This window comes from Neomonachus schauinslandi, chromosome 12 (assembly GCF_002201575.2).
Source record: "Neomonachus schauinslandi chromosome 12, ASM220157v2, whole genome shotgun sequence".
Taxonomy (NCBI): Eukaryota; Metazoa; Chordata; class Mammalia; order Carnivora; family Phocidae; genus Neomonachus; species Neomonachus schauinslandi.
The window spans coordinates 38978788-39050876 of NC_058414.1; the positions used below are offsets into that span (position 1 = coordinate 38978788).

The 72089-nt window shown below is 36.2% G+C and overlaps 1 protein-coding gene across 1 annotated transcript; it reads right to left on the minus strand.

The window, feature by feature from the left end:
- Positions 1-6066: 6066 nt before the first annotated feature.
- On the minus strand, positions 6067-31876 carry SEM1 (SEM1 26S proteasome subunit). Its single transcript, XM_044920088.1, has 3 exons — positions 31672-31876; positions 12725-12818; positions 6067-6391 (listed from the first exon to the last, which is right to left on the minus strand). Exons 1-3 carry the CDS (start codon positions 31745-31747, stop codon positions 6349-6351), a joined length of 213 nt encoding a protein of 70 aa, XP_044776023.1. The 5' UTR covers positions 31748-31876; the 3' UTR covers positions 6067-6348.
- Positions 31877-72089: the final 40213 nt, after the last annotated feature.

Consider the following 72089-nt stretch of genomic DNA (forward strand, 5'->3'; position numbering starts at 1 on the left):
AGTATTGTTATCAATGTAAGGGCAATGTACTGTGGGTGGCCAAGTTGAAACCAATGTCCAGCTTTTTTTTTTTTTTCTTGTTTTGTTTGTGTGTACCCCCCACTAACAGTTAAGCTCTATCAAGGTAGGAGCCCTGTGTATCTTTTTCTCTGCCCTGGACAGACAGCCGATGCTCAACAGAGATCTGACTTAGGAATCCTTTCCAGCAGAGGTAATACCTGCCATGGGAGAGGTACAGAGAAGGGAGAGCACTGGGTTAAGACAGGTGGGAGAATGGAGGGTAATTGAGTGAAGAGAGTTGGGCAAGAGATAACAAGAGAGAGGATGGAAGGAGAGTGTCTGCCAGGTTGCAGAGGGTCTCCAGTGACAGAGTTGGTCCTCTGGGTCCTCTGAGCCTTCTAGCTTGGCTCCTTGTCACATCACATCACATTGCTGGCAGCAAGAGACGCATGCATGAGGGGCAACTCCGTGCATCCTGGCATTTTGGGCCCTGGTTCAGAATGAGACCTGAGCCTCCTGCCAATCCTTGGGGGCAGCTTCTAATTGCCCCACTTCTCACTGGCAAGAACTGCTTTATTAACTACATGTTGCCACGTTTTTCTTCTTCACAAGACTGTGTGCCTCTTGAGGGTAAAACAGAAATTGTTTTAACCCAAAGGCCAGGAACTAACTATCTATCTATCTATCTATCTATCTATCTATCTATCTATCTATCTATCTATCTATCTATAACAACTTATATTAACACTGTATAGAGCACAGGTAGATTTTGTATGTAAGTTAACAGCTTAGTTTCAGTAAATACACAGTGCCTGATGCATGGTAGCTACTCAATAAATATTTTTTTTTAAACGAATTTCTTCTTCAGTGCTATTTGTTCTCATCCCTTTCTTTATACCATTTATATTCCCGAATATTTAATAACTATTCCTTATTCTAGATTGATGGAAGTTAGAATCCCCAAAAGAGAAAGTTCAATGCAGTGGAAAGAGTACTGGAGTAGAAGCTTTTCTTGCTTCTGCCCTATGTGACCTTGGGGACAGGTCATAATTGATTTGGGTTTATTTCTTCAACTGCAAAATGAAGTGGTAGAGGTAGATGCTCCTTAAGAATCTGTCCAATTCTGTAAGTCTAACATCATGGTGACAAATATAAAGATGCCTAAGACTTAGCAAATTTAGAAAAAAAAATGTTTATAATTTTCACAGTATGTAGTGGTTTTACCCTGAATCTAGACAGAAAGCAAAACCTAACTTACTTGGCAGTACTTAGGAGAAATTGCCAATGTCATAGAAAATCTAGATCACTGTTATCAAACTTTAAAGAAAAGCAGTGAAATCGATTTTTCAAATGAAATCCTACATTGAATCCCAATGTCTAACACAAGTAAAGGTCGAAAAGGTCCAAATGAAACAAAGGGGGATGTGTGGACCCCTATCCTCACACCTTCATCCACAAGCTCCTAGGAATACTATTAGACATCACTCATCAAATTCCTGACCGAATATCCTAGACTTTTCTGTACCTTGTGACAGTTCTAAAATGAGATTACCAATTTCATTCATTCAAGAAAAATTAAGGAAAAAGCTTTCCAAGGGAAAGGAAAAGTATATATGCTCTTTCAATGGCATTAAAAAGAGAGACAATTGTTAGTCTATCAGCAATTTTAATTTGAAAAACAAAATAAAATCTAACAGCAATTAATCCCCTATGCCATGTCAACTAGTAATATACAGACTGAGAGTATTTTATCAGTGAAAACTTAGCTTCCAAAACGTTTTACTAATTTAATGAGCTAAATTGTAAAATATGAAGAAACTTCTCCAATATATAAATCAATAGTATCTAAAACTTTGCTTATAATTTTTATACATTTTAGCAAGACTTCTTTATCCCATGAAATGTTTTTCCTATAGTCCTGCTTCAGAGGAAAGATACATGTCTCCAAAGCCAAAGTAATTTAGCCTATCTATATCTATCTATTTATCTGTATCTACCTATCTGTGTATATATTTAGATATATACACTCTGTTCTTAATCACCAGAGGGGAAATTACTGAAAAATATTAAATGACCTAAACACAAATTGTCATCTTTGTGATTAATGATAGTGACCTTCTTAGCCCTAGCAAAGAAAAGCAATTGCTCTTTTCATAAAATCTGTCCATTCCTCTACTTGGAAATATCATCATCAAAATCACTAGGATATAGCCTATCAACTTGAACCACAGGTTTCTACACACACAATGCAATGAGTCTTTGATTATGAGCTCTGCAAAGTTCAAACATCCTTATTAAATAAGTTATCTTCATTTATCAACACTAATGTAGATAAGAGAACATCATTTTACCTTAAGGATTACTCTTGAAAACACAGGATTCATGTAATTAATGTATTGAATAATTAATGAACAATGATGTCATATTTTGGGCAAAGTAAAAAGTTACGGAAATTTTTTCTCCAAGACATTCACTGCAGCCAATAACAACAACAACAACAACAAATATATATATATATATCTCACAGTCATTGGTGATCTTCTGGAAAGATACAAGGTTTGAATTATCTAGGTACAACCAATGAGATGACACGGCCTATTATAAGGATTTGTGCCTTGTAACCAAGAAGCAAGGTAAAAGTCATCTGTTAGGGAAAAAAAAAAAAAAAAAGTATCTCCTCTATTTCCTGGTCTATACTGACTCTGCCGGACCTTCTAAGGGCCTGACTTGTGAGGATGAGGTGGGCAAGCCTTCCAAGTACCAACTCTTGGAAAGGCCTCTGGTGCGTTCAAGCAATTGAGTATAATGACTTTCTGCTTAGTGATTTATCTTTCATTTACTTTTCAGAAGTGACCACAATAAGACATTACTGAAAATCAAGTGATGTAAACTGAGATAAGCAGAGGCCGATTATAATGGGCTTTACGAGTTTAGTTTTATGCTGCTTTAAGAAGTCCTTGATGGCATTTAAAGATGACATGGTCTAAATTTCAACAAGATCCATTTTTTACAGAAAAGACTGTAGGGCAGAAAAAGTGGAAGTAGGGAGACTAGTTAGGCGATCATTACAGAAAATCCTAGTGAATGATGGTGGTGGTTTAGATTAAGATACTAGAAAGTGGGAGTAGACAGATTCTGAATTTATCAGTTGTTTCTGGATACCAGTAACCAAATACCCAACCTAAGATGTCTTAAATAAAGATATTTGTATGCTTATTTTACAGGAAGTTTAGTGCCACAACAGCCTCAATGATATTATCAAAGAATCACATTCTTCCAGACTAATTATCTTAGGCCTCAAACTGGAATAGTTGTTAGATAACTGCCACTAGCAATTAAGACTACATGCTCCTTATTCACACCTATAGAGAGGCTTGCTTTATGTGGCTATTTCATAAGCCAGGATTCCTCTTTACCAGATGCCCCCCGCCAATTGTTTATTGGCCCATACTTATTTAAGCCTGCCCATCCATCATCCAGTCATTTGTATGAGAGATGGAGTTATGACTGACTAAAGATTAAGCAGAGCCCACCCTGAACTGGGTATGGGGTTGACTGGCCTTGAGTCACATGGCTTATGTGAACAGATAGATACCTGAGGGGAAAAAAAAGATTTGTTAGAAAAGAGTAAGGGGGAAATAGATGCTCGGTAGGCAAGCAGGGGTATCAACTACATAGGATAATGCTTTGCAGGTGTTGACATGGCTTGCCACTAGATTAGATACTAAGAAGATTTCAACAACAGTCCTTAAAGTGTTGGCTTCAGCAATTGGGAAGAAGGTAGGGTATTTACTGAGATGCGAAAGACTGGATGAAAGATACAGGTTTGAGAATAATCAAATCTTCTGTTTTCACCCAGTTAACTTTAAGATACCCATTATAGATACTGAAAAGGTGATCAAGTTGTTAGTGGACATGAAAGTTTAGAACTTCAAGGAGAGGCAAAGACTGAAAATAGAAAATAAAATCATACATATGGAGATTTTTTTTTTTTAAGCAGCTGAGACTGGACGAAATTACTAAAGAGAATGTAGTATGGATAGTGCAAGAAGTGGGTACAGGATAGAATCTAGATCTATGCCAAGATTTAGAGTTGGAATACAACCAGAGCCATTAAGGCAGCTAGAAAACTCAAGTCTAATTCCCCAGCATCATCTGTGTGGTAGATGGAGAGTAGCGTAAATTGTTAGCTCTCTGCCAAAAGAATGGAAGATGTTCCCTCTCTCAACTTGGTAACTGTGGGATGGAAAGGATATGGCTATCTTTAAAAAGTACAGGATAGATCATAATATGCCATAAAAAGGCATTATTAATACACCATACAATCTTTCAAAACAGTGTTGGCTCATTATCATAGTTCTCTAAATTAAACATTTCTAGTGAAAATAGGAAGAAGAGACATGGCATCCAGTGGCAACAATTCTAATCCAAGGCCTGACGAAAAATACTGACCATTATTACACCTACAATTTAAATTCAAAACGATTTCAAATGGACTTAAGTGATTATGGAAAATGACAAAGGAAAAAAAAAAACCCCAGGATTCTTGTCTTTATCTGACACCTATTAGCTATGCAACCATAGCCCCTTTCACTTCCTTATTTTCTATGAGGTGGTTTTCTATTTGATGAAATGTTTACAACAGATAGGCCCTTCCTGCCTGCTTTGGCAGGGCTGTTGTGAAGATCAAAAGTTAAAGAATCTATTAACTTTTGTAAAGTCCCACAATAATTTTCTTCAGCTGCTTGACTTGTCTCACTTTCTACCATTGATGGCTTCATCATCCCGATACCAAATACCAATTTTCAGGTACTCAATCCTTAACAGAAAAGAACAAACTAAATTTCGAAATTTCATTAAGAACAAAACACTAGGGCGCCTGGGTGGCTCAGTTGATTAAGCAACTGCCTTCGGCTCAGGTCATGATCCTGGAGTCCCGGGATGGAGTCCCACGTCGGGCTCCCTGCTCAGCAGGGAGTCTGCCTCTCTCTCTGACCCTCCCCCCTCTCATGCTCTCTCTCTCTCTCTCATTCTCTCTCTCAAATAAATAAATAAAATCTTAAAAAAAAAAAGAACAAAACACTAGATAACTAATAAAGACCCATTAAAGCCTCTGCCCAATTCCTATAAGGTTTCAAAATTGTACCTTGCACCAATTTAAAGTCATATGAGGTGGCCATCCTTCTGGGTAATGATCTGACACTGTCATACGGTGTCTAATCAATGACCAGAGTACCAAGAACATATACATCAAAATATTTCTTCACATGCCACAACAGTAGCATGGTTACCGTGCTGCACTACAGGATTATAAATATAGAAGATGCTTTTATACTTTCCAAAGTTCTTTCTTACTCCTTAGTCTATCTGATCATCTAGCAGTTCTCCAGGTAGGCAAGGCAGATTTATGCTCGTTTTAGGAGGAGAAAAACTTCTGTTCAAAATCATTTTGAGGCTTAACTTTCAGGCACCCAATTTTATTTTGGTGTTAATACATCATGTCACATAAATTCTACACTTTAAATTATTCAACAGTTCTGCTAGTTCTCCTTTAAGTAACACATTCAAGTTTGAAAATATTCCTAATAAAAACTATACATTAGCTTCATTCTAAGTCTTAATGAGGAAGAATCCTTTACCAACTAAAGTATATCTCCCACTCACAAAAGTAGATGTGGCAGTGATAATCACTTTGCAGAATCTTAATTATACCAAATGAGTGTTATGTAGTACCTGAGAATATGCCTATGTTAACAAAGTATCTTGAGACGACTTCACCAATTTTGACAGAGGACACTGTTCTTAGACTGTGATCAAACCACTTGATTTTAAGTACTAATAATACTCTATCAACTATTAATACTATTATTAATGGCTCAGAAGCTAATCATAGCAATTAAAAATGATTAATATTTTAAAACACAGGTTTTAAAGGGTCACCTTAGAGATGTCAGCAAATGTTTCCTAAGCTTTCAAAATACAGATGAGATTAAGGTTAAATGCAACTTAAAAGAAGTAACCTTATAAATAAGATCAACATTAAATTGATGTGGTTAAAAAAAAGTACTGAATTGGGGATCAGATGAATTTACTGTCTCTATATAATAAAGTCCTAGAAAATCATAAGCAGTCTGAGAAAATTAATGACGGGAGAAGCAAAAGATCGAGACTTCTGAACCAAACCAAGATTAGATCAAAACATTTATTTTTTGTGTTACAAAAACAAAAATAAATCCAAGCAGGTAATGAAATAAACATTTTTTTTTTTAAGTGTCCCATCCTGGGTTCTCTGTCCTAGAATTTAGTAAACAGTTCAAGTTTAGGTTGCTTCAACACTTCTTCTGGATGCTATGAGGTCTCCATCTTATAACCATGTTTCTCTAGTTCAGCTCTATAATAAAACACAAAAGAACAACATCACTGGACATTCTTCATGATAAAGAAACAATGTTTTTAGATATAATACAATTAATAAAACAATGAGCCAAGCCTAGGCACCAATATAAAATACTACCAAGTACCTTTTACTTTATACCCTTAAAAGAAATCTGTGTAAGAAGGAAACCAAATGTGAATCAACATAATGCTAATAAAATTCTGCTTTCCCATTAGTAAACTTATATTTTATATTCCTTACTTTTCTGATAAATCTATTTAAGGAAGAAATGTGAGAGATTAACCACTATCTTCCAAGTATCTTTGAAATACCATACAAATAAATGTCCTGTTCATAATAAATATTTAAACAAATTTTAAGAATTATCAACCATATGGCTAAGAAAACAAGACATTTGTTATCAAATTTTTAGGAATTTTATAATCATAATAGGTATTATTGCTATTTACACATAAAGAATAAACAGACTGCTTTCCATATTGACATAGATCTACTGCTCTGACCAAGACAAAAATTATTAATCAAATTTAAAAGTACATGGGAACTACTCCCCATCAACTATATGTAGACAAAATAAATATAAGTTATAAAATACTAAACAAGATTTTACTTTAAAAATTTTAAATGTGGGGGCGCCTGGGTGGCTCAGATGGTTGGGCGTCTGCCCTCGGCTCAGGTCATGATCCCAGGGTCCTGGGATCGAGCCCCGCATCGGGCTCCTGGCTCGGCTGGGAGCCTGCTTCTCCCTCTCCCTCTGCCTCTCTCCCTGCTTATGCTCTCTATCTCTGTGTCTCAAATGAATAAATAAAATCTTAAAAAAAAAAAAATTTTAAATGTGTATAAAAACCTCCAAAAACTTATAAATATATACCCTTTAAAAAGACATTTTATAATTTTAAGTAATTTATTCAAGCTGAAGTTTCAGTCATACTTTAAGAATATCAATTGCAATTTTTCATATGCTTTGTATAAAACCGATGCACAAAAAAGTTTAGCCCTATCATCAATTTCAGCTGAACTACCACTCCAAGTATCATCAATAACTTCTCTGCTACAATTCAATTTTATAGAAGTTCACAACAAAATTATTTCAGGGCCAAAATATGATAAAACATTGTATAAATGTAAAGTATAATTAATGTGCCCTACACCATTACATCCAATAAAGTAAAATGACATTTGTTCTCAAGTATAATTTAGCTTGGACACTATCACACTATCCAATGTAAACACAACACAAAAAAACACATGTAGGAATGACGTATAATATTTATTATTCATTTACCCAAATGTCACTAAAGTTTTAGTTATTTATAATACAAATACTGACCTAAAGTCCATGAATAATATTAAAGCCAGAGATTATTCATATAAAACATTTTTATCTTCTGCTCAGGTGTAGAGGATAGTATGGGCTGGTGGTAAATCACTCATTTAGGAGTCAAAAGATCAGCACAAGTTTCTGACACTACTCCTTCCTTTGCTAAATTTAACCAAAATGCTTCCTTTACACACCCCCCCCAACCCCTTTCCAGGAGATTAAAGATTTTATCTGTTCATGTTTTCTACTTAAAAAGGAAATAATTTTAAAAGTTTCTTAAATAATAGCTTTCTGCTGCCTTTAACAGAATCAATGTAGATTATTCATTTTCTCTTATTTTACAACAACAACAAAAATCCCCAAAAATCAGCCTACAATTTAGTTAACAAGTACACCAAATCTGTCCAGGTTTGCATCTGCCTTCCTGACAGGAGGTGGTGACCAATTACATTTATAAACTGTTAACAAACACAAAGGAGATTATGATATGCTTCTCTATTTTTGGAGAAGATGAAGTTTTTTTGCTAGAATTTAGGACATAGAAAAAAATTAAAAGGAAATAAATCGAGGCCACTAAGTACAAAACACAAAACAATACAAACACACTAGTATCATCATCAGCCTGTGGGACGAAAAAAACCTAAGAAAGAGATGAGAAAGAAATTCAGCACAATTGGAACAGTATCACAGGACCCACATAGTGAATGTACACGATTTGAAACAAAAACAGCAGCTTTCCTTTTTCAACAAAACAAGGATAAGACAAATAGCCACTGGTAGGTTTGAGAACTCTTATTATCCAAGAAACTATTCTGCTATAGGACAGTGGCTGTATTTGACATGGTAAATCAAGAACAATATTGGCTTCTTGGATTTTTTTATGTAACATGTGATGCAAGGTCAGAAAAATTAACCCTACCCATTTCTACTGAATGTGTCTCCAAGTAACTCCAAGAAGTAAAAGTCATTGTTTTTGCTGCTTCTGATACATTTGTTTCTCTTTGACTTTTAGTTACTTGGAGATACAGGTGGCCTTTTTCTTTCTACTTTTACTTGTTAAAGGTAATTACAGTTTAAGAGAAAAACATGGAAAGTGGAAGGCTAAGTCCTTGCTAAGACATGTAGCTAATAAAAGGGAGATCCAGAGTTGGAACCCGGGGAATCAGAGTGACTCTAGAAAATGTACTGCCTCTCCAAAGTTAGATGGAATTTGGACCCATATACAATATCAGAACACAGTAAAACATATGCTTTACCATGGTTTATAGTATCACACTGAGGACCTCTATATGTTTTACAAAGACTAGGAAGAACATCTTTGCAGGAGACTTGTTAATCATGACAACTTTTTTAAAGCAAAGATAAAAGTATTATCTGAGGCTGCAATGTCCAATACAGGAGTCACTTGTGGCTATTTATTAAAATTAAATAAAATGAAAAATTCAGTTCATCAGCCTCACTAGCTACAGTTCATGTGCTCAAGAGCCGTATGTGGCTAGTGGCTTCTGTACTGGATAGGGCAGTTTATAGAACATTTCCACCAATACAGTAAGTTCTAGTTTATAGCACCGGTGATATATCAACCCACATGTAGAAAGAAACTCATGACTCAAACAGGGAAATAAAAAGAAAAATCCTATTCACTAATAAAAGTATCAAAATTTATACTCTTATGGAAATCCACAAACCTAAAGGCAGAACACAAGAAAGAACACAGAACACTGTGTAGGTGTATTGTATAAACAACAAGCCACAAATAATATATGAATAATGCTCTACTTCCAAACCAGCAAAAAGGCAAGATGCAGTAGTGGCAAGAAATCCAATTATCAATATATTTACTACTAAAAGTCTCCTGATAAGATCACTGTATTTAATAATGTCTTTAAAGAAAAAAGATTTTATTTATTATGAGAGCGAGCGAGCGCACGCACGCATGAACAGGGAGAGAGGGAGAAGCAGGCTACCCGCTGAGTGGAGAGCCTGAATGTGGAGCTCAATCCCAGGACCCTGTGATCATGACCCCAGCCAAAGTCTAATGCTTAACAGACTGAGCCACCCAGATGACCCAGTATTTAATAATGTCTTAGTTTAATTTTTTAAGAGAAAAGTGCTATTTTCTGACTTTGAAAGACAAAAAAGAAAACCATTTTGAATTTGACTTTTTTGTGAATAGCAAAGGAAGATAACTCATTTAGCTTCAACTTGAAAAATTTCAAGATAACAGGAAAGAGGGCGCCTGGGTGGCTCAGTTGGTTAAGCGACTGCCTTCGGCTCAGGTCATGATCCTGGAGTCCCTGGATCGAGTCCCGCATCGGGCTCCCTGCTCGCCAGGGAGTCTGCTTCGTCCTCTGACCCTATCCCCTCTCATGTGCTCTCTGTCTCTCTCATTCTCTCTGTCTCAAATAAATAAATAAAATCTTTAAAAAAAAAAAAAAAAAAAAAAAAAAAGATAACAGGAAAGAAAAAACTGATAGATGATTAAGAACTCAGAATGGGGATCAACAGAGTTCGAAGGCCTGAAAATATTCTAACAGCATAATATGATTCTAGTGAGGGAAGAAAGGGGGGCATGCCTACTAAAAAAAAAAGAGAGAGAGAGAGAAAAGGCAGGGTGTTCTCTGACATTGCTCAGTTTTAAAAGAATATAAACCAAAAATTAATACAAAAAGAAAAGTGCCAAGAATTTGTACACACAGAATTTAATCCCAGAATGGACTAAGAGCTATAGAAAGAACAAAAAAGGCTCTGAGAGCCATACATGAATAAAGAAGAATGAGAACAGATCCAGTGCTTGGAATAGATGTAGTATTAACAGATTTAGAGAAAAAGTGGAATTATTGTTCAACAGCTATTGTTCCTATCTTGTTCATAAAACGGCAATAGGAAAAACATCAGTAACACAAAACTGAAAAGTAAGACAGGTGAGAGAACTCTAAACTGCATTAAAGTAGTTTAAAACCTCTAGGCTCTGAATAATTACATCTCAGGGCACTGAAAAAATGAAAAGATATAGTCAAAAAACAGAGTCAGCCATTTTGAGAAATCATGGAGAATTGTAAAAGTACCAGAATAACAGTGAAAGGTAAATTGTGCTATTTCCAAAAAGGGGAGAAAGGTGATAGATAAAATTGTTATTAGTCCCCAGAAAAATACTAAAATGTCTTTAGAATGTAGGGCCTTTGAGCCCCTGAAAAACGCAGTGTAGAACAAAAGGTACTGCATTATCATTAAATTTATTATAAATCATCTTTCTTTTTGAACAAATGTACTAGACTAGAAAACTAGAAGACTGAAGTAGAACTGCTAGATCTTGATTTGAGCAAAGTACGACAGTTTACTTAGATAACTCTGTGGCCAAGACAGATACATATGGGTTGAAACAAAATAAAATTAGGGAGGAAAGAATTATCTCTACAACAAATGGCACTGGTATAACTGGATACCCATTCGCAAAAGAATGAAGTTGGACTCATTTCAAACAATGTACAAATATTAATTTGAAATGGATCTTAGACCTAAATGTAAGAACTAAAGTTCTAAAACTGTTAGAAGAAAACATAGGGATAAATTTTCCTTGAATTTGGCAATAAATTCTTAAAAAGTAGATAAACTGGACTTCATCTGAATTAAAAAGTTATGTGCAAAGAACACTATGAGGAAAGTGAAAAGGGAAGTGAACAATATGGGAAAAACTATCTGTAAATAATAGGTCTGATAAGAGCTTAGTACTCAGAATATATAAAGAACTCTGACAACTCAATAACAAAAAAATAATCAACCCAACTTAAAAATGGGTAAAAGACTTGACTAGATTATTTCTTGAAAGAAGATATACAAATTGTCAACAAATATGTGAAAAAAGGCTCTCCACTAGTCATTAGGGAAATGCAAATAAAAACCACAATGAGATACCAGTCCAAGTTTTGATGAGAATGTGGACAATTTAGAACCTTCATACACTATTGGTAGTAATGTAAAACTGTGCAGCTGCTGTGGAAAACAGTTTGGCAGTTCTGCAGAAAGTTAACAGAATTATGATATGACCCAGAAATTCCACTCCTAGGATTATATCCCCAAAGCCGGAAATAGGTATTCAAACAAAAACTTGTACATGAATGCTCATAGTAACATAGTTCACAGTAGTCAAAAGCTGGAAACAACCCAAATGACCATCAACTGATGAATGGATAAACAAACTGTGGCATATCACACAATGGAATATTATTCAGCCGTTAAAAGGAATGAAGTATGGTACATGCTGTGGCATGGATGAAAAGTGAGAATATTATGCTAACTGTAAGAAACTAGACACACAAGATCACTTATTGTATGATTCCATTTTTATGACTTCTCTAAAACAGGCAAATCTATAGACAGAAAGAAAATTAGTGGGTGCCAGGGGCCAGGAAAAGAAGACTGCAGAGTGACTGCTTAATAGGTATGGTGCTTCCTTCTGGAGGGATGGAAATGCTTTGGAATTACATAGAGATGATGGCTGCACAAAATTGTGACTATACAAAATGCCACTGAATTGTACACTTTAAAATGATTAATTTTATGATATATGAATTTTACTTTAATCAATCATATTAGGTAAATTTGTACATGAATATGAAAAAGTACACTCCCATCACCCCAATCTCCATTCCAGTTTGAGAATCACCAATCTTTTGGGTCCTAGCACTCTGGTTCTAATTTCTGTTGGGCTATTCAACATTGGTGGAAAATTAATGTTGACAGAATTAAACCCACTAAAATAAAAAACAGCAAATATGCTTCTATTTAACTACCTTTGTAAAGAAACTAGAAAGAATAAAAGTTCTATGCAATTACACAAAGTACTCATGTTTAGAAACACAGATGAAGGTAAAAGGTTTTCCTTTTCATAATTCAAAAATGTATTTCAAAGATTATCTTTTAAAGAGGTCAATTATCATATGTAAGTTACATATTCCATTCTTACAATTAATACTAAGCTATATAAAATCGGACTTAAAACTTACCGTAACTGATTGGAGAAGTCATCCTCTACATTGTCATCATCCCAATTATCCTCCCAGACATGTGCATCTTCATCTTCATCTAAACCAGCCCAGTCTAAAAACAAAAACAGATGCTGTCTAAATACTTCTCACATGCTATTTCCATAAATACAGAAACTTCAGAAAGTTTGCCACTTAAGACACAATTCAAAACATCTAATACCATATCTATAAGAAATGGTAAACTTCCTCTTTAAATCTCAATTTATGCTGTCTTGTTCTCTCAATTCTTGAATTTGCAGATAATCTTAAACAGAAGTTAATACAAAAAAAATTCTATTTGCTATGAAAATGTATTATAGTTTCAGGAGGATATTTACTTTCCTGATTTTTCCTTGGGCTAATTTTTATAAGGTCTATTTCACAATCTTCCAAAATACAGCACCAACAATGCGAAAGCAAGTTGGGGAACAGGAAGATACCAGCCTGGAATTTAAAACTTCTAAACATAAAAAATGGTAAGTCATACATAAATAAAAAATGGACCAAATTATAAGCATCACTAACATTTGCCTATCATCAATACAAAATTTTTATTTTTATTTTTTTTATTTTTTAAGATTTTATTTATTTGCAAGAGAGAGAATGAGAGACAGAGAGCATGAGAGGGAGGAGGGTCAGAGGGAGAAGCAGACTCCCCGCCGAGCAGGGAGCCCGATGCGGGACTCGATCCCGGGACTCCAGGATCATGACCTGAGCCGAAGGCAGTCGCTTAACCAACTGAGCCACCCAGGCGCCCTAAAATTTTTATTTTTAAAGAGAGGACAAATGTAAATATGTACAAAGAGGAATGTTGTAGTTTTTAGTTTTCCCGATTTTCTTTTTTTCTTCCTTCCCTTTTGGTGGTGGGGAGAGGGGTTCAATTTTAGCTTTTGTTTAGAAGACTCAGAAAACATATATAAGCTAACATCTCCTTCCCTATTACCTCAGATATTCGCATTATCATTTCTTACCTATACAATGGCAATATTCTTCTATCAGGTTCTTCTTGCTTCTACTCTCTTGATCCTGATAAAAATCTAGCCTCGTGGGTGATAATGTCATTATGTATTCTTTTTTTTAAATGACATCAAACCATCCCAGAAGAGAGTTTATGCATACTCTGCTGTCCTACTTAAGAGGCACCACCTGCTATAATCTTGACATAGCTTTATTATAAAAAATTGTTATGATTTTGTGTGATATATTTGTTTTAAAACAAATATTTTTAATTATTTAAATTTAAATTCACTGGGATGATTCACTCATGTTAGTCATGCAGCTTGAAGTACTCTCATACACATTTCCTCGTAAAAAATAATGAAGAGCAATCCACAATATCTTCATTTTTATTCAGTCCTAACTTTACTTGTTTTGAAATTGCTTAAAATTTTCTATTCATCAAACATGCTATTCCTCATCTGTCTTTCTGCCATCTTTTGAACCTACTAGTTGGCCTGATATATACTTAATTAAAAAACCTTAATTAGTTAAAATACCATTCTCCATTAAAAGGAACTATGGCTCCCTGAAGAAATGGCCGATCTCAGATCTGGAATAAGGAAGTTAATAGGTAAGTTTGGGATTCCTTTTTATAATGCCCGAAAACATGTCAAAAGGTACAAAAACTGGCTTTAAGGTGTTTCCACTGGCCAAATCTGGAATAACTTAAGAATCACAAAGAATGACACACTGAATTAAATTAAAAAAATCCATGAGTCCATAGCAATATGCTGGGGGGATGGGATGATGGGGAGGGGATGCTCTTTACCATTCCCAGGTACATAAATGCAGAAAGAATGACAGAATTAGAAAATTACCAATTTGCAACCCTCAGTACAATTCAGGCAAGGATCAACAATGGATACTAAAACTATTGAGTGAAAAATAGCTGGGACTCCAGGATAGAGTACCTATCCTGTAGATCTGGTAATCACAATCTCAACCAATGATTAAACTTAACATCAATAAATTTCGACAACTTGACATATATCTGAGAAATAAACATCACCTATGTAGTATTCACTAAAAATGCTGACCCTTAATCTAATCATGAGGGAATTATCAGGTAAATCCAGAATGTGAAACTCTTTATAACTGGTATCTTCAAGTAAGTTAATGTCATGAAAAACAAAACAAAAAAAGGAAGGGACCGTTCTGGATTGGGGAAAAAAGTGACGACACATTTTCTGGAACAGTTGGTAAAGTCTGGATATGGACTGTGTATCTGGATATTATTGAATTAATGTTGATTTTCTTAAACATGATTGTAAAATTGTTTTAGAGGGGCATGTCCCCCTTTATGACATGCATGTTAAAATAGTTAAGAGCTGTGTCATTTTGTCAACAGTTTACTTGCAAGTAGTTCTCAAAAATATTCGATATATATCATATATATTTCTATCATACATGATAGAAATAAAGTAAACATGACAAAATGTTAGCAACTGATAAACCTTAGGTATTTGTTGTCTTTTTTTAACTAAAGTACAACTGACATATAACATTACATTAGTTTCAGGTATACAGTATAATGATTCAATAATTGTATATTTTGCAAAATGATAATAAGTCTAGTTAACATCCATCACCATAGTTACAAATTTTTTTCTTGTGATGAGGACTTTTGAGATTTACTCTCTTAGCAACTTTTAAATATGCAATACAGTATTATTATAGTTGCCATGCTATATACAGTACATTCCCATGACTTATTTATTTTGTAACTGGAAGTTTGTACCTTTTGACCCCTCATCCATTTTGCTCACCCCCTACCTTGTCCTCTTTTTTACTACTTTTCAAACTTTCAAACCTATAGAAAAGTATTAAAAAAGAGGACAAGGTAGGGGGTGAGCAAAATGGATGAGGGGTCAAAAGATACAAACTTCCAAAATCACTTTGGAAATCAACTCTAGAAGCCTTCCCTATGCCCATCTCCTCCTCCTTACCCTCGGAGATTAGGTCCCCTCTTTTGTGTCTATCTCTCTTACAGCACTTACATACTGTACAACCATAATCATCAGTTTACATGTCTATGTCCATTACTGGTGTCTGAGCTCCTTAAGAGTAACAACTCTGTGTTATTTACCTTTGTATTCTTAAACTACAAACAGTACCTAGCATCATGCACAACAAATGGCTATGAAAGATGAAACAAAACTCTTAAATCACACCTTGTATATTGTTGTAGTTATAACCCCTTCCCCTCCCAAAACAGTAAAGTTACACTCTCTCTTAATACGTCCTAGCCATAAGTTTCACCTTAGTAATTACTTATTAGAGACATGGCTAAGAACATTTCAACTTGAAAAGAAAAATAACAAAAGGTACAATTTAGGTTTTTCTTATAAAGTACATATAAATTTAAATCTATTCAACAATCATTCATAATATGGGTATATTATTCATTACGTTATATACCTAACAAAAATTTTTGAATGCAATACATGCCATCATCATGATTTAAGAATAGAAGAAAGTACATCTATCTGATCCCCCAAGACAGAAACTTAGGCTTTTTAACTACTCTTTCTCCTTTAACTACCACAATCACTCATTATGTCCCTTCCATTTCAACTCCCAATTATCTCCAGAATAAGTCTCTCCTTCCCTATTCTTACTGAAACTTATTTAGAATTATTCCCTTCATAAATATTACTGTAGTCTTCTTTCTGTCCTCTCCTCCCCAGTGTTACACAGTTTATACCATTCCTCCACTGATGCCTAAAATGCCACCACCATTCCTGTCCATTACTATTCAAAACCTTCAGGTAGGAACCACATTTTATTAAATCTGCAACTCTGATGCACACAGCTGAGTGCTGGGCACACCACAGACCCTCAATAAAACACTGGGTAAATGGAGCTATACTTCTCAAGTGCCCTCTGAGTGGTCAATCTCAAGAAAACAGAGGCCAGTGTGATTTCAGTGAAGCCAAGAGTATATATTTCAACACAGAAGAGATCAACAAGATCATGTATTATGAACTGGTCATGTAAAATTCTCAAATATATTTAAGAATGTCCTTGAGAACAGTGATCATTTCATCCAATGCTCCCCAAGGAGAGATCATGGGGGAAATTTAAGACCCCAGTACCTGAAAAGATGAAAAAGTTTCTCTTAGGCAATTTATTTCAGGTTGTTAGGAAGCTCAGTCAAATGTATACCCAACTTTAGGGGCACCTGGCTGGCTCAGTTGGTAGAACGTGTGATTTTTTTTTTTTAAGATTTTATTTATTTAAAAGAGAGCACAAGCAGGGGGAGTGGCAGAGGGAGAGGGAGAAGCAAACTCCCCGCTGAGTAGGGAGCCAACTAGATCTCAGGACCCTGAGATAATGACCTGAGCTGAAGGCAGACACTTAACCCACTGAGCCACCCAGGTACCCCAGAGCATGCAATTTGATCTCAGAGTCATGAGTTCAAGCTCCACATTGGGTGTAGAGCTTATTTAAAACACACACACACACAGAATGTATACCCAACTTTAATTATTGGGTATATAGGCAGTGAATGTATATTCATTAATAAAAGCTCTCAATAATCAAAAGTATTTTTACCCACATAAATTTTCTTGTATCTCTCAGCAATATTATTTTCAAACAGAGAATACTGTAATTACCTAAATTCAATTCCTACGCTATTCTCTGAGGTCCTTAACAACAGTAATACTTAACAGTAGTATTAATTACATGTCAATATTGACTGGGCTAGAAACAGCCTTACATTTTCTACAGTACCTTGAAACTCAAACAAAATTTTTATTCTGTTTGTGAAACTAGCTATATTTTATAATGAGAGTAAAAAAGTTTAAAAAAAAATTAGGGAACCACATTAAGGATTCCCCTTAGTCTGTGGAAGTGTGATCAGAAAGCTACTGCAACCCATTTTTATTTTTTTAAAAGATTTTATTCATCTATTTGAGAGAGAGAGAGAGAGAGAGAGCACACGAGCAGGGGGAGGGGCAAAGGGAGAAGCAGACTCCCTGCTGAGCAGGGAGCCCAATGCAGGACTCGATTCCAGGACCCTGGAAATATGACCTGAGCTGAAGGCAAAGGCTTAACGACTGAGCCACCAAGGTGCCCAACCCATTTTTACACACACACACACACACTCCCAGAGCTAAAATAAACTGAAAGAATAACATTTTTGCACCTTTATAGACTAGAAAAGTGACTTAGTTAAGAGTTAATCATTTGGTATTGGGATAAAATAGTACCGTTAATTCTCATATTGCTGTTGCAATCAATAATAAACTGTTCACTATATATGTTATAATATTATGTATAAATTTTCTTTTTATTCTTCTAAGAGGGAAGTCTAAGAAAGAAGTAAGATATTCTAAGGGAAAAAATAAGGGGGCAGAAATTGCAATGTTAAGTACATGAGAGGAACATTAAGTAAAGGTGGTGCAGCTTTGGGTGCAGCTAAGATAAAATTTTAAATTAAAAAGGAGACTCATTTCAAACGGTAGATATATTTCTGTGATACTGATTTTAATTTTAAAATTAAAATTGAATAAAGCACTTCAAATAATCTCAAATTTAATTTTCATAGAAATTTGTATTGTTGTATGTTGAACTTGTGTTGGGACAACTAAATTCATAATTCCTCTTATGGCAAGTGAACAATGACTATATGCATTCTTCCACATTCCCTCCAGTCTTACAATAACCTATACTTCTTTGAGTGTCTAATAGTATTAATGGACAGCTTAGGATTTTCTCGTGTTGTGCTAATTACACTAAGGTCTTCCAGTATAAAAAATTCACATAAAACTAACTATATCATTACACTGCAGTGTAGCAAGGTTTGGTTTTACATTTCAAGTTTTTATAAAATGGCTAAGATGAAGTACTGTTTAAAATTACAGAACTTTAGGGGCACCTGGGTGGCTCAGATGGTTAGGTGTCTGCCTTCGGCTCGGGTCATGATCTCAGGGTCCTGGGATCGAGTCCCGCATTGGGCTCCCTGCTCCTTGGGAGCCTGCTTCTCCCTCTGCCTTTCTCTCTCGCTCTGTCTCTCATGAATAAAAAAAAAAAAAAAAAATCTTAAAATTACAGAACTTTAGAGAAAGCCTTGGAGATCACTGTACATCATACCCGCTTTGTTTGAAAACCACCACCATTACCACTACTATAAAACAAAGAAGGTGAAGACTGTCTTACAAGAAAATATTTAACTTTTTCTACCAATATTTCATGACCTCAAATCCTAGACTTTAAATATGATATCTGTGTTGAGCCTAAAAATAGGAATTCCCATTAAGTATTTGTTTTACTGATACTTTAAGCAGTCTTCATAAAGATATCTAATGGAGTGTAATGTTCCACAAAATAATCTAAATATATTAAGACTGGAAAATATGTTCTTGAGTAAAGGGGGTGACATAAGTCACAATTGAACTGTTTTAAAGTTCTAAGAACAAAGCCTCATATCAGCCTGAAACACTTCTTTTTTTTTTTTTTTTTAGCCTGCAACACTTCTAATTAAACAGCTTCCTAAATTGTTAACTAGGTTATTTCTATCAACACTACTCCTTAATTAACAAAAATGTGTCAAAAGATTTAAGTTAGAAATATAAAATAAAAGAATATTTATTTAACATTTCTCTAATCTTGTAGGCCTACCCTTTCAAGAAGAGTAAAAACATAGTTCCCCCCACCCCTGGAACTTTTAATCTTACTATGACCTGATTCAAAATGTTGATTTCAATACTGTTATTATTTGATGTCATTCAAGCTGGCTTTTAACTGAAGAATTTTTAACTAAAGAGACTTAAAAAAACAAAACACAAAATCGAACATGTTAATATATATCCAGCTTCCTCAGAGAATCACCAACAAGAAACAACAGATTCAATAACTTGTTTTGTAGGAGCTCCCAATTCTTAACTCTACATAGGATAGAAAAAGTCAAAATTCTTAACATGAAAGAAACTAGTTTGAACCGTGTCTTAAAATTTTAAGAGTGGTACAAGTTTTGGTTTAAAAAGTTGAATTCTGATGATCATCTAGCATACAGATAAAGTATCTCTCCCTCCTTTAAAAACCATCTTGTGCTATTTTAATGGCAAGGAAAGGAAAAAGAAGGTAAAAATAAAGTAAAAAAAGGAAACTAGCTCCTGAGGGTGGGGCAGGACAGTACTGTGATTAAAATTTCAGGTAGAGCATACAAAAAAAATTCATAATGATAGTTCTGTATTTCTTTAGTAGTATTATACAGCACTTCATAATTATGATATTATTGAGTATACAAAAATACAAAAATAGAAAAGCTGGTTAAATTCTTCACAAATCATCATATGAATTTCAATATATTACTCTTTAAACTTACTGCCTTATCTTAGGAGTAAGACACACTGAATCTGTATAACATACTATCCTTCCAATTACCACAGGTGAAGAATCTAAGACAATATATAACCTTTTGAATTACAACTTATTAAGCATTTTAAATTATTTAACAAAAGCACCAATGAAGAAGCATGTGTTCATTCATACTGACAAACGGGAATCCATAATCTGTTTTAGGTGGAAACATTAAAGATTTTATTAACAAAAATTGTACTAAACATATTATGTAAGAAGTTTAAGTGATAAGGTATAATATATCCAAATATTATTTCCAAACACTTATAAATCTTCCATGCTGTACATGTTGCAATATATGTAAATTACAATATATGTATAATCATACTAAGTGAATGTGTAAATTAAAAAGCCATGATTGGGGCGCCTGGGTGGCTCAGTTTGTTAGGCGACTGCCTTCGGCTCAGGTCATGATCCTGGAGTCCCGGGATCGAGTCCCGCATCGGGCTCCCTGCTCGGCAGGGAGTCCGCTTCTCCCTCTGACCCTCCTCCCTCTCATGCTCTCTGTCTCTCCTTCTCTCTCTCTCCAATAAATAAATAAAATCTTAAAAAAAAAAAAAAAAAGCCATGATTGTTGTAATCTCTGGTATCTGGCATTTCTTGCAATATTTCCCTGATTTGTGTTTTAATTTTCAATTATAACTACCGATAACTATGCAATTTTATTTAATCACTCCTTTTTAAGGCCTTAAACCCAAAAATAGTTTTTGAAAAGGGCAAAATTATAAAATGAAACAAAGGATACCTGATTCATGTCTATGCTTTCCTTCAATACTTAGCTGACTTCATAAAGTATACACTTTATCTTCAACACTAAATGCATTGCCAGGATTGTGATTAATCATTTAAATAACCACAGCTGTGTTTACTTCAGTGTGCAGGCCTCCAGATGTGTACTGGTAAAAAAATTACCATATTTTAAGAAGTCAGAATTGGAAGTAACCAATAACAGATGCCTAATACATAAGTTTCTAGGAATTCTAAATCATTTAGGACTTTGCCCCCAAATTTGGCTTTGTTCACATTTGCTAGTGAGAACTGTATCTGTGACTAGCCTTAAATTTCACAAATCTGAACTATCAAAGATCCCACATACTTCATCTAAGTATCACCTTGACATTTAAGTATGGAAAGGGTTTTCTCTCAACTTAGTATTTTTGAAATTACTTACTCTCCCCACTCTCCAATACACATTCCAAAATTTCTTAAAAGTATGAAGTATACTATTTTGAAGAAAAGTAAAGAAGAAATTCCACTTATATCAAATAGGGTTGCAAATGCCCTATTCTATACCAATGTGTAGGAGCATCAAATTCTCATTCAATCCTTAACAGTAAAGCTACCCTAAATATAAACAAACTAATCCTCAACAAAGTTTCTTCAAATAAAAAATGTGCATCTATAATGCAGAAAAATATTTTAAAAAACAAGTGAAAGTTTGAAAAATTCTTAATTGTAACTTACCACCATAGGTAAATGTAGAGAACTACCTATCATCATAGGTAAGTAAAATGGAACAGCAATAGTTGCAAACATCATCTTTATGCTCATGAATATGATAATGAAGCCACACTAAATCTAGTCATTTTGAGATAAATATACGTGTTCTTGCTTAAACTGTATAGATTAAAACAAAAAATGTAAGTTCTATAGGTTATCACGATATAAAAACAACTACATCCTAGAGATCTAACATCTATTCAGTAGCTAAAAAATCAGTACCTAGCACAGCACCATAATATTCCTGTATTTTCTCCAATAAGGACTAAAAATGTCAGTGAGGAACTTCAGACCAAACAACCAAAAGCAAGTCATAAATGATGTTGCTACCAGACCATTGGGAGCTTTCAGTTATTTGTGGTCAGCAGTCTGAAATAGAGGCTCAAAATAACATAACCATTTATAATTTTTCTTATATTTTAAAATAAGGAAATTCAAACACAATTCCTTTCATCGATAATTTAAAAATACACGCCTCGGGGGACACCTGGGTGGCTCAGTCAGATAAGCGACTGCCTTCGGCTCAGGTCATGATCCCAGGGTCTTGGGATCAAGTCCCGCATCGGGCTCCCTGCTCAGCGGGGAGCCTGCTTCTCCCTCTGCCCGCAGCTACCCCTGCTTCTGCGCTCTCTGACAAATAAATCAATCTTAAAAAAAAAAAAATACATGCCTCTGGGAGAATGGTTCCACAATAACGTCTTGCTGACTTTGCTTCTCTTTTTCTGTACTTTTATAAAATTCCCCAAAGTCATTACTCTCATCTTTTGCAAGCCTTAATGCCCTACATTTGTCTCAATTCCCTCATTCTGATCCTCCATCTGACTGAGTTAAGAAGCGAACCCCACCACCTGTCTTCCACTAGATATGCAAGTGCAAAATCACAACCTCCAATTTCTTACTCCCAACGGTCCTTATCAAACCAGTTGCCAAAGCTCACTTGTTACTCTTGTGTCACTCTCTTCACTTCTTTCCTAATAAATACCTTTCTCAGGCCCTTAGTCCTCAGCTAAGCTACTTCAACAATTTGCTAATCAGTTTCCCTGACTCCGTCTCTTTTCTATCTTTCCAAATTAATTTTGCTGGGTTGATTTTTCCTAAACTGCCTACTGCTTAAAGGAAGCTTACACATACCAAACCAAAAAAACTCTACTTCTCATGTATCTAAGGATAAAGTCCAAACTGGACATTTGGCTTAAAGCTTTCCAGTATTAGGCCCCAAACTACTTGCATTTACAACCACTATTTTTACGGTCAAATAAAACACAAACACATTATTTTTTCACCTCCAAGTATCTACTCTTTTCCCCTTCTTTTGGAAACCCTTGTTCTACATTTGTATCTTTTGAAAGCTCTGTTCCAATGTTGCTATCTCACCTTGTACAGAACTAATTTCCACTTATTTTCAACTGCTGTTAGTTACACTTTACTACCAGTTGTCTAATTCCTTGCCCTCCCTATCCCAGCCCCACCACTGGAATGAAACTCAAGGGAAATCTTACCCAGACGCCCAACAGATAAAGATAAGCAAAAGCAAAGTTGCTCTGATTTAATTGGGGGTAGAGAGGGAAGGGCTTGGGGCTCCACCTCCCAAGATAAGCACTTCCAAAATACTAAAAAGCTCAAGCTTACTATGAAAATCACTGTGCCCTGCCTCTGGTATTTCTAAGTTCAAAGACAAGTATCTCCCTAAGGAGTCAAGTTTGCCTCAGTGCCACCTCTAGTTAACTGTGACCTGGTAAATTACCAAATTTTGCTGAGCCCCAAGCATAAGACCTTCATAAAGCTGCTATGTGGATTAAATGAGACTATGTATCTAAAGCACTTACTACTTACTACCATTCAGTGCCAGATTTATAGGAAGCACTCAACAAATACATATTGAATGAATAAATCATTTATTATGCACCAATCACCTCACAGGAACTTGAGGGGTAAGGAAAGTAAGAAGAAAAATGTTCCAGAATAAAGACAATACTATTTCTACCAAACATTACATGTACAACACACCACAGGAAAAAAAATACATTTGGTGAATTTTTAATACTTCAGAAGAGTGTAAGTATAGTCTTTGAAACTTTTATTTTCCCCTTAATATTCTCAACAATTCATCACATCTTTCAATGAGTAATGTTTAACAACAATCCAGTAATAATGTTAAATACTTAAGTCTCAATTGCTTACTGCTTGTTTATTCTATAGAATCAGTGAAACAGCTAATCCAAACAGTTTTTCAAAGTAATTTTTACTGCTTAATATCCTGGACCACACCTCTCACTAACCCCTCCCAAGCACTGGTATCTTTTTTTTAGTAATTGTTTTTAAAGATTTTATTTATTTATCTGTCAGAAAGAGTGATAGCACAAAGCAGGGGGAGCGTCAGGCAGAGGGAGAAGCAGGCTCCGCACTGAGCAGGGAGGCCAATGTGGGACTTGATCCCAGGACCTGGGATTGTGACCTGAGCCGAAGGCAGACGTTTAACCAACTGAGCCACCCAGGCGTCCCCAAGCACCAGTATCTTGATTTGGGTTTTTTTATTTAACTCCACTGTATTTCTTTATACCTCTTGCACATCTGTATGCATCCTTAAGCAATATATGCTGTTGTTTTATGTATCTTTATCTTTTATATGAATACACTATTTTTAAAGTACTTTTGAAAATTAAAAGTTTTTAATCCTAGAAAATAAATTAATTTTTAAATAACTAACAAACTCAACAAGCTTTAATTTTGGATATACCTAAAATTACAAATATTTGTCAGAAACAATTCAAATTCTAATACCAAATATCCAAAATCCAATTCTCTAAGGAGATTAGAGGGAAGAAAAGAAAAGGGACTAATGTTTACTGAATACCACTTTGTGCCAAACTCTGTGTTATGCAATCTACATGTTATCACTGGTATGTTTGTATCCTTCCCTGAATCCCAAAATACTTATGTTGAAGCCCTAACCCCCAATGTAATGATATCTGGAGATGGGGTCTTTGGAAGGTAATTAGGGTTGCGTAAGGTCATGATGGTGAAGTCCTCATGATGTCATTAGTGCCATTATAGGAAGAGACACCGAACAGCTTGCTCATTCTCTCTCCACCTTGTGAGGACACAGTGAGAAGGCAGCAGTCTGGAAGCCAGAGTCCTCACCAGTAACTGAATCAGCCAACACCTCAATCTTGGACTTCCCAGCCTCCAGAACTGTTAGAAAATAAATTTCCATTGCTTAAGCCACTCAGTCTACAGTATTTTGCTATGGCAGCTACAACAGATTAACATACTCATGTAATACATAACTCTATTATCCACAAATTACATATGAAGAAACTGAGGATTAAGACGGTAACAGTTCAAGGAAAAACATAATGGTCAATCTCACTCAAATCAATCCCCAAAATCAAAATGATGACATTGCATTTTTCATCCATCAGGTTCACAACAACTAAAATGCTTAATATGGAGAATAGGCAACTTTATGAGGGAAGAGGTAAACTGTGATAGAAATTTTAACTGGTATAACCATTCTCGAAGGCAATTTAAGGCTGTATGTCAAAATTCAAAATGCACCTGGTACCAGATGAGGTGGCAGAGCCAAGAGGGCATTCCCACAGAGGCAGAACATAGAGTGACTGGTGTGTCAGATCTGAACTGGGTGAAGAAGTCATCCCATGCTTAAGTGAGGAGGGGAGAGGGTGGCCTGGCAAAGAATGTTGAAGGCCAAGTGACATAAGAAAGGCAATTGTGGGTGGAGGGGGCAACAAAGATTGGCTAGGGAGCAGGATGACCAAACAGAAAATGTATTTAAGACAATGAAAGCCAGGTTTCTCACTGCTGGGGAAGGGAGTTACAAATATGGAAAGAAAAGAGCTAGAATGAACCCTGCGGTGTTGAACTGTAATTGGATATACTGTGTGAACTTATGGTTTTATACACACACACACACACACATAAATATAAAAGTGTATAAATGTATACACACATTTGCATATTTCCTAGTTCCTTCCACTGAGAGGGTCCCCTAAGCAACTAGCAAAACTGGAGTTAAGATCCTGCCTTCTGAATATCATTCTCCACTAAAAGAAATGCTTCTTGGAGAAATAGCTGATTCCAGGATTAGAGCAGGGAAAGAACAAGATTAACTTGGAATGCCTTTTTGTGTCACAATGCTTGGAAATGCACAGAGAATGATGGTGCCATGTCAAATGGTCACAGAAGACAGTATGAAGGGGCTCCCCATGTTCAAATATAAGACAATTTGAGGATCAAAATAAATAGCACCATATTTAACCCATTAAATGAGAATCCATGAGTCTGTATGGATATAAATAACCAAATTAATAAATTGAAAGTTTGATAATGGAATTTTATATTTCCAGTTTCACAAAATGCCTATTAATTACAAAGGGAAAATGAGTAATCTAATGTTGGAAAAGTCTCAAGTGATCAAAGTGAACATCATCAGTAATGGAACAAATGTGAATCATGTTCCACCTGACAGGATTCAATGAGAACACAGAATCACAACTACAATATTCCTGCCAAGGTGTAGAACCTGAATCTAATCAGGTGACAATATCAGACAAATCCAAGTTGAGGAACATCCTACAAAATAACTGGCCTGTAAACTTCAATAGTGTCAAAATCATGAAAGTCAAAGACAAACTGAGAACTGCTCTAGAATGAAAAATAGTATATGGTCCTCTGTATTTTTAAAATAGATATAAACACACAATATATACAAATATTCTGGAAGGATACTAAAAAAAACAATTAACAGTGGCTATCCCTGGAGTATGGCAAATGTTTTGGGGGACAGGCAGGGAGAAACAGTGCTTTTACTTTTTACTTTATACCCTTTTATAGGCTTAAGTTTTTCTCTAAGCAGTTTTTTGTACAATTACCACATATGTAATACTAAAAAAGCATTTTAAAGAAAGAAATTAAGTAACTAACATTAATTGACAATCTACAAGTTGATGAGAGATGGATTCTGAACCTAGGTCTGATCTTAAGATTCATTGTACTTTTTCCATCCCAGGGTTCAAAAACTTTCTTCTTGCATATGATTACCATGAATGGACACTCAACAGGCACTCTGCCATACATATTTATTTATTTTTTTTATTTTTAGTAACACAATTTCTCCATTTCTTGCCACCACCATGTAACTAATTTAAATGTGTGATAGTGTTATTTATGTGTCCACTATATTACATTTAATAATTGAAAACAGCAGAGCCCCTCTGGGCATTAGTTAACTGACTAGTACATTATCTGACACAGTGAATATCAGTTGTATCTACTTTTATATTTAAGATTCTCAGGAATCCTATTGATGGTTTAGTCCAGTTGGAATCCAATCAATGTAAATATTTCTCCATGGCATTTTTCATAGGACAATTCTTCTTGTACCGTACTGGTCTATGCACAACAAGCATTTAAAATCCTTGGCCTCTACCCCTAAATGTCATTACTTCACATTTGCACCTGTCAGGTAAATGTGACATCCAAAAATACTTCTCTGGATAAGAACCACTGTAAGATGCCCTACTTTGTTAGGTGAGAGTACCTCAGTTATTCCAGAGGGGACCACTAGCTTGTTTACTGTCTGCCTCAACAGACAGATTTCCATCAATAACAGTCTCTTACCCAGCAATTTCTCAAGGAGGGTGGGAAGGTAGGTAGTATACTCCTCTTGAATTCATCAGATAATAAAGCAGTTCCACTGATCATAGAAAAATTATAGAATACTTAGTATTAGAATTCTCTTGTAAATATCATTACTTCTGAAGCGAACTGAGTTTCCTTTTAAATATTCTAAAAAGTTCCCCCCCCGGGAAAAAAACCCCCAAAAACAAAAAAAACAAAACAAAAACCCTTCTCAGTTCTGGCACAGAAAGAAGAGAATAAAAGAACCTAAAGGCCCACTTGTTCTTCCCACTTTTCTTTTCTCACCCACTTCTAATTGTCAGAGAAAGGTGATTAATGAAAATATTTTAAATATCCTTTCAATATCTGATGAAAAATTTGACATTTTAAACAAATTATAAAGGATTTCGGTTTTAGACGCTGCTCTACTACTACCAACCTAGCTATATGAGCTTGACAAGTTTTATCTTCTCTAGATTTTAAGTTGCTTTCCAGTTCTAACCATGACAAAGCCTCCAAAATTAATTATAATCAATTACACCCAGTATGTTGAATGTCCTCCTAACAAAGCCTATTCTCAGTTTAAATAGTCAAAAAGTTGCAGAATGCATTTCACAAAGATCCTAAACATGATTTTTTAAAAAAGATTTTATTTATTTATTTATTTGACAGAGAGAGACACAGCAAGAGAGGTAACACAAGCAGGGGGAGTGGGAGAGGGAGAAGCAGGCTTCCTGCGGAGCAGGAAGCCCGATGTGGGGCTTGATCCCAGGACCCTGGGATCATGACCTGAGCCGAAGGCAGAGGCTTAACCGTCTGAGCCACCCAGGTGTCCCCTAAACATGATTTTTAAACAGTTCTTAATGACCAGATCATACACCCATCAGTTAGAGTAACTGTGAAGAACTGCCAATGTAATACAGATCCACAGACTAAATAACGACAAGTTTTAAAAAAAAGAAGCATTTGTTCCTCTGGACCTTCAGAGAATTGTGCCCCACCACCACTGAAGAACTATTCAGAAGAAACAAAGGGGCTCCATGAAAACACATTACCATAGTTTCCTTTTTAAAACAGAAATTCCCCTTCTTTAAAATGACTGAATGACATCCTACCAAACAAGTTCTTATCTGGGATAAGATGAAGCAACAACACTCCCAAGAAAGATGGACAATCCATTACATCCACTTTCTGGAGCAGAGAGGCAACAAGGCCCGTGAAAATCAGATCTCCTCTAGACAGAAAAGATGATTATAGGCCATTTTAAGTTTTATCTGTTACTGTGCTTGTCAATGGCACATTTACCAAAAGGACAATCACAAGAAAGAGAATTTCCAAAGAAGGCAGAGAACTTGAAAAGTAATTCAGGGCATAATCACTGAACTGAAAATTCAAATACTAAAAAATTCAAAATAGGCCATTTATTCTCCAACTGTAATGTGCATACAAATCTTTAAAGAATCTTGGTAACGTCCAGACTAATTCAGTAGGTCTAGGCTGAGACACTGCATTTCTAATAAGCTGCCAGTTAATGCCAAAACTGCTGGCCCATGGATCACAACTGAACAGCAATGGAGACTAAACCATGACTAGGCCATAAAAAACAAATAAACAAACTAAAAGTGTATAGTTTCAAAAGATAAATAATTCAGTAATTCCTTGGTGATATTTTTCCAGGTTTTTTCTCTTTTAGTTTTGTTTTTTATAAGAGTTTTTATTAGTAAATATTGATTGGTTTCACCTATTGGGCTAATTTTGTACCCAGCAAAATCTCAATTCAAATTAACACAAAAGGAAAACCTGTCTAAATTATAAACCACAGAAGAAACATAGAAACCTGAACATTTCAATGTTATTTCTCATTCTAAAGGAAAAATTCCTAAATGAATTAGGTTCTACACATCCAAACCTGAAGACAACAAATATTCTATAAGGTGACCAGTTAAGTGGTGAGTTACTTAATTTTAACAAACTGGCTGATCATGAGAGGCCTTGGTCTTCAAAAAAAAAAAAAATTCTCAGGGCACCTGGATGGCTCAATTGGTTAATTGACCGACTCTTGATTTCGGTTCAGGTCATGATCTCAGGGTTGTGAGATAAGCCCTGCAACAGGCTCCATGCTGACCATGGAGCCTGCTTAAGATTCTCTCTCCCTCAGCCCCTCCCCCCCTAAAAAATATTCTCTGCTTTTCCTTGTAACTTTAACGAGATTTTTTACTATATGACTACCAACACTTTGAATAAATATAAACTTACAACATAAACTTAGAATAAAAACAAACTACATATTCTGCAAAAACTGATGAACTCAAAGTTGCTGAGAAAAATCATGTGTATCATTAGGTACACAGTTATCTCTAGAACTTTCTAAGCAGTCAATTCTCAACTACTTGCTTTAAATGCAGGTTTATTCATTCAACAAGCATATATTAACCACCTACTATGTGCCAGGCACTTTGCTAAAGGTTAAAAATAAAGTTTATGTTGGGGAGTCACATAGACCTTTCAGATCCTGGCTTGACTACTTAATGACAAGCTTTTTAAATCTAAGCATCGGCTTCCTCACCAGTTGTAGTGATAGACTATATAATGTAAACAAAGTGCCTACCACTGTGATAAACAATGGATAAAAGCTATTTGAAATATGAAGTTTGAGTAAAAAGTTGACCCTGCCCTCAATAAGTCAGTTCTCTACTATATAGCTCAATGTTAGATTATGAACCAACTTGACAGTGAGGTAAAGGAAAGAAGCCTGGGTGGCTCAGTCAGTTAAGGGTCTGCCTTCAGCTCAGGTCATGATCCCCGGGTGCTGGGATCCAGCCCCCCACCCCCCTGTTTAGCAGGGAGCCTGCTTCTCCCTCTCCCTCTCCCTCTGTCTCTCCCCTGCCCCCGCTAGTCTCAAATAAATAAAATCTTACTTAAAAAAAAGAGAGAGAAAACATGTCTGGACAAATAAATCCACTACCAAAACAAAAACAAAAACAATCCCCTCAATATATAATGAATCCCATAACTGAAATGTGCTTTGGGTTAGTTTATGAGTTTGTGTCATATAAACACTAATGTCTTCTACCGCTAAACAAAATAATAGAGTACACCATAAATAAAAAGAACGAATGTTCAAGCTATGTGGTTTTTATGCACAATAGGGTCACGATGGGGTACAACTTAGGACAATTTTAGTGAAGTTGTAATTGCTTAACGTAACAGATTTGTACACCATTAACCACAATTCTCTTCCTACCACCTTCAGAAAGGCTACCCAATAGTAGCCTTTTCTTACAAGACAAATATTTATCCTACACATAACAGACAATAAAGCAAATAATTCTGGAAACCTACCTGGCAACAACAATTTAAAAAATAAACAGAAGCAGTACATCATTCCTAGAAGGTATCCATCATTTCTAGCCAGCTATGTGACATTGGACAAGTTTCTTAATAGTTCCAAACTTCAATTTCTTTATCTGAGAAACGGTAATACCGGTACCTAGTCGCTAGAACTGTGAAAATGAATATAAGCAAAACACTTAGACAAGTAATTACCCAGTAAATGTTAGCTACTTTCTTTCACTTACAATGAGAAAACTAAAGTTCCTCTTGGTAACCATGAAAACTAATAAAAATGTAGACGTTTATCATCTTATAAATCCTTAAACTTTGTTAGTTTGAAGTGATCAAAAATGAGAAACAAGGGTGCCTGGGTGGCTCAGTTGGTTAAGCGACTGCCTTCGGCTCAGGTCATGATCCTGGAGTCCCAGGATCGAGTCCCGCATCGGGCTCCCTGCTCGGCAGGGAGTCTGCTTCTCCCTCTGACCCTCCCCCCTCTCATGTGCTCTCTCTCAAATAAATAAATAAAATCTTTAAAAAAAAAAAATGAGAAACAAGCATAGGGTAATAACGTCTTTTTACCCACCAACACCTGATCCTCCCATCCTACTTAAGAGGCTTCATTTGTAAAGTCCTAAAAGTAAGCAATATTGGCCTAAGCAGATACAGCAATTTAATTCTGGATGGTTTAAGGACAAAGGAAGGCTGCTACACTACAAGAAAATAAAGAAAAAAGAGGTTTATATAGCCATGAACGAAATGGCGGGTAACTCGGCTGAAGAGTTAAAAAAAAAAAAAAAAAAAAAAAAAGGACCAACCATCCCGGACTCAGAGCTAGAGGCCCAGGTCACCGTGGCTCCTCCCAATAAGGAAGCAGAAGGCATTCAGCCTCACTAGTGAGGCCCACCGAAACACTCCGAACCCGAAGCCGGTCGCATGGAGGGTCGCGCGTGCAGAGCCTCGAGAGCCGGCCGCAGGGGTCCGGACTTCCCGCGGGCGCCTCGAGGCCGAGCCCAAGCATCCGCGCGGACTCCAGCCGGAGGCCTGAGTCACCGTCCGCGCGGCCCAGAGGCCGGGGCCCAGCCGGTTACCTTCGGCAGGGAACTCCTCGAACTCGTCGTCCTCCTCCAAGAGACCCAAATCTACCGGCTGCTTTTTCTCTGACATGACGACGCTCCGCGCCAGAAACCTCTCAGGCCAAGAGAAAAGTTAGAACTCTCACTTTTCCTCACCGAAGCCACCAACGCCGCTGCCGCCTCGGAGGCCGGCTCTACCATAGAGACGCGGTAGAAGAGCAACGGAAGCAGCGCGAGGAATGCTGGGATAGTGGAGGTCCACCCAGCGCTTCCTGCGGGTTTAGCAATCCGTCAGAGTTAGAGATCGATCATTTTGTGCTTTTAGTTTTATCTGGACTCTCTGAATTGGCAAATTTGGCGTCCGGGTAGGTTTCCCTCACTGGAAAAGACTCATAATATGTAGAAAAATTAAACACCTTTACTTAAAGTCTGAGGGATAAAGTGCCCGCTAAGATTCCTGAAGGGCCTGCTAAAGTGTTGCGCCCTTAATATAGATTAGCCCTATCCTTAAACCAATTCCCTAAGCATGGTAATAACTATCTCCACGTCACAGAAAATTCAGGTTCAGAAAGAAATAGCCAAAGTCAGTCAATCTCCAATCTCCACACTCTTCGTTGTTCCTCCATCTTGTAATTACGCTGTGGGGAATACCCTGTTAAATAGCGTGTGTTTTTGCGTGTGTAATAACTAGTTCACAGGTTATTATAAAATCATACTATGTAAAACTCGATATATTTAACATTTTATGATGTTCAAATATATCATTTGAATTTTTCAAATATTAAATATTTTTAATGTAGCTGTGAACTTATATGTGTATGTAATAATATACATGGATATTATCTAATATAACGTACAATTGGGTGTTATAAATTTTTATGCATATGCTTGTGTATATATTTAAAACTTATTCCTTCATTCAACAACAGTAGTTATGTTAGTTCATACCACGCACCAGGCACCGTACTGGAAATCAAACTTGGATAGACAAAGTCCTTACCTTCCAGGGGTTCAGATTCCACTGGGAGACATGTAAATAAGTAAATCACAGTGGAACATAGTAATACATTTGAATTTCTATTTTAAAAGGAAATTATCTGAGAAATGAACAGAGTGTATGGATGTACAGAGAATAGAGCAACTAAATATAGCACAGATTTGGACCAGAATTTGGGAACCCCAATTAGATGTAAATTAAAAAAAAAAAAATAAGATGGCCCTTATAATACTATTTTGATTTGTAGTGGTTACCAAAAACATTAGCAGCTTTCAGATTAAGTTCAAAGTTACATAATTTGACATGTTATATGAATAAATACCAAAAGAGAAAGAAAAGATGAGGAAAATCTAAAATTGGAATTAAAATTAGAAGTAAACTAAAACTGTAAGTAAATGTGGATAGTGGAAATGTAGAAAGTATGTAGTATATTTCTTCATATTAAAATCCATACGTATGGCAGCATTTGCTAACCTTGATGGGACCTCTTAGGATTTTGTACTTTGATGCCGTCTATCATATATATTACATATGCCACTGGGAACAACACACCAACGTAAAGCTTTGGGCAGGCAGTTTGATTTAGGCAGCAAGGAATAAGAAATCACAGATCTGAGACAGCCATTTTGTGCAGAAATAAAAGATTTGCCTAATAAGGACATATCCATAGAGACAGAAAAATTAATGGCTGCCAGGAGATGAGGAAGGGGGGGGAATTGGGACTAACTGCTAATAGGTATGGGGTTTGTGGGATGATAAAAATATTCTGGAATTAGGTAGTGATGATGGTTGCAAAACAGTGAATATACTAAAAACTACTGAAGCGTACGTTTCAAAATGATAAATTTTATGCTATGTGAAGTGTATCTGAATTTTTAAAAATGCTATAAAAAAATTGGCCAAGGAATCAGGAATCCCAAATTCTAAGTGTATAATTTATCTGATAATGTGATTGATGTTTATATTAATTCTTAGCAAAAGAAAAAAAATCAATGGTGATACAGTGATTTCCCCTATAAAATTGAATAACACAATTTTGTTTTAAGTCTCCAATTTTGGAAAAATTTACTGATCCGTTAAGTCCAGAATGCTGGAACCACAGAAATAACTTATTTATTTATTTATTTATTTTTTTAAGTAGGCTCCACACTCAGTGTGGAGCCCAACTCAGGGCTTAAACTAACAACCCTGAGATCAAGACCTGAGCTGATATCAAGAGTTGGAGGCTTAACCGATTGAGCCACCCAAGCGCCCCTGAAATAATGTATTTTAATCATCATGACACATGCCACAGTGAGCAACTTATCATTTAAATGGCCGTGGCTCATGGAAAAACTCTGGAAAATGATAGCCATTAAAGTGTAAGAGGCATTATTGCTTTGCTAACTTAAGCACATAAGAATACGTATTTGATGGACCAGGAATCAAACCTAGGCTCAAGTCTTACTAAACAGGAGGTTTAGGCAAGTTGCTTAATTTCTCTGAAGTAATTTTAGTGATTTGTAGAGTTACAGCAAAGATGAAGTGACTATATATATACACATATGTGTGTGTATGTCATATATATATACATACAAACACATGGCATAACCCAATACCTGGCATGTAATAAGTAATCAATACATGTTAGCTCTTATTTAAAAAGGGTCTTAAATTTTAAAATATCTCAGATCCTCCATACTAACCCTAAAAGTCTTTAAATGTGGGTTTTGTTTCCTAAATGATACCTTGGTAATACTTTGGGAAGAAGTGAGTTCCTCCACAAGTTAATAATAATAATAGTAATAATAATAGCTAACATGTATTTAGTGTTTACTTTGTATCAGGCACTGTGCCAAGTCCTTTTTTGTATTAAGTGAGTACAATTTAAATCTATTTAATACTTGAGGGAACTGAGGCACAGAGAGGTTGTAATGTGGCCGAAGTCACAGTGCTAAGAAGTGGTGGAGCTATTGTATCCTAAGGGCTTTTTAAAGAATAAGAAAAAAACCATCTCAATGTGTAGAGAGGCAGACAGTTGACATAAGAACCCCTGGAATCATTTCTTTCTAACACTACTGAACATGTGCACATGTAGGAAAATGGCAGAAACACATAAATGCAGACAGAAGTACAGAGGGCAAAGAGGTAGAATGAAGAAGAAAATCGAATCTTAAAATTGACTTAGCTGTGTATGGCTAGGAAACCCTCTACAACATTAGAGAGAAGCACTGCAGTCAAAACTATGCCTTTATCTACATATGAAATCTGTAATTGGTTGATTATATTTAACTTCACAAAAAATCAAGCTAGCAGCAGATTTTATAGTAGATGATTCAGTTTGTCTCTAGCAAATCTTTTTTTTCCCTAAAGTCACATTTGGGATTTATATAGTTTTAGTTATACCACAAATACCTGAATCTTGAAGTTTGCTGTAGAGTGACCATTCACTAACTAGGCAGAATGGATTCTACAAGATTGACCTTCCTATATCTATCTCTAACCAGGAAGAAATGGTGAGGGACTGCTAAATGCCTGATATCTGGAGGAAGGACTGATTTCAAAGTCACCTTCATTTTGACCTCAGGAAGTTACAGCTAATTAGCCAACCATGAAGAACTGAGGAGACAGGTCTACACATCAAGTCTCTAGGATGTCCTTTCAGGGTATGTAAAAAAACTTTGGTGCCAGAATCACTCTACTTAACTCAGGCTCTTACCACGTGTGGGGCCCTAGAAAATTACTTTCCCTCTTGGTCCTCAGTTTACTCATCTTTGAAATGGGAGTAATCCATTACCTTCTCCATAAGGTTGTTGAAAGGATTAAATGAACTATTTCATATGAAACACACTCAGAAGGATGCCTGGCATAGGGTGAACAGGCAATAAATAGTAATAGTTTGAAGTAAAAAGGAGAATGATAATGTTGATTTCTACCCTCTAGCAATTCATAAAACTCCTCGAGGTTAGAAGAAAAATTTAATTCCAACAGCTTACATGCTTGTCATCAAGAAGTACTGAACTTTTGCTGTGCCCTATCTTTTTATCTGACCTTTCTAACCTCCAGAACACAACTATTTGCTGGAGCTTCTCTCTGAGTCTCCAAAGGACAGGTCCTAGATGAAATTAAATCTGTAAAGCAGACCTTCAGGACCCTCCTCTCCCCACCAGGTCACAACATTTAGGCAGTTAACCAACACCATCATCAAAATTTCACATGTATTTGTGATAAATGCAGGTGTAACTGTTAGGAGAAAATGGAAATTTGAAAGGGTGGGGAAACTAAACCATATGCAATTTGCAGCATATGGAAATAAAGCAGGAAATGTAGAAAGGATGAAATTTAGAAAGTAGACTTTGGGATATCTTTTATAGAACATCTTTTATTTCATATAAGTCCATAGCTCCATGTTCACATTTTCATTCTTTCTGGGCCTTTAAAACTTACTCACTTTCCCCTAAAACAGATCTTGAAGGTCTTTAAAAAAGTGGGCTATAACTGTGAGGTCAGACTCTGAACACCTGCAGCTAGCTCTAAACCCTGCTACGATCTATTTTTTTTAATTTATTGTGGTAAGAGCACTTAATATATCTACCCTCTTACATTTTTGAATGCACAATACAGTATTATTAACTATAGGCATGATGCTGTACAGCAGCTCTCTAGAACTTACTCATTTTGTATAACTGAAACTTTATACCTATTGAACAGGAATTCCCCATTTCCCTCTTCTTCCAAACCCTGGCAATCACCATTTTATTCTCTCTTTTTATGAGTTTGACTATTATAGACACCTCATGTAAGTGGAATCATGCAATATTTGTCCTTCTGTGGCTGGCTTATTTTATTTATCATAAGATCCTCCAGGTTCATCCATGTTGTTGAATATGGCAGAATTTCCTTCTTTTTTTTTTTTTTTTTAAAGATTTTATTTATTTATTTGACAGAGAGAGACATAGCGAGAGAGGGAACACAAGCAGGGGGAGGGGGAGAGGGAGAAGCAGACTCCCTGCAGAGCAGGGAGCCTGATGTGGGACTCGATCCCAGGACTCCAGGATCATGACCTGAGCCGAAGGCAGTCGCTTAACCGACTGAGCCACCCAGGCGCCCCAGAGTTTCCTTCTTTTTTAAGGCTGAGTAATATTCCATCCCTTCATTTGTCACTGGGAATTTAGGTTGTTTCTGTGTCTTGGCTATTGTGAACAGTGCTGCAAAAAAACATGGGAGTGCAGATATTTTCTTGAGATTTTGATTTCAGTTCTTTTGAATAAATTCCCAGAAGTGGAATTGCTGGATCATATACTAGTTCTATTTGTAATTTTGGGGAAAATCTTCATACTGTTTTCTATAGTGCTTGCATCATTTTACATTCCCCAAAACAGTGCATAAGGGTTTTAGTTTCCCCACATCCTTGTCAATACATGTTACCCTTTTATTATTGTTGTTGTTGTTGTTATTATTATTATTATTATTGCCACCCTGACAAATAGATGTGAGGTGGTGATATTTCATTGTGGTTTTTATTTGCATTTCCTTGATGATTCATGATGTTGGGTATCTTTTCATATACCTACTGGTCATTTGTATGTTTTCTTTAGAGAAATGTCTATTTAAGTCCTTTGCCCATTTTTTTTTCTTTTTTGAGAGAGAGAGAGAGCGCACGTGCATGCATGAGGTGGAGGGAGGGGCAAAGGCAGGGAAAGAATTTTAAGCAGGCTCCACACCCAGTGCAGAGCTCAGTGGGGGACTCAATCTCATGATCCTCAGATCATGACCTGAGCCAAAATCAAGAGTCAGAGGCTTAACTGACTGAGCTACCCCCAGAAGCCCCCCTTTGCCCATTTTTTTAATTGGGTTATTTGGTTTTTTGCTATTGAATTGTAAGGAGTTCCATATATATTTTGGAGATTAACCCCTTATTAGTTACATATAGTTTGCACATATTTTCTCCCATTCTGTAAGTTGCCTCTGTGGATTATTTAATTTATTATGCAGAATTTTTTAGTTTGATGTAGTCCCACTTGTCTATTTTTGCTTTTATGGCTTGTGCTTTTGGTGTCATATCAAGAAATTACTGCCTAAACCAATGTCATGAAGCTCTTGCCTATGTTTTCTTTCAGGAGTTTTATAACTTCGGGTCTACGTTCAAATCTTTCATCCACTTTGAGTTGATTTTTGTATGTGATGTATGTTTAATGGTTTGGTTTGGGGGAGTGGGAAAAACAAAATGAAATATAAGAACATTTTCTTTTAAAAACATAAAACTTGAAATATGTCATTTTTGAAATAAAGGGATATGTTTCATTCTCTTTTGTCAAAATGATTTAACATTGTTTATGGATTTTGCTCTAAACTACATGATGTGCAGATGCCACTTGCAGACATAGTCCCCTCTTAGAGTTTACATCCTCTTAGGCTTTTTAGCTTCCATCAGTTCACCTGGAATAAAGCTAAAATTTGTTTGAAGCAAATATTTGAGACTGTGTTTCTAAACCTTAATGTTCATTTTCCCCTGGTGATCTTGTTAAAATGCAGTTTCTGAATCAGCTGGTCTACCTAGGGCCTGAAATTCTACATCTTTACCAGGCTTTCATTTTGCTGGTCTGGGGACTAGATTTTAAGAAGCAAGGGTTTAGATGAAATGGAAGAGAAAATACCTGACTTTCTGATCATTGATCCAGCTAACAGTACTGCATGACTAGTTTATAACCTGTGTCTCCTTTAACAGTGTAGGGGAGAAAAGACTTTCCCTTTGTTCTCCTAGGTTCAATAACTGGGTCTATAAAATAAATTGACAACAGGCAGATTAACAGGAGCAAAGGCAAACAAACTTATTAATTTTTAATATTATGCACACCAGGGCATCACAGGAAAAAAAAAGTGAACACCCAAAAAAGTGGTGAGATTTGAGAGCTTATATGCCATCTTTAACAGAGGAAGGAGGGGATATAGGCAACTTAGGGGAGAGTAAATTATTTTTAGGAAAGATGAATGGGCTGTTAGAAGAATAGATAGGAGATATGATAATTTGTGACAAAGGTTGTGTGGGTGTTGAGTTGACTTCTAGTTTCCTCCTAGTGGTAGGAGTCAGTTCCAGGAAGGGGATTTATGACAATTGAATTCCTTTTGAAGGCTCTGTCTTTTAGGCAGAAAAGGAAAGTTCAGAGAAAGCCTCCTCCTGTATCTGCCTTTACTTCAAAATAATCACTATACCAAAGTGACATGTTTTGGGGTGGCATGTCCAGAACTCCTTCAACAGCCATACTAAATTAAAATACTTGTTTCTTGCTATTGGAACTTTACCCCTGAACTGCTCTTGCTCCTTAAACATTAGGAGGCTTATCTCTTAGAGGCATATACATCTGTGAACAACGTACACTCACATCTTTGTTAATATTAGGAGGGCTCTATACTCAGTGATTGGTCCTGGACTTTCAGAAGAATTACAGTCCCAATAAAAGAAGAGTTCTTGGCTCTTTTAATATGACAAAATACTTGCATAAATAAAATGTAAAAATTATAGTTGTAAGATAACTCTCCAGAATATCTAGATCTCATTGTAGAACAATTAATAATGAATAACGAAATGGTTATATGAAATCCAAATACCTAATAACGGTAAGTACTTAATCTACCACAAAGGAAAAGCCCAATCAAAATACCCTTCTTGCACCAAAATACATGTTCAAAAATCGATATTTGCATGCCCAAGACTTGTTTGAAAAGGCGATTATGGTCTCACAAGTAAATCATAAGAATTTTAAAAATTTTGTAAATGCTGTATTTATATGACAGACAAGAACCACTCTGAAGGAATCATTATGGTTTGGGAAATGATATGCAATTTCAAAATCATCTAAATCATTTCAATTGCCTGTATTTACATTTATATAATGGGTATTTATAATGGTGATTATTTTAGAACTTACCTTGTTTTCCAGGATCTCACATTGGTTTCTATGGGAACGAGAATGGCTCTGAAGAAGAGCATTTTAAGAACTCTTTTTACATTCAGTGACTGCTAACTGAACTGCAAATTCTGTTTGTTAACGGTTTTTAACTCTTAAATTTTAACACAGAAATAAAAGTTGGGCATTCTAGCTTCATAAATCATTTTAAATAGTAAAAACTATTTTTATGAAACATCTGGCACATTGAAACATTAGAAACTAAAATAACTAGCTTTAGGAGCTAATAATCTGTTCACTTTATTAAATTCATTAGTGATTAATCCATATTGGCCATGTGCTTACTCTTGAAAAATTGTGTAAATATACCATCTGATAAATTGTTTCAATACATTTTCTCTGCTATTGATGTGTGTATATGTGTTTTCTTACTTTTGTAAAAATCCCTTTAAAAAGCAGTATAAAATGTTCTGCATTTAAAGTTTCCTTCTGCCAATACCTCACCCATCCTGTGCTATTGTTTACCCTGGTACCATGTTATACCTTTACCATGTTCTCACACCAGCTGGAACTTATTTTTAGTATTTTTTGAACAAGCTCATAAGTCTTCGAATTTCATTTTTTCTTTTTCTTGGAATAGATTTTTAGATCATAAAAAGCCCAGTGTGTAACTTATGTATACATTTGTGCAGTTTACTATATTTAATATTTCCTCACATTTCATGTTTTCCCATAAACTTTATTTTTTTAATTCCCTGGAGAAATGATATTTCAGTATATTTTTATTTAATTCCCTCTCAAAAAATTAAAACCCACTAAAAATAAGAGAAGCTTATTTCAGAAAAGAGTGCTAAAACTAAATTTTCGTAATGCCCAAACTATAAAAGATGCCGATTGAAAGCACATGGCATCCCATAACCAACTTATGTAATAGCTACTCCAGTTATTGCTGACATATAATCTGTGTCTTAAATCCAAAAAGTGCAGGTTGATGGCAGAGTGCCAGGCAGGGTGGAATAAGCCAGAGTGTTTTTTACCTTCTTGGATTGGTGGATTTCTGCTGTTAACAGTGTTACCCTAGCCTTGGTCAGGATTGCTAGTGACTAGAGAAAGTTTGAGAAGTGAGGCTGCTGGCATTGTGTGACCAAGAGACTATCCTGTAAGGTACTGACTTGGTATAAACTCCAAGAGGTTTTTTTTTTTTCTTCCGTAAAAGTATTTTTCATTCAGATTTGATTTTATGAAATAAGTTAGGGATTATTATACTTCGAAAAAAGTGAAGATAAATAAATGGGAAACGTGCAACCAAATGTTTTGGGAAAATGATTAATTGATTGGCTCTTCTATTTTCTAAAGTTGATTTTCAAGTGAATCTGAAAGTGAGGAAAATGATTGTTCGGGCTACTCAAAGTAGGGTCCATGGACCAGTGCCCATCTAGGAAGAGATAAATACAAAAAGTGACTTTAGAGCAATCTGACATTGCCACTTCATCCAACCCTGTGATTTTGTATTTTACAAAAATCAATCCATAGCATTTGGGAATTTGTGAAATTTGCCCTTTACTACAATTAGTTTGAGTTGCACTGATTTAGCATAAATTACTATAAACCAGGGGAAAAAAAGAGTGCTATTTGAACTTCATAGTATTGAAAATAATTTATCCTATCTGATTCTGTCTGAAAGCTAGGAAGTGAAAGGTTTTTATCTCTGAAAGATCTCTTTCTAGCCCTATAATAACATCTTTATTTTCATAAATTATAGCAAAGGAAGCTGAAGCCGATATTCTCTCCTTTTACAGATACAAAAACAAAAGTACAAAGGGCTTAAGTGAGATGTCTGATATTACACAATTACCATCAAAATTTTAAAGTCAAGGGAAGAGCATTGCACAGAACTTGTTTAATATTCTGATGAATAAAATAAAAACAGCCTAGCTTGATTATGGCAGCAAATTGGATATATTTGCAATTTCATATGGTAGATGGCAGTGCTTTGTCTTAAGGTTTCAGAAGGAAAAGCATTGTTTTATAGTCATTCAGTGTAGTGAAACTACACATACTAAAAATCAAGGTGAGGAGTTTGAAAGAATTCACTAAGCAAAACCAAAATTGAAGAGAATGAAGAAAGGTAGGAATGCATGTATAGCTAGTTTGGCTAAAGAACTGTTAAGAGCAGTAATATAAGTCCACACTTCTTTGAAAAATATAAAATCCCATAAGAGAGAACGCTTGCTATCTTGGACTACAAATAGAAATAAAATGAAAATATGGAAAGGAAAGTTTAGACATACACTGGGAATTTTTGTTAATAGTTGAGAGTATTAGGTTGGTTGAGTGGGCGCCTAAAGGAATCTCTGAGGACATTTAAAACCTCATTGAACAAAGCCATGGACATTGTATTATGGATAGCAAGACTTCAATGGCAAGGGGGATGGACTGGATCAACCATGAGGTCTTTTCAAGCTCTGATTTCTAGTATTCCATAGCTCTGTGAAGAATAGTTGCTAAATTGCTTGATCAACCCAGACAAACAAAACTCAACACAAGAATAAAACCCCAGACAAAACAATAAAGTTAGCCAAAATTGAAACACGCCCCTCCAAAAAGAAAAACAAAAACCCTAAATCTTGCATCATACACCAAAGATGACAAATTCAGGCTCTGGCAACCTGCCCAGAGAAATGAATTCCAGAGACAGTACTTTTCAGTGAGCAAGCCCAACCAAAAAGTGGGGAGAGTTCAACTTCTCAGTCAGGCTTGCAAAACCTCCCAGATATCTTAATACTAGAGCAGGCTTAAAAAGTGAAAAGGGAGAGAAATCTATTAAAGAATTTGGTCTATGAGTGAATTGTTCATTCAACAAGGATTTATGGAGTGCCTGCTCTACACCAGCCACTACTATAGGATAAGGTACCTCAGTGAACAAAACAGACAAGATCTCTGTTCTTGTGATACTTACATTCTAGTATGAGGAACAGTAACACAGGATGGTATATCGTAAGTTAAGGGGTAGTAAGTGCTAAGTGGGGTAAAAAGCAGATTTAAGAAGATGAGGGGCAGGGGGTGGAATCCGAGGAGGTGACTGTATTTAATAGTGCAACCAGGGTAGAACTGAGGGAGGAGAGACATCTGAGCAAGACTGGAAGTGAAAGGGGGTAGCCAGGTGGTTTTGTGGGGGGGAAGAATATTCAGTGTAGCGGGACAGTTGGAGCAAATCTGGTATGTCTGAGGAACAGGAAGGAGGCTAGTGTGGCTGGAGGGGAATGAGCATAAGGAAAAGTATAGAGTGAGTTAAGGTAGCCTTCTAGGTTGTTATTAGGACCTTGTCTTTTACTCTGAGTTAACTACCCACAGCATCTTGCTTTTAGGATCCTAGGAACTCAGAAACTAATTCATGCCAGGTAGCAACCTCCCTGGGAAACCGCTCCACCCATATGTCAACAGTGTTTCTGCAGGTTACTTCAGTCTGCAAGCTTCAGTAATGTCAGCATTATCCAGGGATATGGCCCCTTAATATAAAAATATGTCCTGTAGTTACTGCTACTGAGAATGAGGAAGACTCATTAATATTGAAACTCTGAATATTTGCTTCCATTTATTCTTAGATCAGCAATAAAAAATCCAGTTATATTTGTGATCTTTGGGTGTTATTTGCACATATATGAAGTATGTCTTCTGTAACACAAAATAAACCCCTAATATCGGCAATATTATTATGGGCTCATGTCTTGAAACCTAATCTTTATTAGGTGATGAATATTTAAATGTAAAGAGAAGCATAAAAAATCAATTTAGAAAACAAAAAATGGATCTGCTTATGAGAAGTAAAGACATTATGAAAGGAATTATTAGATGTTTTCAGGTATTTGAAAAAATTATAATAAAATTAAAAGTTAAGTTAGAAAAGCACTCTCAATGTTCATTCATTAATTGAAAAAATTGTGCTGAGTGCCTGCTGTGTGCCTGGCAAGTTTTCTAGACTCTGTGGATACAAGAGCAAATAATACAGGAAAGCCTGCAGTCTACTATGTTTCTCCCTTAAGATTCTCCTCAGGCAGTTCACCAGATCATCCTTGTGTAACAATATACAGTTGAAGACATAGGTTGGAGGCTCATCTGCAACCCAACATCACCTTTTAGGATGGGATATGTCAGGAAAGGATGCTTCATGACTTGTCCCCATCTGGTCATTCTCCTCAGGCACAGACAACATGCTGAAGTTTTAAGAACTTAGGTGAGGAAAAGAGCATAACATTTGAGTAAGAGCTTTGTTGTCCAATATACCAGCCACCAGCCATGAGTGACTACTGGGCAATTGAAATGTGGCTAGTCCAAATTGAGATGTGCTCTAAGTATAAAGTATATTGGATTTTGATGACTCAGTTTGAAAAAGAGAATGCAAACCATCTAAACATTTTTTATGTTGATTACATGTTGAAATAATATTTTTAACACATTGGGTTAAATAAAATATGTTATTACTTTCTTATTTCTTTTTACTTTTTATATGTGGCTACTAGAAAATTTAAACTTATATCTGTGGCTCAATTTCCCCAAGAGAGGGGATCTGTATTTGTTTCCTGTATCAGCTCAGTACTATTGCATAATAATAGCCTGTTCTTATGAGTACTCAGCTCACTGAGTGGCAAACTCTCTTCCAAGCAAATTACTTGTATTTAAACATTTAATCCTCATAATAACCCTGTGAGGGATGATTTCTCTGGATGAATAAGTTGAGGCACCAAAAGGTCAAGAAGCTTGCCAAAGGGTACGCATCTAGTGACCAGGAGAGCAGGAAGGCTTTAAAGCTGTAACTAACCCTGTGGCTCTCACACCTGAGTGTTCATCAAAATCACCTGCAGAGCTTGTTAAAACAGATTGCTGAGCTCCCCCTCCAGAGGTTTCAGACTCATTTGATCTGGAGTGTAACCTGAGAATGTGCATAACGAATGAGTTTCCAGGTGATGTTGATGCCGCTGATTTGCAAACCACATTTTGAGAACCATTAGCCTAATTCAATACACTTATACCACCAGCCTCCAATTTTAATACAGTCCTCAGCCTTTTTGAACCATAATTTCTTTACCTTAAACTGTGGATATTTCATATACCTACTTCACATACCAGAAAATTTCCCATTTTGAAGAGTACAACTCCAGGGTTTTAGTATGTTCACAGTTTTGCAACTATCGTTGCTATCTAATTCCAAAATATTTCCATCACTCCAAAAAGAAACCCAATACCTGTTAGCAGTCACTCCATTTCCCTCTTCCCCAGGCCCTGGCAACCACTAATCTACTTTCTTTCTCTATGGATTTGCCTATTCTGGACATTTCAGGCAAATGAAGTCATATAATATGTGGTCTTTTGTGTCTGACTTCTTTCCCTTACCATAATGTTTTCAAGGTTCATCCATGTTATAGTATGTATCGATACTTCATTTTATGGTCAAATAATATAAAATTGTACCATTTTTTGTGGTGCACAGATTTTGTTTGTCCATTCATCAGTTGATGCATATTTGGATTATTTCCACTTTTTGTTTATTATGAATTTGTGTGGATATGTTTTCATTTTTTCATGTGATATAACTAGGAGTGGATCCAGTAGGAGTAGAATTGCTGACTCATGGTAACTCTATATTTAACCTTTTGAAGAACTGTTTCCAAAGCATTGTAGCATTTTACATTACCGTTGGCAATGTATGAGGACTCCAGTTTTTCCATAACCTTGCCAGCACTTGTCATTGTCTGTCATTTTGATTATAGCCAACCTAGTGGGTGTGAAGTAGTGTCTCATTATGGTTTTGATTTGCATTTCTCTAATGACTAATGATGTTCATTTTTTCAAGTGCTTATTGGACATTTGTATATCTTCTTCAGAGAAATGTCTATTCAAGTCCTATGCCCATTTTTAAATTGGGTTGCCTTTTTATTGTTGTGGTATAAGAATTCTTTATGTATTCTGGGCACAAGTTCCTTATTAGATATATATAATTTGCAATTTCTCCCATTCTGTGGGTTGTCTTTTCACTTTCTTGATGGTGTCCATTGAAGCAAAAAGTTTTTAATCTTGTAATTTATATATTTTTAAAATAGAAACTGTATATAGTTAAGTGTACAACATGATGATTTGGTATACATATACACTGTGAAATGATTAGTACAATTAAACAGAATAACATATCTCCTGACATAGTTACCATTAAGTTTTTAATCTTTTTTTTAATTTTATTTTTTAAATTTTATTTATTTATTTGAGACAGAGAGAATGAGAGACAGAGAGCATGAGAGGGAGGAGGGTTAGAGGGAGAAGCAGACTCCCTGCCGAGCAGGGAGCCCGATGCAGGACTCGATCCCGGGACTCCAGGATCATGACCTGAGCCGAAGGCAGTCGCTTAACCAACTGAGCCACCCAGGCGCCCCTAAGTTTTTAATCTTGATGAAATCCAATTTATCTGTTTTTTATCACTTGCACTTTTAGGTCACATATAGAAACCATTGCTTAATCCAAGGTCATGAAAGATTTAGGTCAATGATCCATTTTCAGTTAATTTTTGTACATGGTGTGAAATAAGGGTCCAACTTTATTCTTTTTCATATGGATATCCAGTTATACCAGCACCATTTGCTGATCATAGGATCCTTTTAAAATTTAGGTAAAAATACTTTGGAGGCTGTATTAATTATAGTATGTTTATTAATATTAATCACAATACTATTTTCCCCCTCTGGGTTCTTCCCTGCTATTCCATCAAGGCTTTGTAAACAGTGTATTTAGAACAAAACAAATGTCCACTGAATTAAAACTTCAAGTCAGTAATGACCAACCACAAGATAGGCTTGTTCAATTGCACTCCTTCATTTACTGTTATGTATTAAAGTTCCAACATCCCTGCCATTATGTCAACCTATATTAATTCTCCCATTCACACACATAGGATGAGGAACAAAGGAATGTTTATCCTATATGATTCTCCTTTGTGATTTTATAATACCATTCCCCTCTTGTTTGTGCTTATGGTACCTATTCAACTGATAGCTACGAATTTGAAATGTGGTGAGTTATTGCTATATGCAATTGTAGTAATATACAAAAGAGACCAAAATAAGATAAATGCTAGGAAAAAAAATTTAGAAAGGACAGAAAAAAGACAAGTCCTACTCTGAGACTGACAGTAATTAATGTATATAGATACTTCCTTCCCATAGGAAGTCAGCTAAATGGAATGTAAAAAACATTGTCCAAATGTTGTAAGAGGGTTGCAGTGGGGGTAGAAATATAAAGGTGTGGGTGCATATGGCATCCAGAAAAATGAGAATTTTAAAATAAGAATGCTTTGGTGTGTCCCAGACCAGTGACAGGAATATTTAGGCTCCTGGGCAGATAAAAGTCTGTGGTGCCATAATTGTAAGGGGAAGTTTCATCAAGCTGTTTCAGCTTGAAAACATTCTCTTTGCTTTATTCCCTGCCTCCATAGTTATTAAGCCTATGTTGGTCCTTGGTTCATTTCTGAGATCAATATCTGGAGGAAAAAAATTTCTTAATGTAAATACTTCGCATTGTAAATGAATAAAGTTTTCTAGTGACTTTATGGAACATAAGCCTAAACTCTGTTAGATGAAGTTCTGGATCTAAGAACTAAGGAAAAAATCCTAGACTAGCATTGAGTCCACGCCACATTGCTGAGTAGAACATGATAATGAAATTAGAAACCAAGCCATAGAGCCTTGTACATTTGTTTCAGAATCACATATATACTCAATAAAATTCTCATTAGTTACTATAATGAGTCAAATGATAGAAATAAAATGTGAAGTCAGATTCTTCTTTTTGAGTAAATTAATTTAATAACTCCTTAGCATTCAAAGAATTCTGGATAGGGATGTAAGTACCTCAGTATGTTTAAGGGAGGTAGTAATTCTTTAAATACCTATTCCTGTGAAAATGCCCACTAAATTTGGTAACATGCAGTTGAAAGTTTCTGAAAAATACACATTACTCCCAAATAAGAATCAAATCAACATTTTTCCTTATTATTTCTTATGAACTTCACTCTTATGAACAAGAACTGAAAACCAAAGGGTGTTATGCCACAACCTCAGACTAGGGACTATGACTGGACGACTTTTATATAATTTATTAGTTTTTACAACTTCCTTCATGCTTATTACATTCTTTTCTGGTGTCAGCATTCCTACAGTACTTAGACCTAAACTTCTAAAGCAGAAATGGTGTGCATGTCCATACAGTTAACAATAAAGTACTAGGGAGTACATGATCCACTCACAGCCAATCTTGGAGATGAGAAGAAACAGGGATCTCTAGGGATAGATGCAGTAGGCATAGTATTAAAGAGAAAAGGAATGCAAGCTATGGAATTCAAGTCTTACAACTTTAAAGTCATGTGGTGAATTTATGTTCTATAAAATTCTTGTCAGTAGCTACCATGAGTCATAAGTCTTAATCACCATGAGTTCCATGGACCTACATGAGGGAAGAAGAGGAGCAGTTGGAAATTACCTTCGGCCAGAGACTGGACCCAGCAGGTTCCACAGAGAACCTGCCTGTCTCCGGTTGGTCCTACCAAGTGAGATTCTCTTGAATTAGGCAATGATAGCACAAACCATAAGAACAACAGACACCACAGAAGTGATGACCATACCCTCTGGCTGCCTAGTTTCTGATATAGACCTAATCAGGTCTCTTTTCAGAACCTGCAGTCATCTTTACTGTCTTGTGACTTCTGATTGCATGTGGGGTTGTTTCTACACTCACACCTGTGACTGAATTGAATAGATGATTGCCTCACTCTGTTTCATATTACCTGACAAGATCAAGCAATGGTGTGTCAACTCCAAGGGCTCAGGGATGGTGAGCAGAGGCAAAGCAAGTATGGATAGTGAAAGCCAGCACCTAGGGTCTTATGAAAAGCATGCATTTTCAGGATATTAGAAGAGCAAGCTGTAGTTAGCTTAATTCTGAATTCTGGGGCTGATTCCAAGCAAAGTAAAATTCCCCACATCCTGGGCAGAGCAAGTCTGTACATGTGGTGGCCTTGATGTCTTTTCCCTAGGCAATCACCTCTCTTACCTTAGAACAGCACAGTCAGGTTGCCAAAGACTTTTCCCCTCACATCGAGGGGCTGATTCATGAAACAGTGACTTGCTGGGTTACACCGTGTCCTGGATTTAAAAAACTGAGCAGGAGCCAGGGTGAGCACTGTCTATGCAATCCTGTCCCCAGCCTGTGTCAGCACGTCTTGGTATTTAAGCAGAGTTTAAGTGCATGCAGATTTGTGTGAAGAAAATTCAACAAAGGAATAAAATCATTATAGGCATCATCATTTACGGGAAAGTCAAATATTCTGGTCACTGGATGAAATGGATGAAAATTGATTATTTTAAAAAGCTCTGATATTATAACGTTAGTCCTAAAGTAATTCTTTCTATAAACTATTTCACTGCATTAAACTTTATAAGCCTCCCACGAGGTAAAATTTTATCTATTTTACAAATGGAAAAATGACTTTTTAAAGATCATAATCAATAATAAACCTAAATAAAAATAGCCCTGAATTTCTTAATCTCTATTCATGATGGCAGGATGGGAAAAGTAATTTATTACACTTCCATGATAAATGCATTTCCTGTGAATTTTTAAAAATGCTATTCTGTGTGCTTGTGATTTAAAAAAAAAAAAACATGAGAACAGAAGAACATACATTTTAAGGAATTTATTCAAAATAAAACCCTATTTACATACTCTTTTATTTTAGTTATTTGTCTAATAAACTTTATTTTCTAGAATAGTTTTAGATTTATAGAAAAATTATGAGGAGAGTATGGAGATTCCCACAACTCCCACAACAATTAGTATCTTACCTTGGTATGGTATATTTGTCACAATTAATGAACCAATATCAATACTTTATTTTTAATTAAAGTCTGTGCTTTTCTCAGATTTTCTGAGTTTTTACCTAATGTCCTTTTTCTGTTCCAGGATATCATCCAGGATGTCACATTACATTTAGTCATTCTGTGTCCTTAAGCTTCTATTGACAGTGACAATTTCTTAGACTTTCTTAGTTTTTGATGACCTTGACAGTTTTGAGGAATACTTAGATATTTTGGTTTCGGCTATATCTATATCTATATTAGCTGTCTTGTAAAATGTCCTTCTATTGAGATTTTTCTAATATTTTTTCTCTCGATTAGATGGAAGTTAACAATCTTTAAAAGCAAGACCTCAGACATAAAGTGCCAATTTAATCCCATGATTTATCACTGTTGATCACCTTGACCACCTAGCTCAGATAGTGTTTGTCAGGTTACATGCTCTTTTGAATTTTCATTTAATCATAGAGAATGTTCTTGTTATTAAAAATTCTTAACTTTAATTTTAAATGTAATTTGTCCAAATAGCAATAGAATTAGAACTAGCTATCACTGAACAGGTTACAATACATAACAGATGACATTGCATATTTAGGAGGATGACAGGAGGAGGAATTACACAACAGAAAAACTGGTTTAGTGAGTCTTAAAGTTTATCATGTGCAGGATTCCTCTGGAGCTGGTTGATAAAATCAGTTCACTAGCATATTTTACTTTGCAAAACATGTTGCAATTGCTCTTTGGTTATCTCCCTTCCCTACCTCCCATTCCTAATGAGGAAGCAAAGTAGGGCTTCCTTCATTCACTTTCAACAAATGAAGGAAGGACTTTGGAGAAATTTGTGTTTGATTTTGAACTTAGCCACTTTCTGTTGAGTGCTCTTCGGAAAACTTTTGAGAGTACCTTGTCCATAAAAGGGAACAGTGGCCATATGTATAAGAACACAAAAGGAGTAAATGTGAAGTAAGTTGAGCAAGGAGGCATGATTACTACAAGGTGAAGAATATGAATTCCATAGCTTAATGCCCATATGCTTTATGGCACAGCAGAAAATATGAAGCAGATATTTTGCTAAAGCCTCATGGTGTGAGGGAGAGACTCAAGCCTACTAAGTAATAGTGTTATTATCTCTGAATCGGGTGAATGAAATTTTAAGAGCTCAGTATTTGGAGTCAAAAGACCAGGTTCTCTATCCTAAGTCTGTCACTTTCTACTGTGTGGCATTGTAAACATTACTTAATATCTCTTAGCTGTGGTGTAGTTCTCTATAAGATGACTATAATGTGGGGATTAAATAAAAGCATCTAGCACATCAATTAATATTAATTTCATCTGAATTTTAATCAACTTTGGAGAAGCTAAAAGTCAACTTGCCTATGGAATAACTAGCAGAAAGCTGCAGAACATTCTTAGCTACACTTTCAATAGAGAAATTGGGCTCTTAATGTCCTCGAAGGCCATTATTTTGACATTTTGTCTAAGGCTAGTTCTTAATTTGACTCAGTTATTTTAGTCAGGAATGTTTTCAAAAGACCTAAGTGATGTTATTAACAAATGGGTTACATCTTCTCTTCACAAAGTTAAGCCTCTAATTATACCTTGAGCTGATTTATTAGTGCTACAGGCTTAAACATTTCCTAACTATTAAGACTGACTAGAGACTCAGGATAACTGTCCACATGCAAGGGATCTAAATGGCAAAAACACCACAGAGGAAGAGGTGATACATGGTGGGTGAGTCACAAGGAAAAGCTCAGAGAAAGGTATTAATTAGAGTAATAGGAAATTATAACAAGTAAAATATGGGTTAAGTATCACTGAATTTCCCTTAAGGACATACTTCCTATGATAGGAGGGAAGAGTCTTCTAAAGAAGGTGATTAAAACCTCCAAGCCTAAGACCTTTAAAACGAGACTGAACAGAGTCCTTATGAACATACCAGAGAGAAGAATCCTGCACTGGTGGGAGTATGGGGGCGGGGGTTGGTAAGTGATCTAATAGCCTTTTGCACTGCTAAGAGCCTTGAGTCGCTGATCTACCCAGTAATTGAACACATTGTAAACCACCAGGTATGCAGTTCCCTCCCTTGAGTGTGTAGCTGTCATTATTATAGGCACTATTTTGGGGGGGGGGCAGCCTTCCAATATCACTGATATTACCATAAAAATTTCTTGTCTCTTTGTTTTTAAGATCCAATGTATATACTTTGACCATTCTTCCAGCAAAGAAAATTTTATTTCTCCAGATATAAAGGATTAATTATTAATTTCAGTTTCCTTAAAAGGAATATAAATTATCATTTAATGCAAAACTGACTTTAAATTTTTGGAGTTAATTATTTCATTTCTTTTTTAGTAGAACACTATTAGTTTAGTAACATCAGTGAGTAAGGATGAGCTGCAAGTCTCAGGAACCCCACCAGTGGGTATGTATTTAAGGAATGAGGAATTGTTAACTATCACTCTTTTAAGTCGAATAAGGAGAAAGTGCACACAGACCCATAGTCTTAGCTTTAGCAAATTTGTACCCCACTTGTGGTATCCACAGCTGGGCTGCTCTGAATCTCAGGCAACACTGGGCCATAGCACTCCTCCTAGACCCATTACAACTTGAACTTACATCCATTGATGAGCAGGCTAGGTGGCCACCTATGTGGAGTGATTTTAGGGGTGCTGGGAAGGTCTTCCTTACCTGCCTGCTTTGTGATATCTGCAACAAATATCATTCTTTAATTAGCATCAAGGCGTGACATCCTCCCCCCCCCCACCTACCCATTCTCGTCCACCTCTTCATCCTGCTCCTGTCCTGCTTTCCACTTCTCTGTATCTCTCTTTTTCCTCTCAAGCTCCCCAAACTATTTTGGGGCATTGCTATTTGCTTTGTACCCTTATTTCATTTTAATAGCCAAGACCTGTTAAATCCACTTCCAAATGTCTCTAAAATAATCTACTCTTCTCCACTACTCTAGTTTGATTCACACTCATCTCTCTCCTGGATTATTACAACAGCCTCCTGAACTGGTCTTGCTTTTCTTTTTTTCTTTCTTTCTTTCTTTCTTTTTTTTTTTTTTTTTGCTTCTCTTCTTATCTCCCTTTAATCCATAGTCCACAGACCAGCCAAGGTGATCTTTTAAAACACTAATCTATGTTAAAAGACTTAAAATAGGGAAGGATATGGAGAAAAGAGAATACTTGTGCACTTGTGCATATGATCTGGCAATTTCACTTCTGGAATTCTGTATCCAAAGGAAACTAATACACTAACTCAAAAAGATATCTGCACCCATGTATTCACTGTAGCATTATTTACAATGGCCAAGACATGAAAACAGACTAAATGTCCATCAATGGATGAATGGATAAAGAAAATGATATACATATATTATGTATTATTATTATTATATTATATATCATAATACATTTATAATATTTGTAAATAACTTATAATGTTTATAATATATCTATAATATTTATATATACTGGGGTGCCTGGGTGGCTTGGATGGTTAAGCATCTGCCTTCGGCTCAGGTCATGATCCCAGGGTCCTGGGATCGAGCCCCACATCGGGCTCCTGGCTCAGCGGGGAGCCTGCTTCTCCTTCTCCCTCTGCCTCTCTCCCTGCTCATGCTCTCTCCCTCTGTATCTCTGTGTCTCAAATAAATAAATAAAATCTTTAAAAAAAATGTATATATACTATAATATATGTAATTATAACATAAATGTATAGTACTTATATATATGTAATGGAATGCAGACATAAAAAAGGAATCCTGCCATTTGTAATAGCATGATGGACCTTGAGGTCATTATACTAAGGGAAATAAGTCAGAGAAAGACAAATACCATATGATCTCACTTATATGTGGAATTTTAAAAATGAGCTCATAAATATTGAGAACAGATTGGTGATTGCCAGAGGTAAGTGGGTGGTAGTGAGACGTGAAATGGGTGAAGGGGGTCAACAGGTACAAACTGCCAAATATAAAATAAATAGGACATGGAGATGTGATGTACAGAATGATGACTATAGTTAATAATACCCTATTGTATATTTAAAAATTACTAAGAGAGTGGATGTTAAAAGTTCTCATCATAAGAAAAAAATAAGAATGGGGCACCTGGGTGGCTCGGTTGGTTAAACATCCAACTCCTGATTTCGGCTCAGGTCATGATCTCAGAGTTGTGAGATCAAGCCCTGTGATGGGCTCCATGCTAAGCAGAGAGTCTGCTTGAGATTCTCTCCCTCTCCCTCACCCTTTGCCCCTCCCCCTGCTCACACGTGGGCATGTTCTCTCTCTCTCAAATAAATAAATCTTTCTAAAAAATTATAACTATGTATGGTGATGGATATTAAGTAGATTTGTGGTGATTATACCATAATACATACAAAATTGAATCATTATGTTGTACACCTGAAACTAATAAAATGTTATATTTCAATTATATCTCAATTGAAGAAAGCAAAATAAAACAAAAAATCCAAACAGTAACCTGATTATGTCATGTCCCTGCTTAAGCACAGTACTTACTTCCCTGCTGACTTCAGTGAGTTTCATATTCCTTATACATGGATTTCCTCTCTAGCCTTATTTCTCTCCTCTCTCTGTCTCACATTCAGTGCCGCAGCCACACAGAATTATGGGCAGCACTTTAAATATGCTGGTTCTTTCTTTCTTGTCTTAGTTCCTTCAACCCTTAATGCTCTCTGCTAATCCCTTTTCAACTGAATAACTCTCACTTACCACATAGAGGAACTCTAGACAACTTGTTCTCCAAGTCTTTCCATAGTCCCCCAAGACAGGATTAAATGCCCCTCCTGTGCACTTCTGTGCCCCCTTATATGTTCACCTCTCTGCAGTTCTATCACACCTTAGTATTTCCTAAGAGATTGTCAATCAGCAAGTCCCAAAACTGGGACTTTTTTTTAACTAATGTATTTATTGATTTTTATTTATATTCATTTTATTTTTTATTGAAATGAAATGGACATATAATATCCTATTAGTTTCGGGTGTACATCATAGAGATTTGATTTTTATACATTATGAAATAATCTTCATAATAAGTCTAGTTATTGTGTGTCACCATACAAAGTTATTATAATATTATTGACTATATTCCCTATGTTGTATATTACATCCTCATGACTTAACTTATAACTGGAAGTTTTTACCTCTTAATCCCCTTCACCTATTTTTCCCACTCCCCAAACCCTGCTCCAACTGATAACCAAGAGTTTCTCTGTATCTACAAGTCTGTTTCTGTTTTGTTTTATTCATTTGTTTTGTTTTTTAGATTCTAGGTATTAGAATCTTATTTCACTTAGCATAATACCCTCTAGATTCAACCATGTTGCAAATAGCAAGATTTCGTTCTCTTTTTGTGGCTGAGTAATAGTCCATTGTGTGTGTGTGTGTGTGTGTGTGTGTGTGTGTGTGTGTGTGTGTAGACATACATGTAATGGATATATACATATCCATTCATTTGTTGAGAATTTTTACGTATACATTCATCAGGGATATTAACCTGTAATTTTCTTTTTGTGGGGTCTTTGTCTGGTTTTGGTATCAGGGTAATGCTGGCCTCAAAGTGTTCCTTCCTTTTCAATTTTTTGGAATAATTGAAGAAGGATAGATACTAACTCTTTATATGTTTGATAGAATTCACCTATGAGGTGGTCTGGTCCTGGGCTTTTGTTTTTTAGGAGTTTTTAAATTACTGATTCAATTTTATCACTTGTTATCAGTCTATTCAGGCTTTCTATTTCTTTATGATTCAGTCTTGGAAGGTTGGGTATTTCTAGGAATTTATCCAGTTCTTCTAGGTTATCCAGTTTGTTGTTATATAGGGACTGGGTCTTTTTCCCTGTGTTATCTCCAACATTTATTATAATGCCTGGCAATGCTTAGTAAATACTAAGTAAAACCTTGTTGAATCAATAAGTGAAAAACAAATCTTCCCCTGGGAGAAGTAACACATTGATTCAATAGCATAAAAGGCATACAAGCTAGGGGAAATTACCTCGGGAACTTTGTGGAGAAGATGAAATTAGGACCAGGAAGACAAGGTGGCATTTATGGTGGGAGAAACTGTATGAACAGAAGTACCTAGAGGAGAATAGGTAAAAAACGTTCATAAAATATTGAAGAGTCTAGCTTTATTAGAGTGGAGGATATATGCTGAGAAAATGGAGAATGGCCAAATTATGAAGGGTTTTGAAAGACAGGGTTTTTTGACATAGTATAGTTGGAAATTGAGACCTATTCATGATTTTAGAGCAAATGAATGACATAATAAAAGTGCTTTTTGAAGAAGATTGATCTGGGGGGCGCCTGGGTATCTCAGTTGGTTCAGCGTCTGCCTTCGGCTCAGGTCACGATCTCAGGGTCCTGGGATCAAGCCCCACATCGGGCTCTCTGCTCAGTGGGGAGCCTGCTTCTCCCTCTCCCTTTCCCTCTGCCCCTCCCCTGCTCATGCTATCTCTCAGATAAATAATCTTAAAAAAAAAAAGATTAAAAAAAAAAAAAAGATTGATCGGAAATATATACAAAAAACATTGGACAAGGATGGTTCTACATCATCAAAAGCAGTTAAGAGGTTGATGTACCATAATATATAAATAAGGAGATGAGGTAAGTTAAATTACTATTCCAAATATTCATTCCCTCTCTCTTCCACCCTACATCTTTCACCTCTTGCCTCTGGACTTGATGATGTGATCTGCTTTGGCTGCTAGAATGTTAGTAGGACTTGAGAAGCACTTGTGTGATTGGACTTACTTCATCGGTCATCAAGAGAAGAACATGTCTTGGGGCGCCTGGGTGGCTCAGATGGTTAAGCGTCTGCCTTCGGCTCATGATCCCAGGGTCCTGGGATCGAGCCCCGCATCGGGCTCCCCGCTCGGCGGGAAGCCTGCCTCTCCCCCCTCCACTCCCCCTGCCTGTGCTCCTCTCTCACTGTGTCTCTCTGTCAAATAAATAAATAAAATCTTTAAAAAAAAAAAAAAAGAGAGAACATGTCTTAGTTAGTCTATAGAGAGAGAGGTGGGAAGCAGTTGAGCCCCAACTAACCCCAGGCAGCCCACAAACACATGATAAATACTAACTAATTGTTTTAAGCCATTGGGTTTTGGTGTGTTTGTTATACAGCAATAGTAACTGATACAGGGAATAAGGATGAGATAGTGGTATAGAAAGAAGGAAGGGAATGATTATGACATAATTTTGAAGGATAAATTAATTGGTTGAAATAGGTTCTGGCCATAATGAAATAAATGTATATGTTAAAAAAGCAAAAGAATAGCTTTAAAAACCTTTTTTCCTTTATTGAATAAATCGAGAATATCTGAATAAGAAAATCTGAAGTAAATGAATAACATTATTATTCTTAAGAAGCAGTTACTTAGGTATATTCTTTCTCTTCTGGGGGTACACTTATTTTTCTATTCAGCAAGTGTTCTCTTTGTGCATTTGCATTCGCAATGGTCCTTATTTGGTAAAATCCTTCTTTTGGAAAGTGTACCAGTCAGTTAATTATCTACTTAGGAGGGAGGATGATGTCACTGGAAACCATTTATTCTTGTGAATTTACATAAGTGTAGAATACAAATAAAATAACATTTTTGAATAGTCCCTGCACATTTTTACTTTGGGAGAAAATAAAAATTGACTGTCGATTTCTGGTAATTTTTTTTTTCTTTTGTAGAGTATAGGTAATTTGGAATGACTAATCTGGCTGTCTTTACTCAATTATCTGGCTTGCTTCTGGCAAGAAGCACATTAATGGAAGAAATCAGAGGGGACATTACAATTAGAAGAGCAAAGAAGAACCATATAATGCTTTGCTTATAAGAATCACCTATTGTTGTTGGAGAAATTGCATTGCAATATTTAATTTGGAAGTCAAATCAGTCATCCTTGTCTAGACATAATCCTCTGACTACGGAGGAAAGTGCTTCTTTGCCCTTCCACCAAACTTCCTGCTGCAAATCCGCTTTTACCTGTGTCCCACTGTGTGGAATCATATTGCTTTGGGCAAGCAGCTTCTGATTATTTCACATGCAGAAGAAGAGGGCAGGAAGGAGAGAAGGTGGGGTGGGAGTGGGGAGAAGAGAAGACAAGAAGGAGAGAAAGAGGAAAATGAATGAAAAATTCTCTACAGGGTTACTGGAGGCCAATAAATATAACTGAGGTATATGTACTTATCAAAGCTGGTCATACCGTCTTGCCCTGGCTATGTTCTTTCTGTTTTTTTTTTTTTAAATATTTTATTTATTTATTTGAGAGAGAGAGAGAGACAGAGATAGCAAGAGAGAGCAGGAGCGGGGAGGTGAGGGAGAAGCAGGCTCCCCGCTGAGCAGGGAGCTGGATGCAGGGCTCAGTCCCAGGACACTGGGATCATGACCTGAGCCAAAGACAGACGCTTTACCTACTAAGCCACCCAGGCGGCCCAGCTATATTCTTTCTAAAAACTATACACCTTGGCACAAAACTGCCACCTCAAGTCTGTGAAATACCCTCTTCTATCATTGTAGAAGTACAGCTTTCTGGATTAAAAACTCAGCCTTAACATATTTCTGGGCAAACATGTTTTCTTAGACGTATTTTGTAAGTGAGGACTGGGATACAGTTGGGAGCACCCAGGCCATACTTGGCTGATTCTGTTAAGAGAGTAAAGTAGCTCTAGGGGCTGGCTTCCCCCTAACTCACTTCTGGGGATGCCAAAAGAGAAAGAAAAAAGGTTGAGGAACCCTAGAACCTGACATTGAAACTGTGAGGAGCTCCTTGGAGACAGAAGAAGATTAGGTCCAGGTGTTAGAATCGTATCAACTCAAAAGCAAGGAACCATCCTGTGCTCTGGATCAGAGTCAAATAGGGAAGAGCTCCCTAGCTTGGATGGAGAGTGATAAAAATTAAACAAACGCTATGGTGAGCTCTGTGAATTGTGTAAGACTGTTGAATCACAGACCTGTACCTCTGAAACAAATAATACATTATATGTTAAAAAAAAAAAAGAAGAAGAAGAAGAAGAAGAAGATAGTAGGAAGGGAAAAATGAAGGGGGGGATCGGAGGGGGAGACGAACCATGAGAGACTATGGACTCTGAGAAACAAACTGAGGGTTCTAGAGGGGAGGGGGTTGGGGGCATGGGTTAGCCTGGTGTTGGATATTAAAGAGGGCACGTACTGAATGGAGCACTGGGTGTTATACGCAAACAATGAATCATGGAACACTACATCAAAAACTAATGATGTATGGTGATTAACATAACAAAATAAAAAAAAAATAATTGAAAAAAAATTAAACAAACGAACAAAACCCATACATGCAGGAGGCTAGTCCTTAAGTATTTATCCCTCCCTCTCCCCTTTTCTTTTCAATACCCCATGAGATAGGTGATTGCCGTTCAGAGAGGTAGCTTTTGACAGAGTAGTGCCATAGGCCAAGGTATAAGGTTTCAAAGCCAGTTGCCAAGTTGATGGTGGGGAGAACAAGTGGAATGAGGGATAGAGGGTGAATTTTAATACCAGAGCTCATCTTCTAAGAAGAGCATTCCCTCCCCAATGCCAAATACAGTCAGATGGGTGCTAGACAGGACCTAGGCTTTTGCTGCTTCAGATTGGAAACATTACCAGCCAAAGTAGAAATTTTCTGAGGTGTAAGTACTATAAAAGAACACAAACTGGACAACCTGTACTAGATGAAGCACCATTAATGTACCAGATAGAAGAAAAAGATTTTTAAAGCGTAATAAAGATTTTCAAAGAACTAAGGGAGACTATTAGGAACACAAAACAGACACAAATCATAAGAATGAATCAGTGAGGGGCACCTGGGTGGCTCAGTCGTTAAGCATCTGCCTTCGGCTCAGGTCATGATCCCAGGGTCCTGGATCGACCCCACATCGGGCTCCCTGCTCTGTGGGGAGCCTGCTTCTCCCTCTCCCACTCCCCCTGCTTGTGTTCCCCCTCTCGCTGTGTCTCTCTCTGTCAAATAAATAAATAAAATCTTAAAAAAAAAAAAGAATGAATCAGTGAAAGAAACTGGGCATCAAAACGTGAGGCTTGAAATAAAGAACTCAACATACCTGAAAATAAATTAGTGAACTGGAAGATCAGCTGAAGAACTCTCCCTGGAAGCAATAGACAAGAAAATAAAAAAGAAAGGTAAGAGATACAGAGAATAGAAGTTAAAAAAAAATGTTGAGATCTATAAATAGGCGTTTTGGGAAGAGGGAACAAATAGATGGAGGAAGGAAGTCTTGCCATTTTAACAATATGGATAGACCTTTAGATTATTATGTTTAGTGAAATAAGTCTGACAGAGAAAGTTAAATACTGTATGATATCACTCACATGTGGAATCTAAAAAAGCCAAACTCATAGAAACAGAGAGTAGAAGGGTGGTTGCCAAGAGCTGGGAGTGACAGAAAGGAGGAAGTATTGGTCAAAGGGTACGAACTTCCAGTTATAAGGTGAATAAGTTCTGGGATCTAGTGTACAACATGGTGACTATTGTTAACAATACTGTATTGTATTCCTGAAAGTTACTAAGAGTAGATCTTAAATGTTTTCAGCACACACAAAAAAAGGTAATTATGTGAGGTAATGAATGTGTTAACTAACCTTACTGTGGTAATCATTTCATAATATATGTGTATCAAATCATCACGTCCATCTTAAACTTACACAGTGTTACAGGTCAGTTATATCTCAGTAAAGCTGGAAAAAAGCCCCAAACCAAACCAAATAAATGAAGGAAAGGGAATATTTGAGGAGATAATAAACAAGAATTTTTCAGAACTGAAGAAATATATAAGACCTTAGATAAAAAAGACCATGAACTAGTAAATAGAGTGGATGAAAAAAAGAAATCATACCTAGGCATAATATACTAACATTTAAGACCATCAACCAAAAAAGAAAAATTCTACAAGCTTCCAGAATGGGGGTGGGGGGTAGGCACAGGGTATTATATCTATAAAGAAACAAGAATGAGTTTGCTATTATCAACATTAAAGAAGTTAATGTATGTAAATTGTGTTGAACACTCCCTTGCACAGTAAACATTCTTTAAGTGTTAACTATTATTATTATCAAACTTTTCCTAGATGGAAGACAATAGAGTAATATTTGTGTTACCGGTTAACACAAAGTATTAAAGGAAGTCTTTGAACTTAGGGTTTTATGATATTCTCAGTAATGTAAGGCTGATAAAATGATAAGATTTCCATAAAATGTACCCTTGGACAAATATTTCCAGTAGGAAAAAAATAGATCACTCTGATCCCAAATGCAACCGTTGTGGCCCCCTTTGGTGTGTGGTGTCCTCCTCTCCTGGGTTGTGAGTATATGACTAATACACTGCTATCAAGCTCATATGACTTGTCAGGTGTCTTGTGTTTGGCCATTTCATACTATTTAGGGTGGGAAAATCCCTCCCTTACCAATCAAAACATAGCTAATATGGGATATAGACTTAAATATATTTATCAGAAAACAAGAAAGTCTGAAAATACATGAGCTAAGAATCCAATCAAGGGGGAAAAAACAACAAAGCAATGAAATAGAGAATAGCAAAAAAACCTGGATAAAATATATAATTTTGAAAAAACAAAAAAATGCATAATTAGCCCAAGAAGAAATAGAAAAGCTTAATAGACTGATATAATTACATTTTTATGGTAATCAAAGCATTTTTACGATTTTATAGCTGAGTTTTACTAAATTATTAAAGAACTGTTAAACTTTATATCAGTTATCCCAGAAAACACAAAAAGGGAAAACTGCTCAAGTAATTTTATAAAGCCAATAAAACCTTGATTTTAAGCCCAGATGAAAAGAGTATAAGAAAAAAATATATGTAGATCCACCTTACTTATGAACATAGATGAGAAAATTCTAAATAAAATTATTAGCTAATGGAATCAAGCTGTGTGTTTAAAAAAATAGCATCATGATTAATAAGTTTTTCTCTTGAGAATACAAAGGTCATTCAACATAAGAAAATGTACACATTAAGGGACTAAAAGAAAAAAAAATCTATGTTATTCAAATAGCTGTAGAAAAAGAATTGGATAAAGATGATTTTTTAAAACTTTTCCTTTTAAGGGAATTTTTTTTCCCTGAATAAAACTTATTTACTAAAACTTTAAAGCCAACATTATACTGAATAGAGAAGGTTGGTTGCAATGGTTGGTTGCAGTGGTTACCATTATTTGATATAATACCAGAAGTTCTGGACAAATAATAATATTTGAAACAAAGTAAGAGCTGTAAGATTAAAATGGAACAAACAACTATATAAATTTACTTTATAATTCATTTTATCAATTTATATTACTATATAAATTTATTTTTCCTATCTATATAAAAAAACTCAAAGGTTTAGCAGACAAAATATTAAAGTATTAGGAGTTTTGCTAGAGTTTGGCAAATTTGGCAAACAAAAACAGTTTAAAAATTTCAACCAGCAATAATTAGCTTAAAAACATTAATAGAGGGGTGCCTGGGTGGCTCAGTTAAGCGTCTGCCTTCTGTTCAGGTTGTGATTCCGGGGTCCTGGGATCGAGCCCCGCATCGGGCTCCCTGCTCCGCGGGAAGCCTGCTTCTCCCTCTCCCACTCCTCCTGCTTGTGTTCCTGCTCTCGCTGTCTCTCTCTGTCAAATATATAAATAAAATCTTAAAAAATTTTTTAAAAAAGTAAAAGAAAATCTTAGGAAATAAATAAAATTACAACATAACATTTTTTTCTTTCAATATTGACCTGAAAATGTTAATAAAATGCTAGCAGTATGTTTTTAGGAATTTAACCAACTGATAATAAGATATATGAAAGAATGAAAGTCCGCAAATTACTAGGACAATTTTTAAAAGGAAAGGCAAAGTCATTTTTAAATGACTCACATCAGACATTAAGATACACACCTGATTCTTAGCAACAGAAACAATATGGTATTGGTACAAGAGCAGAGACCAGTGTGATTGAACAGAGAGTTTATAAACAGACCCATGAACATATAAACACTAGAATATGATTGAAGAAGCATTACAAAGCAGTAGAGAAAACTAGATTTTTAATGTATGATTCTGACTGTGCTGGTTTGCCATATAAAGAATAAAGTAGTTCTCTACTTTATACCATACACTATAAACTATAAAGCTTATATATTAAACTATAAAGCTAATAAGTAGAATGTAAAGGGATGTTTTGTAACTTCATCCTGAGGAATGGCTTCTTGGATCAAGGAAGTATACACAATACTGCCCCAAATTGATGACTATAACTGTATAAAGTTTAAGAATTTCTATTCAATGAAGGGCACCATAGACAAGGCTAATAGAGAGGTCTTTGGAAGGAAATGTTTGCTAGCTCTAAAGAGAGTGTCTAGTAACTAAAAAAAATAAAAATACAGAGAAAAGGAACCATGGCTATAGAAGTGATACACGAAATGGATGATAGCCAATGGATATGTGAAGAAATGCTCAACCTCATTAGTAATCAAGAGAAAACAAAAAAAATTAAAACAACATGAAATGTCATATTTTATTGATCAGAGAGACAAAAACTAGAAATAGGATAATATTAAGTATTAGTGAGATGTATGTGGGAACAGGAAAACCAGAGCACTGCTGGTAGGAATGGAAACAGGAAGTGGTATGTGATAAGTGACTTGGAGGCAATCTAGTTGCAATCACTAGGAAAAGGCATAAATAAAATGTGGCAAGTGCATTTAAAATACCATACAGCAGATAGAAGCATACTCTCAGTGTACATACAGCAACATGGATAGATCTTAAAAACACAGTGTTAAGTGACAAAATCAGTGCACATATTGACACAGTTTTCAAAGATATGTGCATATCCAGGGACATATTAAACAAATTAGAATGGCTCTCTTGGTGAAGGAGCAGGCATTGGGGTGAAAGGGGAAAAAATAGAAATAAAATAAAAGAGAAGATTGGCATAGAGCCAGGAATCATGAGTGTAATAAGCACAACTGTGCTTCTGGAATCCCAAGGGAAAAAAGTCCCAATGCCTTGTCTAATTGCTGACACAAATTCTCCCATAATCTCATAAGATGTAAACATACACACATGTACACACACACACACACTGAAGGAGCATGCCAGACAAAAATGTTTTTAAAGCCTTAACTTGAAGGGTTTATTTTTGTGTCTAACAACTAGTCAAATCAATTAAGGCAGTTAAGCTGGTTTGTGCTTTTATTTTCCTCTTCTCCTTACGCAGATTTCTCTGCCCAATCAGCACTACACCCCATATCAGTTACTCCCCACAGCTTTAGTGAATCAGTGATATTAAATGCTGAAAAGGAACTTGTGAAGATAAGATAAAATTCAAATTAATTTAGTCAAAATGTACCCACTCCATGTACTGAACCTTCTTGGTGCAGGTTAATTGGGGCATCAGGTAATTAAGCAGCAATTTTGATTAGTAGATTGCCAACAGGAAATTAAACCCCAAACTTTTGCTCAGTGGTAAAATTCTTGTCTAAAGTGTCAAGAAGATGTTTCATCAAAATCATTGAAAGAGAAAGCAGAGTTTATTAACTACCTGAGAAACTGAAAATATGTAATAGTTAGCTGGAGTATTGGCTACTTTCCAAAACAATACCATTAAAATATTCAAATGTGAATAGTTAATATTTATTAAGAGCTTACAATAGCTGAGCATCCTGCAGGCACCTTATCAGGTGGTTGCTTTTATTATCATCTTTTTTACAAATGAGGAAACTGAGGCTTAGAAACGGAAAGTATTTAGCTGAAGATTACATAGCTACTAAATGGCCAAAATGATGAAAAACAACAATCAGGTTTAAGAGATGTTTCCTTTTTCTCACAGGAAATCCTTTATATATGTCTGTAATGGCAGAGGAGCTGATTCTGAACTGCAGTATTAACTCTAGGTAGAAAAGAAGGTGATTTGTGGAGTCATGCCTTTTCCTGGTAGGCACAAGTTGCCAATTAGCTTACCCGATAAAAAATTTGACCTCCATTCTATATGCCTTTCCTGCCCTCTGGAACTCATGATATAAGACCCCAGCTCATTAGACCTGTTCAAGCCAGACTTCAATGCATTGTCAGCCTTGGGGTTATGTTTGGTCTGGTACTAAGTTCTGTTTTCACCTAAGAGGAGAGAACATCCCACGCAATCCTGTTTCCCAAGAACTGTAAGTTAAGACACTGTGCAAGTAGCTCTTTGGGGTTTGTTCCAAGGTCAATAGTTATTACTGGTCATTGTGTTTTCTATTGTCCTCTTTCTTTCCTTTATTTCTCTCTCTCTCTCTCTGGTTTGATTTTTGCTGTGAGCAAGTCTTAAAATATATTGGGCAGTTTCCATTATGTACAAGAGTTAAATTTTCTTTTTTTTTTTTTAAAGATTTTATTTATTTATTTGCGAGAGAGAGAATGAGAGACAGAAAGCATGAGAGGGAGGAGGGGCAGAGGGAGAAGCAGACTCCCTGCCAAGCAGGGAGCCCGATGTGGGACTCGATCCCGGGACTCCAGGATCGTGACCCGAGCCGAAGGCAGTCGCCCAACCAACTGAGCCACCCAGGCGCCCCCAAGAGTTAAAATTTCTTAAGAAGCAAGATGGTGTATGGGCAATCAGGAAGTCATGATAGTTAAAACATTAGTTTATGTGCTAAAAAGCCCACTAAACTAGGAAACAGGAGACCCTTGCAGTTCTGATATTGAGCAGTTGATTTACCTCTTTTGGGCTTCCATTCTGTCATCTATAAAATGACTGCCCTGGGCAGATAATTTCTAATGTCTCTATTAAAGTTTAATGTGCTCCTGGTAAATTAATGCATAATTAGAAACAAAATGGAATGCGATTAAGAAAATGCCCAGGTTACAATATTTGAAGAGGCTATCTATGTGTCAGCACAGCATATGTGACCTAAGGGTCATGAACAGTAACAGAACAATGAGAAAGTCAAAGGCAGGAGGCTCTGGGCATAAAAACAAGCACTTGTGGTTCTTAAATTTGGGTATAATGAGTCAGAGCCACAAGGTAATCCTTTCATGACAAACAGGTATGGCCAGACCTTTCCTAGAAAAAGGGGCTGATGCACTGATTCTCATGGTATGAGTTTTTTTAAGTGGCATCTTAAATGTGGTTTTCAATATTGTTGGAGTAATAGACTTCTTTCAAAATCTGATAAAATCTAGTACTTTTACTCAGAAAAATACAAATATGAACACACATCATTTTACATAGAATTTTAGAAGTTCACAGACACCATGCATTCACCCTCCAGATTAGCAACCCTAAGGGTATAAATGATCTCTACGTCATCCAGAGGGTTAGTTGACTATTTTCTTGTAGTTTTAATGTTTATGACCTGGCTCATTCATTCATTTAGTCTTTCAACAGATGTTTATTGATCACCTAGTAGGTACTGGGAATCCAAAATTGAAACACATAATGTGCCTTTCGGGACTTTAAGGAGGTAAGGATGGAAAAGTACAAATTAGGAGCAGTATATGTGTAGGACAAGGTTTCCCAGCCTTGGCATTTTGAGCTGGATAATTCTTTCTTTTGGGAGCTATCCTGTGCATTGTAGGATGTTTAGCAGCATGCCTGGCCTTACCTACTAACCTACTAACCACTGGTAGCAGCCCCACTCCAGGTTGAGATACCCAAAAATGTCTTCAGACATTGCCAGTTGTCCCCTGGTAGGGAAGGGGGGTGGAAAATCACCCCTAGTTGAAAACCACTGGCTAGAGTAAAGAGCCTCTAAATCTCTTAGCAAAAACTAGGGAAGGAAACACACAGGAATAAACATTGGAGTGAGGCATGAAGAATGTTAGACAGGACTGCCTTTCTCCCACTTCTAGTGTCCATGTAGAAGGATTTTTAAAAGCACATTCACATTCCTGGCCTCTCCTTGCCTCTTTATTTATTTACTCTATCCTAAAGAAAATAAAGTGACTGGCCTGACTGGAAAGTTTACAAAAGATCCCTGGGCTTAACAGGCTCAGTTTCTCTTTTTCTCCTCCTGGGATCTGCTGCCTTTGGGGTATATAGGTGACAGTGCTTCTCCAGGGTCCCGTTGGTCACCAGGGTAGGATTTTCCTTGGTCATGGGGGAAGCTTAGTCCCATCCAGTCCCACCACTTCAGCTGGTGAGCTTCCCAACTCCAGGGTTCTTCATTAGCATCCTCACTAGTTTCACACACCTAAAGCCATGACCTCCAATCAGGGCTCCAACAGTAAGCAGAGTACTATTTTGATCTCCAACCCTCTCATCCTTTATTTTTCAATTTATTCAGAACTGATGGTAGGGAATAGGGATATTCTATTTTGAAGCCCTTCAAAGACCACCTCCCCCAGATGATTAGAATCAGGCAGGTAGGTTGGGAGAGGATAGTCTAGACAAAGGAAACATCATAAACAGAATAAAGTGTGAGGTTGTGGTCTACTCAGGAAACTGTATAGTCAGTTCAGTAACCAGAATCTAAAGTACAAGGCCAGGGAAGATTAGGTGGTGAGTTAGGTTGGACAGAGAGGTAGAAGTCAGATCAAGAAAGGCCTTCTAGACCACCTAGAAGAATCTAGATTTTTTTTCCTGAGGTAATTATGAGCAGTGTGGAGGAAAACTTGAAGAGATTGTTGTCAGACAGGACTATTAGGGTGGCTGCTGTAGAAGTCAGGTCAGGAGAGACTGGGGACCTGAGCAAGAGAATTATGGAATCTCCTACAGAGACTTAAAAGTAGGACTTCTAAGTATAGTGTAAGGTGCTATGCATATAAATGTTATAAAGCACAAATAGATGATTTTGAGCTTGCAGTATATAAGCAATAAAAAGGCAAAATACATTCCACTCTGGGATTTTGCTAATATTATCTTAGATTCACTAACTCAACAAATATTTTTTGAGTGGCAACTATGGAGTTTACATTTACTAAAATAGGGGATTTTGTGAGAGAAGGGGACTTGGGGTGTGCATATCAGAAGCTCCATTTTGGATAAGTGATTTTTGAGATGCAGTGGCATAGAAGCTTCTACACTACAAAGCATGAAGCGAGAAACAGATTATCTAACTCTCCTTTCCCTACCACCCCCACTTTATACAACCTCCCATTGACCTGTTGGTATAAAACAAAACAAAAACCTTTTTTTATTCCAAGTTTTAAAATTCGCATGATGATTGTGCTATGCTTTAATTTTGCTTTTTAGTTTTATTTTGTCTAATAAAGTGAAATATGCATTAAAATGCCTGGCACACGGTAGGCATTGAATAAATATTTGTTGAATGAATGAATGGTAGTGGGGAAGCCACAGGGCAATTACTCTTTCCTGAAAAGACCACACAGGAATGGAAGGAGAGCAAGGCAATGTTGTTAGAGTCTAAATAAGAACCACTATATGTCTCAGGCATTTTCAGAAAATCAATGAGCAATGAGAAATCCAGAAATCTATAGACCCCAGAGAGTTGGACAAAAGCCTTCAAACAACATATTCCATTAAAGAAAGAACTTTTGAAGAGAAAAATACTATGTTTTTTTTTCCCTTTCTTAATCTTAGCCTTACAACTCAAACCAAGCATAAAGAATTGGCAGTACTTTTTTTTTTTTTTTGGAAAAAAAGCCTTCCTACAATGAAAGATAGAAAACAGTGTTCCCAGCCAACAAGAGAGTGGTTTTGTAGCATGATGGGAAGAGATATTAATTTGGAGCTATGTAGCTGTAAACTGACTCATTGGTAATATAAAATGTAGTCTTTGGGAAGAGAGCTAAGGATCCATGTGCAAGACAGACTCATTGGATGAGATTTTTAATCTGTGCATAAGAACACTTCAGAGCTCTCTTCTGGAAAAAGACGAGGAATCTCACACAGTAACCCCAGAACTGAGGTAGTTTGTGCCATGTGGTTGAATATAAATGCTTAAGAAGGGGAAGAGCTTTTACATTCAAAGGAAGAGAAAGGCTGCTTGAGTGTAAAAGAAATGTTAAAATTTGGTGGGCTTGAAGGCAGGGATAACTGAAGCAAAGATTCTAATTTCTTTGAACGTATTGTGAAATTGTCATTTGTAGCCTATGAGAAGCAGATGCTGAGATGAAGTGGAGTTCAAGTGGTATTGGGAGGCCAGGGAGTGCAGGAGGAATACAAGTTAGGGAAGATAAAGGAAGGAGGAAGGTGACTTAGCCAGGGAAAGTGTTCAGGCTAAAATGTGGTTCTGACACCTACACAAGGAAAAGGGCCTGGGGAAACTGAATTCAGCAGGAAGAGCCTCAGACCATGATAGAAATCCAACAAGGTCTTGGCCCACCCAGTAGGGAGCTTTCAAGCACAGATAACTGGCTTTTGGAGGCTGAGTTGGGCAGAGTGGCCAGGCCTTAATACCCTTGGCATGCCTAGCCATTGGTAGAAGACTTCCTAGGAAGACATGGCCTCAGCTCAAAAGCTGAGGAGAATACTGAAGGCTCCGAAGCTAGAAGCTGTTAACTAACCATGTTCCCTGCAGATGAATGGGAAGCTGCTTCTTGAAGGGAGGTATGAGCAGGGAACCCCCATGACTATCACACAAAATACCATGGTCTTAGTGAGGCCACCTCACTATACCAGTGTTGTGACCTGATACACTTTGGTGTATTAGGTGTATCCAGTAAATGTACTGGAAACCCAGCTGACGTTGTATAAAATATAATGCATGTTTGCTGGAACACATCTTATAAAAACACCAGATCTCTCCATCCATGTTTTTGAAATAGTGCTGCCATACCTATTTAGAGCATTTTAAAATCTCATATCATTAGTTCTCCACAACTCTGTAAGGTAAAAGCAAACAGACATAAGAACATGTGCGAATTTTTGAACTATCATTTACAATAGCATCATCAAATATCAAATATCTAGTAATAAATCTAGCAAAAATACGTAAAACTTCTACTCTAGAAATTATAAAACTTTTCTTAGAGAAATTAAGGAACTAAATGGGGAGATAAACCATATATGTGCATTAAAGACTCAGTATTTTTGAGATATCCACTCTTCCCAAATTGATCTATAAATGCAATGCAATCCTGAAGACTATTTTTTTTTAAAATAAACTTTATTGAGGCAAAATTAACATGGAATAAGATGCACACATTTTAAGTGTATATTTCAGTAAGTTTCAACAAAGTAGGCTCCAATGTATCCACCACCACAATTGAGATATAAAACATTTTTATCATTCTGAAAAGTTCCCTCATGCTACTTTACAGTCACCACTCTCCACCTGAGTTCTAGGAAACTGCTGATCTGCTCCCTGTTTTGTCTTTCCTAGTCATTCATATAAATGGAATCAAATAGATGTGCTCTTTTATGTCTTGCTTTTTTTTTCTTTACCACAAAATGCTTTTTAAATTCATCCATATTGTTGCATACGTTAGTAGCTTGCTTTTTTATATTACAGATTGCTATTCATACATTCACCATAATATGCTTATCCAGTCACCTGCTGGCGGATATTTGGGATTTTTCAGTTAGAGCCTCCAAAAATAAGGCTATTTAAACATTCATTTAAAAAAATTCATTTTCAACTTTTTGTGTAGACTGTGGTTTCTCAACTTCAAAACTATTGACTTTAGGTGTGGCAAATCCCTTTTGTTGCGTGTTGCCTTGTGTATTGTAAAGTTTTTAGCAGGATCTTGGCTTCTACCTACTAGATGCTAGTACTCCCCAGTAGTGGCAATAAAAAAAGACTTCGGACATTGCCAGTGTTCTTTGACTGGGGGGCATGGGAGTGTCAAGACTCACCCTCAGTTGAGAAACTACTGTAAACATTTGTATTCATTGTTCTTGGGTAAATACCTGAGTGGAATCCCTGGGTCATAGTGTAAATGTATGCTTAACTTTATAAATAACTGAAAACCTGTTTTCCAAAGAGCTTGTTCCATTTTACACTTTCAAGAGCAATGCATGAGAGTCCTAGTCGCTCCATACATTTACCTGCATTCGGTACTATCAATCACTTTTGTTTTAACAATTCTAGTGAAGGTTAAGAGTGTCTTGTTAGATTTTCATGATTACTCATGTTGTTGAGCATCTTGTTCTTCATATTTGCCTTTTTACTTAAGTCATTGTCTTTTGCTCAATTTTTAATTGTTATTTTTTTAATTGTTGTTTTTATAGAAGTTCTTTGTATGTTCTGTATAACATTGTTTAACTTATCAATATTTTTTTAAGGTTAGTACTTTTGTGTTTAAAAAAAAAAATCTTTCTTTTTATCTTCCCAAATTTGTGAAGATAATTCTCCAGTGTTTACTTAGAGAAACTTTAGGTTTCCAAGTTTTATATTTTGAATGATGAGCGATTGTGCGTGTGTTTTGGGGGGTGAAGTAAGATAGGAGTTGAGGTTCATTTTCATCCTTCTGAATACCTAGTTCAATATTTGTTAAAAACACTTTTCTCATTGGTGGCTTGACTAGAATTTAGTTGACTACTGTATGTGAGTCTATTGCTGGACTTTCTCTTCTGTTTATCTAATTGTCCACTCCAGTGTTTCTTAACCTTTTTATTATTATCCCCCTAATGAGCCTTCCTAGACATTTTTATTCCTAATCGCCCCTTTCTCCCATGAACTTTTAATAGCAGATGCATATTGTGTATTAATTTATGCACTGTAGGTATACCTGTGCTTTATATGTGAAAAGAATAAGAACATTTTCTTCCAAAAACCAATTTCTACCTCCTTGGGGGTGATATTACTCCCATTGAGAATGCATTATCTATTCTCATACTAATACCACATTGTAGCTTTATAGTCCATCTTGAAATGAGGTGGTGTAAGTCTTCCACCTTTGTTCTTTTTTATTTATTTATTTATTTGTTTAATTTTTTTAATTTTAATTTTTATTTTTTTTAAAGATTTTATTTATTTATTCATGAGAGAGAGGCAGAGGGAGAAGCAGGCTCCCAAGGAGCAGGGAGCCCAATGCGGGACTCGATCCCAGGACCCTGAGATCATGACCTGAGCCGAAGGCAGATGCTTAACCATCTGAGCCACCCAGGTGCCCCCCACCTTTGTTCTTTTTTAAAATTGTATTGGCTGTTCTTACCCTTTGCTTTTTTTTTTTTTTTAAAGATTTTATTTATTTATTTGAGACAGAGAGAATGAGAGACAGAGAGCATGAGAGGGAGGAGGGTCAGAGGGAGAAGCAGGCTCCCTGCCGAGCAGGGAGCCCGATGCGGGACTCGATCCCGGGACTCCAGGATCATGACCTGAGCCGAAGGCAGTCGCTTAACCAACTGAGCCACCCAGGCGCCCTTACCCTTTGCTTTTATAAGTTTTATAATCAGCTTATCAGTGCCTTTCTAAAAATGCACAGTGAAATTCTGTTACTGTTCATGAAGGAGTAATAGGCACGAGATTTACTTTTTCATTTAAATTATATGGAAAAAAAAAGAAAGAAGTAAAAGAAACCATATGGAAGATTCTACAAAATACATGAACATTTATTTTTTCAGACACTAAACAACAGACAGTATAGGACTGTGGTCCCCAAGAGAAGGAAAATAAATAAACTGAGCCAGGTGATCACCTCAGTTTACTGCTTTGAGGCACAATCTGAATTGTGGAATAGGAAGAAGGTTGTCAAAGAGAACACAGCAATTTTGCTGAATTGAAGACATAGAGATGAGAG

Excerpts from the sequence above, each read along its gene's own strand:
- SEM1 (XM_044920088.1), bottom strand. The coding sequence starts at position 31,747 with ATGTCAGAGAAAAAGCAGCCGGTAGATTTGGGTCTCTTGGAGGAGGAC. Across the intron at positions 12,819-31,671 it reads CGAGGAGTTCCCTGCCGAAG|ACTGGGCTGGTTTAGATGAA; the intron begins GTAACCGGCTGG and ends TTTTGTTTTTAG. Across the intron at positions 6,392-12,724 it reads GACTTCTCCAATCAGTTACG|AGCTGAACTAGAGAAACATG; the intron begins GTAAGTTTTAAG and ends GTTTTATTATAG.